The 72,089-nt window shown below is 42.1% G+C and overlaps 1 protein-coding gene across 1 annotated transcript; it reads right to left on the bottom strand.

Annotated features, from left to right (window-relative positions):
* Positions 1–43,658: 43,658 nt before the first annotated feature.
* LOC146802236 (zinc finger MYM-type protein 1-like) lies at positions 43,659–68,705 on the bottom strand. The gene is made up of 3 exons (XM_085623739.1): positions 68,648–68,705; positions 67,749–67,941; positions 43,659–45,735 (listed from the first exon to the last, which is right to left on the bottom strand). The coding sequence occupies exons 1-3, from the start codon at positions 68,703–68,705 to the stop codon at positions 43,659–43,661; spliced, it is 2,328 nt and encodes a 775-aa protein (XP_085479865.1).
* Positions 68,706–72,089: the final 3,384 nt, after the last annotated feature.

Here is a 72,089-nt window from a genome sequence, read left to right as displayed (position 1 = left end):
CACACTTTTCCTTATTTGGTGTAAATCCATTCAGTAGTTTTCAAGATATTATGGGAAACCAAGTTTATATATCTGGGCGTATGTGGTACTTTTGTAGTTCCTTAGTATCCATGTTTAAAACGCATAAGCCTTTAGAAAACACTAACAATCACTAAATTATGTCATTAATCATATCATTTTTGATGTCATCAGTGATGTCATGAGTAATGTCACTGACCATGTCATGAGTGATCTAATATGTGAGGTCATAAGCAGTGCATTGTGGGGGCATAAATTATAGTTAACTTAGGTAACTATAACTGCTGAATTTCACTGGATTTGTATGAGTGAAGTCTGAGCCTACCTATAACGTTCCTGTAACCTTTGGTTTTTTCAATGAATTTCTAAGGTTTTTTTTATTCTATTTCCTAAGTGTAACAACCCTGTAACCTTTGATTTTTTTCAGTGAATCTCTAAGGTTTTTTAACGTTAAGTAAGATGCCCATCGCAATTCACAGTGGGGTTAAGCATAGGGCCTGGCCTGGCATTGTGCTGTCCCCGCCCAAGCTTGCTCCTCCTGCCCCCCTCCTCGTTGCCATCCATTGTTAAAGTAAATCACCCTGCTTCCTCATTACAGCCATTTGTGGCTATTCTGCCACTGCCCTTCTTGCCTGCCCTAAACAGTTAGCTTGCTGCCCCATCTACCTCCTCCCTACAATCTGTTGTCAAAGTCCATGTACAAGCTCCCTCCATCCTGCCCTGCCTGGTATGATGTGCTGCCACTGCCCTCCATTAAGGTTGATGTCCCTGCCCACTCCTCCTGCCCTCCTTTGCCCAGTTATATGCCTCAATAGTGCACTCCTGCTTAGCCTCTGTGCTTAGCTTGCTGCCCCTACTCTCCTTCAACTTGCCCTATGATGTCTGTGTGCATGCACCTGCTCCCTCCTTTCTGCCCACCATATTCCATGGACCTGCCACATTCCTATCTATTCTGAGTGTTCTGTTGAGGTGCCACTGCCCCTTCCACCTGCCTAGCACAGTCAGATGGCTGCTGCCTGTCCCTGCCACCTCCAACCTGCCTGTCGAAATTCCATGCCCCATCCCATCTCTTCTGTCGTCCATGGTCCATTTTTCTGCCACTCCCTTCTGCCTTCCATGCTCTGTTTTGATGCAACTGCCCCTCCTGCCTGCCCTGCATGGTCTGTTGTGAAGCCCCTTCCCCTGCCCTCTTTTGTGTGTGTCCAGCCCTTAGCCCTCTCTTCTGTCCCCCATTGTACTTTGTGAATGCCTCTGTCCCCTCCCTCTTGCCCAACATGGCCGTTGTTCTGCCACTAACCCTCCCGCTTGCCATGCATGGGCTTCTGTGCTGTCACATCCCATTCCATGTGCCCTGTGTAGTCAGTTTGCTGCCCCTGACCACTCTCCCACGGTTCCTGCAATGTCTGTATGTATGCCATTATGGTCTCACTGTGACCCTCCATTGTGTTTTGTGCTTCCAGTATCCATTCCTCCTGCCCGCTTGTCCCCAGCCTCCATTTTCCATGTGGAGACCCCCATCCCCTCCCTCCTGCTTTGTCTGGTCCTTTGTCATGCCCCTGCCCCCTCCCTCCTGCCCTTCATGGTCAGTTATGCTGCAACAGTCTCTCCTGTCTGTCAGGTATGGTCAGCTTGCTGCCCTTGCCTCTTTCCCCTCTGCTCTCTGTTGTCAATCTGCACTGCCATCCCACTTGCCATGTGTGGTGTTTAGTGCTGATACATCCACTGATGCCTGCTCTGTAAGGTCAGTTTGGTGCCCATGCCTATCATCCTCCTGTCCTCTCTTATCCAAGTCCAAGTCCCTACCCCATTCCTCCTGCCCTCTATGATCCAATGCACCTTATTTGCCAACATTATTTTAAACGTAGTAAGAGGGAGATTTTGAAAAAGAAAACCTGGAAACTTGATTGGCCCCAATGACTCATAATGAAAAAGAGGAGCTTTTAGGCAGGAGACAAATAAAATAAAGTCCTTTTGTGCTTAAAAACATCAGGAGTCTCCTGCCTGAATCTGGTCTGTTTGCATGTATCGCTGTTCTGCCACTGCCTCTTCCTTCTGCCCTCAATGGTCTTTCATGTTGCCACAGCCTCTTTTTTATCTATACTGCATGTTGGTTTGCTTCCCCTGCCCCCCTTTCCTCTGCCCTCCATGGTCCGTTGTGCTGCCACTGCCCCTTCCACCTGCCCAGCGTGGTCAACTTATAGCCTCTGCACCCTCCTCCATGAGTGGGTTTTATTCCCAGAGAAATTATAGTTAGTGCTCTAAACAACTGAAATGGGGACATATTTTCTAAGTTCTCAAATAGCGACAAAGCACTTTTAAATAATTTGCTATCTTCACTTGATTATTTGTTACTCTTAAGGGAGAGGATGTGGCTTTAAGGCCAGAGTTGCAGACTTTACAACTGGGGAACCAGGTTGAAGATCGGCGTCAGCTCAACATCCTGTGATTCTGGACAAATCACTCAATCTCCCCAAGCCTAAAAACAAAAGGAATGTTTCCTTGAGTAATGATGCTCATGCAATGCAATTCAATATTTCTGGGTCAAGTCTGCACTATATAATACTGCATTTTGTTTTTAAAAAAGTGCACACTTCTGACATTGATCTATACTTGATCTACATTTGGGTGATATCTGTGCTATATTTGGGCTCTTTTGTCTCTAGTGGCCATTTTGGGAGACTTGTCTGTTATGTATCTCCCTAATTACCTCAATTACTGCTGTATCCTCAGCAGAAAATGCTTTCAGTTTTCTGCTTCCATTCTATCAAGATGGCGTTCAGATGTGCCACATTTGTGGCATAAATTCAGATTGTTAGCTCTCTTGTTGGTCATTAGAACACTATAGTAAAGCTACTGATCACCAGGGAGCTAACTGGCAATCTGCTGCTGATGTTTCAGTCTGCATGTCAGAAATATTTAATGAAATAGAAAAGAAAGATATTTGAGAACTCGCTTAAAATCTTTCTTTCTACAGTACTAACCATAATTTCTATGATAAACTGAACCCCCTCATTTGGTTCCTTACTAAATTAAATGCTTTAAGTTCTACCAGTTTGATTCAATCTACATGGCTTCAAGTGTGCCATCGTTTTGTCTTAAGGAACACTGTTAGTGTTCTAGTTGTTCTTTAAAACACTTTATGAGGCTGCAGTAGAACACAAGGGAATCGATTCTATGTCAGGACCGGAGGCTCCGTTTATGCTTCTCATTTCTTTACTGTTTATTCACAGCAGCCAATAAAAGAAAAGTAATAAACACTACATTACCCATGAACAACTCAATGCCACATGACCAACCATTGAGTATAGGCATATATAAGCCCTTACTGAGGTGACAGTGTCCTCTTTCTTTGCTGCTTCGCAGCCAGTTGAGTGCATTCTCACTTTTCTTTATTGCTTGATATTATCTAGCTTCAGCTAGAGTATTGATGCTTTAATACTATTTGTTAATGGTTTGATTGACGTTACTGTATTTGTGGGCGCGACATATTTGTCTGTTCGATTGATTGCGTTTGTAGAGATTTCGCCGATGTGCACAGTTTGTGGAACGTGAGTAATTGCAGCCGCATTCAACCGCCGAATAGAACGCGTTTGTGCTGGGTGCGCTCTGCCTCCCTGACCGGGCGTCTCACGCCCGTGTTGCTGACCGTTGGAGAGGGAGAGAAGGGGGCGAGGACGCGCGTCGTCTGACGCGCAGTCCTCTTTGTGCTGCCATGAGAGGTCCGCATCGTGCATGCGCGGTGGCCATTTTGTCCGCTTCCATAATGAATATCGGGCTTAAACGAGCGCGAGAGCAGCATTAAAGTGCTCTCTTCCCACTTGACTTGTGCCAAGCTCCCAGTGACGCCCAACAAGAAAAGGTTTGTGGGGCTGTAGAATACTGATTAGGCTCTGCCTAGAGTGGTACTGGCAAGCCCTCACTCCACCTCATTTCGGATAATACAGTGATTGGCTGGCTTGGGGTTGCACCACTCCCCCTTGATGCTAATATTATATACAGGCTCTTCTGTATGGGTTTAACCCCTCATGTTGGAAGCATACACTTTTCCTGTGGTATTTATAACTGCGCTAAAGGTGACACCTGTCAGAATATTTTTATGAGGAGGAATACTTTAATGAGGAACCCTCTGGGTCCATGGAACAGGACTTTGTGGAGGTATTGGATGCAGGTGTACAGCACTTAGTAGATAGAGCCCTGGTGAGAGCCATAGCGCCCCTAAAGCGCCATTTATGCAAATATACCCAGCAACAGGGCTGGCTCCCCTGTTCTGGCAGTCATCCTAAATCCAGTGAAAAAGGGATTAGAAACCCCCACGCTGCCGATTTTGCAAAGCTAGCCAAGGCTATGGCAAATGACTATGACTATGTCACCCCGACTAAAGAGGCAGCTGTCACTGAACCGCAGCAGGATGATGATGAGAGCACCTCCTCGGACTGTAAGTCCAACCATGAAGAGGCCCCTAGACCCTCCAAAAGATCAAAGAAGGAGCGGCACGTAGATACCCCTTCCCAACCTAAGCTCCTTCCATTCGAGCCAGCTGAGATAGTACATCCCAATTCTACGGCCTAGCTTCCGCCTCAAGACGTGACTGACTACGTCCAATCACACCTTCGACAAGCATTTGACAAGGACGTAAGGGCACGGCTGAGATCAGAATGCCCAAGACCAGACCTGCCAGGTAAAGTGGTGGAAACTCCAGAAGTAGATCCCTCTAAGCTTACATATCTGAATTTCTGAAAAGACCCTAAAAAGGGCATAGACAGGACATGGAGATCATGCCAGGACAAACTTTTAGACATGACAGGCCCTTGACAAGAATTCTGGAGTTGGGCTTTAGAGCCAAGGAGTCCGCTCTGACAATCGGCCCAGAGGAATTAAGTAGATGGACGCACAGGGCAGTATGCCAACTACGAAATGCGAACGGCGCAATGTCCAGTGAGTGACAATGCTCAATCCTGCTGAAGCTGGACCCCAAATCAGCGGAACTTTCTTCCTCTGAATCAGGGCCCCTAGCTCAGGGCCTCCTTTTTGGCTAACCCTTCCTCAAAGCCGCCACCTTCAGGGGCTTGGACAAAGCACAGGGCTCCCTCAAGCGTGCTTTCCGGAAAGTTTTCGGCAGAGCAGGACGATACCTAGGGCGTCGTTCAGCCGGGGGTACAACTAAGGCGCCCCACATGGTCACCACCAACAAAGAGGGGGTTGCCAGGACCCCAACACAAGTATTAACTCCTCCTTCTGCCCGACCCAGCGAGCCAAAAACAGATTCCGGAAAGGCAGATATGGAGGAAATCAGGGTGGACAACAGAATGCTGGAAATTCAGGTGAGACTGATCCTATGTTCGGAAGTAATGTTGGGGGGAAAGATCCTGTTTTTTCTACACACATGGCACACAATCTCGCAAGATGCATGGATCCTAGAGACAGTGCAGGGATACAGGCTCCAACTTTACAACTCCCCCTGTAAGAGTACTCCTCCCCCTCAAATGTATTTTCCCAACAAGAGCAGGACTTTATCGCTGAAGAAATACGTTCTCTTCCAAGGAAAGGGGCCATAGTGATCACAGGCGCGCACCCCAGAGGCTTTACCAGCAGTATCTTCCTAGTCAAGAAGAAAGAGGGTGGATCCAGGCTAGTTTTAAATCTAAAGGATTTCAATGGATGGGTAGTATATTGACACGTCAAGATGGAAGGCATCCATCTTCTGCATGACCTTCTTCAGGATGGGGATTGGATGGTCCGGCTGGACCTGAAAGATGCATATCTGTCCGTTCCTGTCCACGCACCACATCGACACTTTCTGCAGTTCCAATGGCACGGAGTTTGTTACGAATACAAATTTCTCCCATTCGGGCTTTCGTCAGCACCATGATGCTTCACGAAACTCCTTCGTCCAGTGGTGGAATCATTGAGAGCAGGGTGTTCAACTAATCATTTACTTAGACAACATCATCATCATGGCTCGTTGTCCTCAACTAGTGGTGACCCATCTCGAATGAGCGATCAAACTATTGCAGAGTCTGAGATTTATTGTGAATCCACAAAATATCGATACTATTTCCAGCGCAATCGATCGAGTTTCTAGGATTTCAGATTGATTCCTGGAGCTGCCAGCTCCTCCTCCCAACTCAGAAAATCAGGTCAATCAATAGAGAGTTGAGGTTGATTGTATTGTTGATATCAGTAGCCCTGGTGGACGGACTGCTGGCCTCTTCCACTACCGGGCACTCCAAAAGACTAATGATTCAGCATCTCTGGAAAAGCCTCGGGTATGCAGAAAAGATCCCTCTTTCCGAGGAGCCATCTTTGGATCCACTCCGGAAGTAGTGATCGAATCCGATGTCAGCCGTTGGGGTTGGGGAGCCTGTTGCAGATAGGTTTCCACTTTTGGTCGCTGGTCACAGGAGGAACTATCATTGCATATCAATTGTCTGGAGCTGCTGGTGGGCTCCTTTGCGATCCGCAGTCTTTCACCTCGGAAGACGGACTGTTGTATCCTGCTTTACATGGGCAACATGTCAGCGGTCGGCTACGTAAACAAACTGGGGGGGAAGAAGTCCCAGATTCTGGCGGAGAACGGCGAGGATTTTTGGCACTTCTGTCTTCAGCACAGAATTTCAGTGGTAGCGGAATACCTCCCGGGTTGCAACAACAAGGTGGCTGATTGGCACTCCTGATATCTTCGGGACTTCAGTGAATCGAGACTCCATTTCCAGGTTTTCCAGTCACTGAAACTCCTTTGGAGCCCCTGTCGCTTGGACCTGTTCGCATAACGTCTCAACAGGCAACTCCCAGCATTTTACAGCTGGCGTCCGGATCCGGAGGCGATCGCCAAGGATGCTTTTCTTCAGGAATGGCCAGCATCTCTGCGCTACACCTTTCCTCCATTTATGATGATTCCCAGAGTTCTGGCACAGACCCAGCACCAGCAATCGGAGTTAATACTGATCATCTCACTCTGGAGAGCGCAAGCATGGTTCCTAGTTCGTGTGGAGATGTTACATGCAGCGCCGATCCTCCTTCCACATCAGTGGAACCTGTTGCTGTACCCGCAGAAATCTCCACATCCATTGATAGAATCAGGGCAACTCCCTCTGGTAGCCTGGCGGGTTTGAGGGACAGATGGAAGGTCCCAGGCCTTTCGAGAGACACCAACGGCTTTATTAGCGAAGCCTGGTCAGCTAACACACACAAGCGATACTCATCAGCTTGGAAACTATGGTGTAGCTGGTGCTCTCAACAGGAAGTGGATCCCGCTAAAGCACATATCTCTTTGATTGTGAATTTTTTAGCATCTATCGCTTCTTCGGGATTAGCCTACACGACTGTAAACAACTTCCGGTGAGCTATCTCAGCAGGGCATGTTCCAGTGGATGGCAAACTGGTAGGTGAGCATCCCCTGGTGTATAAATTGCTCATGGGTATCTGGATGGTCAAGCCCCCTTGTTCTAAATATTCTGTATTATGGGATGTGTCTACCGTCCTGAGATTCTTGATAGCCTGGCCTTCCAATAAGTATTATTCAAGAACGCAACTGTCCGCCAAATTGACTATGTTGCTGTGTCTGGTTTCACGCAAGCGAGTCTCATATGTCCGAGTGTTAGATCTAGTGGGACGTAGATTTTCCCCGGAGGGAGTGACTTTTGATATCACAAGACGGACTAAGTGCAATATATCTTCTGTATCATACCCAGCTTTTCCAAATAATCCTAAACTGTGTGTTGTGCAATGTCTAAAAGAGTATGAGGTGAATACTGCTAAATTTTGTTCAGACATGAAAGGCCAATTACTAATTGCACCGGAGAAACCTTTTCACCCAGTGACTCCAGCCACCTTGTCGAGATGGGTGCGTTGGCTCATGGGCGAAGCAGACATTGATGACTATGGCATCTAAGTCTTTCTCTTTAGGGGTCAGCATCACAGACATTATGAATGCAGCTGACTGTCAACAGAGACCACTTTTAAGACTTTTTACTATAAACCTATTATTGATGTGGTATCTGTGGTGGTGGCTAAGCTTTGAACAAGCATATTCGGAGCCTCCGGTACTGACATAAAATTACAAATTTGCAAATATTCGTGACAAGAATTTTCAATTCTATTAAGGACACGGAGGCAAGGATTATCCCACCCAAACAATATGTATTTGCATTGTAATTGCATTGTATTATTGGCATTGCATCTTTATACTGCATAAGTTGTTCCTATGTTTTCCCTTCCCTTTCTGATTATTATGATGCGATATCAGATATGAGGAACGGTGTTACGGTTTATCCTTTACAATTTCAGGTGCTGATAGCAAGTAGAGCGTGATGGAAGAAAACGCTGTAAGGTATTCTTTCTGCAGTCGGTGGCGAGAGTATGTCACTTTATTCAGGAAGGTTACTGCATCTCGTTGGTTCAAGAACCTTGTTCAGAGGTTTAGCCCTATTTGGCTGGAAGTTCTTCTATCGTAAGGACAGATCTATGGGAATCAAGTTTATTGGTTTATGGACTTAACTGTTAGATGATCATTCAAAGTCAGGGCTTATATAGGGCTATACTCTATGGTTGGTCATGTGACATTGAGGTGTTCATGGGTAATGTAGTTTTTATTTTTATTTGTTTATTGGCTGCTGTGAATTAACAGTAAAGAAATGAGAAGCATAATCCTCGCCTCTGTGTCCTTAATAGAATTGAAATTTCTTGTCATGAATGTTTGCAAATTTTTCTTTGACAGGCTGCTCCTGTTTGAAGTACATGATTTACTGAGAATGTCAGACTTCCTTTTCATATGACTGAGAAAGATAGTGTGAATTTACAGAAAATATGCTCTGCATTTTAGCTTCTGATTGTGAATTTTTTAGCATCCATCGCTTCTTCGTGATTAGCCTACAGGTCTGTAAACAACTTCCGGTCAGCTATCTCAGCAGGGCATGTTCCAGTGGATGGCAAACTGATAGGAGAGCATCCTCTGGTATGTAAATTGCTCATGGGTATCTGGATGGTCAAGCCCCCTTGTCCTAAATATTCTCTATTATGGGATGTGTCTACCGTCCTGAGATTCTTGAAAGCCTGGCCTTCCAATAAGTATTATTCAAGAACGCAACTGTCCGCCAAATTGACTATGTTGCTGTGTCTGGTTTCACACAAGCGAGTCTGAGATGTCCAAGCATTAGATATAGTGGGACGTAGATTTTCCCAGGAGGTAGTGACTTTTCTATTACAAGAGGGACTAAGTGCAATACATCTTCTGTATCATACCCAGCTTTTCCAAATAACCCTAAACTGTGTGTTGTGCAATGTTTAAAAGAGTATGAGGTGAGTAATGCTAAATTTTGTTCAGACATGAAAGGCCAATTACTAATTGCACCGCAAAAACCTTTTCGCCCAGTGACTCCAGCCACCCTGTCGAGATGGGTGCGTTGGCTCATGGGCGAAGCAGACATTGATGACTTTGGCATCTAAATCTTTCTCTTTAGGGGTCAGCATCACAGACATTATGAATGCAGCTGACTGGTCAACAGAGACCACTTTTAAGTCTTTTTCCTATAAGCCTATTATTGATGTGGCATCTGTGGTGGTGGCTAAGCTTTGAACAAGTATATTCAGAGCCTCCGGTACTGACATAAAATTACAAATTTGGGACAAGAATTTTCAATTCTATTAGGGACACGGCGGCAAGGATTATCCCACCCAAACAATATGTATTTGCATTGTAATTGCATTGTATTATTGGCATTGTATCTTTATACTGCAATAAGTTGTTCCTATGTTTTCCCTTCCCTTTCTGATTATTATGAGGCAATATCAGATATGGGAAGGGAGTTCCAGTTTATCCTTTACAATTTCAGGTGCTGATAGCAAGTAGAGCGTGATGGAAGACAATGCTGTAAGGTCTTCTTTCTGCAGTCGGTGGCGAGAGTATGCCGCTTTATTCAGGAAGGTTACTGGATCTCGTTGGTTCAAGATCCTTGTTCAGAGGTTGAGCCCCATTGGGCTGAAAGTTGTCTCTACAAGAGGAAGTTCTTCTATCGTAAAGACAGATCTACAGGAATCAAGTTTATTGGTTTAAGGACTTAACTGTTAGATGGTCAATCAAAGAAAAAGGACACTGTCACCTCAATCAGGGCTTATATAGGGCTATACTCTATGGTTGGTCATGTGACATTGAGGCGTTCATGGGTAATGTAGTGTTTATTACTTTTCTTTTATTGGCTGCTGTGAATAAACAGTAAAGAAATGAGAAGCATAATCCTTGCCTCTGTGTTCTTAATAGAATTGAAATTTCTTGTCATGAATGTTTGCAAATATTTCTTTGACAGGCTGCTCCTGTTTGAAGTGCATGATTTACTGAGAATGTCAGACTTCCTTTTTTTATATGACTGAGAAAGATAGTGTGAATTTACAGAAAATATGCTCCGCATTTTAGCTTCTGGAGCATCTTCCATAACCTCTACGGCAAAATTATAGAAAACAGTTTTCTCTCAAACACAATTCATGAAATTCCAGCAGAAGGCTTTTTTCAAAATATAAAGTCACCTTAGAACACACCACTGTTCTTAAACTTGGTATGGTACCATCAACAAATGATATATTTTGTAACTAAAATCTGTTATCACCATTTACACGTTCTCCTTTTTGTGACCCTCAAAAACTGCCATTCACTACAATGCATTTCAATGGGGTGTCATCATGTATATTGGTCCCAAGGTGGCTGCCAACACTTCCTGTTTGAAGTGTTGGCAGCCAACCAAATTTCAGTAGCATTTCAGTAGGTTTTTGGGCTAACAGATATCAATTTTTTTTTTAACTTAAATAGCTCTGAAACTACTGGACGGATTTACACTAAATCACAAAAAGCACGCTTTCTGGACCAACAGCTAGCTTTCTGCCAAATTTGGTGTTATTACGTTCAGCGGTTCGGGCTGTAGTCGTATTAAAAAAATTAAACATCCCCATGGACTTATTGCGAAGAATACGCATTTTGGGACCCCCCTTTTTTCTCGGCCCTTGATCGACGAATCAAAGCAAAACTTTTAACACAGCAGCTGATCCAAAAAGGGGAAGTTTTTAGTAAACTTTGTGAAGATTGGTCAAGTGGCGCCAAACTTATTGGCAAAACAAAAAAACTCTGTTCCTATGGAAACTTTGGTCTTAACTGTATCTACCTACTGGCGACTGTAGGTTGTTATAGTTAGAACCAAAGTTTCCATAGGAAAAGCGTTTTTTTGTTTTGGCAATAACTTTGGCACCACAAACACATACATATATATATATATATATATATATATATATATATGCAAAAAGTGGGTCTCAAGTCCTCTGGTTTTTGGACTAGAGAAGGATTGCACTCACTCGTAGTAGTTAGATGGGAAGGTTTTTATTCTTGCCAACAAACCCAACGCGTTTCACCTCTTCACGGAGGCTTGATCACGGGATGTGGTTACATTGTATGTCTGTCTTTTATGTTTGACATACTAGCATTTCCTGTTAAATACACAGTTGCATTGTGGTAAGTGTAGTTTTATATACAGTGAGAAATTATTTGAAACAGTGCTCAAAAAATGAATTAATAATTTGGTACAATTTGTACTTAAGCGGACTCATGATAAAACAGTGTTTGTTCATGATGCTCAAAGTTTTTAAAGTTTTTTAAATGGTTTCCTGCTCCCTGGTGAGCATGGATTTTCTCATCCCTTCGGCTTTCATTATTTCTTTATAATGATGAGAGTGATGATTTGTTGCAGTTCTATACTCTCCAGTGAGTATTGTTTGCAGTTCAACGAGATTTGTAGAGTGCGGGGTGAAGGTCATGCAGTTGCACTTAATTGTGGTTCTCAACACAACTGACTGTTGCTGTTCTGGTTATCAGACGAGGATTTATTTGAGATGAGATGTCTTGTTTATAAATGAGTGTATAATTCTTCATTTTGATTAAGGCCTCTCGGGTCTAAAGTTCTGTATATTACCTTACCACTTCCTCGTGTTAGCCGGGATGCTTCTGCAGCGGTGCGCATCAGGGTCCGAGGCAGCCCTGTATTGAATTCCAAAACACCACGTACACGAATGTACTCGTACACCCCTTCCGCCAAAAATGCAATACGATCTCAAAAGTGCTTGGGAATCCTTTTATTTCATGGCACCAAGCCGAGAAAAACCCAATGCGTTTCGGCATCAACACGCCTTGCTCACGGTTGAATTCATTGTATTTTACTACATACATATATACAAGTTATCACGTGCAATGTGACCTCGTAACTAACACAAAAGATGGACATATGGTGAAAGAGTAACCTAAATCAATGGAAAAACATCGGCCATTTTATAATAGGTTCATGAATACATAAATCGTACTTTTTATGCTCAAACAGTATTCCTCTCTCAATTCATTTTTTAATATTAGGTGTAAATAAATTCATAAATCGGCAAATACCGTTATACCATTCAAGACTTTTCATCCGCGTGCTTCCTTATGTTATAAGGAAAAATAACACGCACATTAAAATAGAAGTTTATTAGACTCCCCAACATTATTAATAAAGACTGTTATAACAATCTCCCCTCTGTTGTTGAAATAATTATTCGATCAAACCTGCGATGAGACAAAGTTATACTCATCATATGTACAATCATTAGGTATCACTGCATATCATCTAAACAATTCCATTTATTGTAGAAGTATAATCCGCCAAGTGGCTAATTAATATTTGGCAATGACACGAATATACAAAAAAGAGAGAGAAGGGGGAGGGAGAGATAAGGGGAAGGAAGCAACCGGGAATGCATGTCACTCTGACACCCAAGTGGGCATATCAGCTAGTCATCATACACTGATAGAGGAAATTCCTGGAATTATTCAAATCCTCTCAAACCCAATCGCTTTTCTTTTCTGAAATATATCATATCTCATCATAATAAACAATAAGGGAAGATCTTCATAATGTTTCCATATCAATAATGTCTCACCACCTAAGAGAGAAGAGAGCAAAAGATTTTCAAATTTATATGTCAAGGCCTAATCAACCCAATTAAAATGTGTTACGCTAAACATCCAGAACAATACAAGTGTGACATATTCTAAGGTCAAAGGGCAAGTTAAAACCTTAAAATTAAAAATTAGAAAATACTTTCGGATACAAATCGCACATAATCACAGCCTCTGAAGTCACTATACAGGGAAGAGATAAGCTACAAAATTATATTAGAAAATGGTAAACAGAATCCTTATCCTTTTCTAGTGTCAATCACCCAAGAACCAGGACAATTCTTCCTCCGAGTTCAGACCTCGTGGAATTTTTGTATCCAACTCCAAGATATATTTAGATTCGAGTTGACGGAGACAACGAATCCTGTCACCACCCCTAATGTTGGCAGGAACTTGATCAATTACAAAAAAGTGCAACAGATTGCGATTACTTTTACGGGACTCCTCAAAATGGCGTGCCACTGGGGATCCCTTATCCTTGTTTTGAATTGCCTGCATGTGCTCCAGCACACATTTATTTGCTGGAAACATTTTGCTGCCTACATATTGTTTAGGGCACGGGCATCTCAGCACATATACACAGAAATCAGAGAGACAAGTCAGATGTTTTTCTATGTATTTTTCTGTGTTGGCTATAGGGTACATAAGTTTCTTCACATTGGAGCTACACTTGCACGCTTTGCAGGACATACACATAAAGAAACCTTGGATACCTGATTTGAAAGTTTTAGTTAATGAAATTTCATTTCTGCAAAGCTTATCTTTAAGAGAATTGGCTTTTCTAAATGAGATGTTAGGAGATTCTTTCAACACCACAGCCAAAGTAGACTCAGTTTTCAGAATCTGAAATTTTCTGTTCCTCACACTGAGTTTCTGGATTCGAAATATTGTGACATGATATTTGATCGCACCATATACAAGGGCAGGGCCCTTATACTGTGACCTTTTCTTGAAAGTTTTATTGCATGTTCCAGAATGAACTTCTAAAAGCATTGGTTTAATTTTGAATCATAGACGAAAGAAAATTGCATTTAAATAATGTTCTGCTTTGTCTACCTCTTATGCAAATTCCATAGGCTTCATTTTTGAGGCAACTATATGAATTCCCATAAGGCTTTATGCGGATTATTGTAAATTTTGACTGCCCATCCAGGGCGAGATTATAACTGTGGTTGGTTTTATCGTATTTTAAGTCATATGAGCATAAAACAGCCCATCCAGGGCATAATAGAATGTGGGGCCATAGTGGTACAATCTGTATTTACGGAGGTAACGGTTGAAATGTTATTAAACAATTTCCGTTTTCGAGCACGATTTAACATGTGAGAATTGTTATATTTATAATAGTTAATGCAACTGATGCCCGTTGATATGTCTGAAACATTTTGACTTAGTGATACGATACTACTATACTGCCTTAAGTACTACATCTGATATTAGCGATGGGTGGAAGCTCGTTTTCTAACGGATTTGTCCCTTGTTTATGTTGCCACAAAGAAATACGACATTGATAAATGGTGGAAAATGGCATTTTCGCGGCAAACATCGACAAAGGCTGTTGCCGAAACGCGTATGTTGTGCCTAAGGTTCTTAATAAATCTTTGAACCTGCCCCAGTGAGTGCTGTTACCCTTGGGAGAGAGTGTCCTGGAGGAGTGTGCAGCGTGATGGATTTGCCAGAGCACCCCCGCAGGATTGGCACCCGTCCATGAGTGCACTGAGCTGATGTGTGAGTGGAGCAGTAAATATATATATATATATATATATATATATATATTATCTACTGGCGGTCGCCAGTAGATAGTTATAGTTAGGACCGTGTTTCCATAGGAAATCTGAAAATTCTATTTGGAATAACTTTGGCGCCAGTTGACGAATCCTCGCGAAATTTTCAAAACTAATGGGGCGCTCCGCTCAGCTCCTACCCTGAAAGTCTTGGGGTGATTCGTCAAGCGGGGGCCGAGAAAAAAGGGGGGCCCAAAACGCGTTTTCCCCATGCATTTTCCCATAGGACATTTAGTCGAAGGTACAGCCCGAACAGCTGAACAAAATTACTTGAAATTTGGCAAAGAGGTAGTCCTCAGGTCAGGCATGTGCCTTTTGCATATATGGTGTCAATCTGTTCAGTAGTTCCTGAGAAAATTGCAGTTAAAAGCACATAAATATCTATAGCCGTGCACCGTGCGCGCACGGTGCGCGCACCCTAACGTGCGCAAGCGTAATTCTGATTGGTGGATTCATGACAGTCAACATTCGAATCGGTCGAAATCAGGAAGTGTCGGCCGCCATTTTGTGTGTTGTGTGTGTGACAGGGAAAAAGAAAGGTGGAGAACGTGAAAAGGGGGCAGGGTGGAGAGTTCCTGACCCCCTAGCCTTTGTCAGGGGGTCCCTGAAGGACCCTGAAGGGTGAAAAAAACATTTTATTTTTATTCAAAAAATCGCGGGGTGCGCGCACGGTGCGCGCACCCCCAGCCGCCATTTTGAGTTTTAGAGGTAGAAGAGAGCTAAAAACACAAGTGGAGAACGTGAAAAGGGGGCAGGGTAGAGAGTCCCTGACCCCCTAGGCCTTCTCAGGGGGACTATGAAAGACCTCTTAGGTCTCAAAAAAAAAATATATATCACGGGGTGCGCCCACGGAGCGCGTACGGTGCGCACACGGTGGCAAAAAAAAACATTAAAAAAATTGATTAAAAAATCAAGTATAAGTGTTTAGATGTTGGTTGACTCTAAAAAGAGCCGTTGTGTTCATTGAGTGTTTTTTGGTACCTACAAGTAAGTACCGATGCAGAGTCTAAAGTTCAAGAGGAAGACTCTGTTGCCTTCATCTGTGAAATGAACACCGTCTCCTCTATAAATGCCTTGCATGTTGTAACGCAAGTTGTTGTGGTATATAGAACCCATACCATAGTCTCTGAGGAAAGCAGAAACAGACTTATTGACGTGCTTTCTTGCTTTGTCAATCAGCGGACAATATTGGTTGGACCAGTTCCACTTTTGCCTTTGGCATATATTAGAATATACAAAGGAAGTTTGTGGAAAAAGTGACATCAATTGCACAAAGGTGTCCTTAACAAGCATTTCCAGACCTACCCCAGTTAAAGCGCCTAGGTAATTTCCACCACAGTGCACAATTATAAGGTCAGGCTGTGGAAGATGTAGAAAGCATTTCACCAAAGGCATTAATTGGTGCCACTTTAACCCTCTCTGACCAATCCATGTAATGTCTACATTTGGCAAAGCAAGGTCTTTGAAAATACCTCTTTTTTCTGCATACTTTTCACTCCAGAAGACATAGCTATGACCTACAATCCACACTGTGAACATCTTTCAAGGAGATCTGGATGCACTCAGAAGGTGTCTTTCAGTAGAATGGCAATATGAAAAGAAAGATAGTTGTAAAATGGAGGCTTACAAACTTTTTTTGAATAAAAAGAGCTCATTGGCTGTTTCAGATCATTCTACACAAAAAACTAGGCTGTATGTTTAAATTTAAAAAAGCATGTTTTGTATTGGTTCAGAAAAATGTGTTCCCACAGAACATTACTTTGGATTTGCTGTTAGGTTTGAAAAGTCAAGCACTCTTGCTCTTTGGATTAGAAACATTGTGTGCTGAACTTCTGCCCTCTCTGCTCACACCAGTGTTCCATGACCTGTTGCTATGGTAGGAGGCAGAAGTCATGTTGGGGGTAGGGATCATTTGGAAAGGGTTGAAATTTGCAACCAATAGAAATGTGTGTTTCCATTTGAAAAAATGTGGGAAGCACTGTGATTTGAAGTTAACAAGTATATGTGTGAAAAAAGAGAGGGAAACATTGCCATTTACTGGTTCTGCTGAGAGGTGTACAGTTCAGAGATTCTGGCTCTGATAATCTGCTGTGTGAGTGCCACATTTCTTTCTCAACTAACTACTTTTAAAGGTGAGTTATGCATTTGAGGAGGGATGTATGTGGTGCATTTTGATATAAAAAATGTAAATGAGATTCTTGTTTTAAAGTTGTGTTTTACATTTTATGTTTTGGAAGATATTTAACTGCCTTGAACTTGTCAGATATTATGGAGTATGTCTTCACCATAAGTAAAGGTGTACTGGTATCCCCCAGGAATATTGTTTTCTGCCTAGAATCACACCATGAGTCTGTGTGCACAAAGGAATTGTTGTCAGAGATTTAATTCGTGGTGGTCTGGTTCGGTAAGACTTGCATTCGTAGGAAAGGGGCAGCTTGTTTTGTTGAAGTGTGATGGCTAGCATTCAGCACAAATCATATCTCACAAATGAGAGGGAAATGTTAACACATTTGCAAACAACAGGGTAGGTTTTCCTTCCACTCCTGCAATGGGTCAGGTAGTTCCTATGTGTTACAAACTGCAATTAAAACTTATCACACATGTACTCTTACATACATCTCTGCAGTCTTCATGCAGTTGTGCAAGCGTTAATGCAGATCTCGCTTGCACCTGACAATACACAGTCTCCAGAAGCACGCTCTTATCACACAGGCAGTAGCTTCCCCTGCACTCCCATGCTAAGTATTCAGCACTGTGTGGTATTTTAGATAGTAGTGTGTAACGCTACCACATTCAACATCACCAAGCCTCATTTCCTTTGCTCTAGTCTAATCACTCACCCAGGTTCCACATACTCATGCTCTCAAGTAGCTGTTTGGACATGTGCTCTTTTCTGCCTCTCTAAACTATAAGGAAAATGTGTCAGGCTCTTACAGTAATTATCACTTGCAAAACCACAGCAGTAAATGTACTTTGAAATTGCCAATGAAAAATCGTTTTCTGCCTAGAATCACACCATGAGTGTGTGTGCACACAGGAATTGTTGTCAGAGATTTAATTCGTGTTGGTCTGGTTCTGTAAGACTTGCATTCGCAGGAAAGGGGCAGCTTGTTTTCTTGAACTGTGATGGCTAGCATTCAGCACAAATCAATATCTCACAAAAGAGAGGCAAATGCTAACACATTTGAAATCAACATGGTAGATTTTCCTTCCACTCCTGCCATGGGTGAGGTAGATCCTACATGTTCAAAACTGCAATTAACCCTTACCCCATAGGTACTCTTACATACATCTGTGCAGTCTTCATGCAGTTGTGCAAGCATCCATGCAGATCTCTCTTGCACCTGACAATACACAGTCTCCAGAAGCATGCTCTTAGTACACAGACAATTGCTTCTCTTGCACTCCCATGCTAAGTATTCAGCACTGTGTGGTATTTCAGATAGTAGTGTGTAACGCTACCACATTCAACATCACCAAGGCTCATTTCCTTTGCTCTAGTCTAATCACTCACCCAGGTTCCACATGCTCATGCTCAAAAGTAGCTGTTAGGACATGTGCTCTTTTCTGCCTCTCTAAACTATAAGGAAAATGTGTCAGGCTGCTACACTAATTATCACTTGCAAAACCACAGTGGTAAATGTGCTTTGAAATTGCCAATGAAAAATCGTTTTCTGCCTAGAATCACACCATGAGTCTGTGTGCACACAGGAATTTGTTGTCAGAGATTTAATTCGTGTTGGTCTGGTTCTGTAAGACTTGCATTGGTAGGAAAGGGGCAGCTTGTTTTCTTGAACTGTGATGGTTAGCATTCAGCAGAAATCACTATCTCACAAATGAGAGGCAAATGCTAACACATTTGAAAACAACAGGGTAGATTTTCCTTCCACTCCTGCCATGGGTGAGGTAGATCCTATATGTTCAAATCTGCAATTAACCCATACCCCACATGTACTCTTACATACATCTGTGCAGTCTTCATGCAGTTCTGCAAGCGTCCATGCAGATCTCTCTTGCACCTGACAATACACAGTCTCCAGAAGCACGCTCTTAGCACACAGGCAGTTGCTTCTCCTGCACTCCCATGCTAAGTATTCAGCACTGTGTGGTATTTCAGATTGTACTGTGTAACGCTACCATATTCAACATCACCAAGGCTCATTCCCTTTGCTCTAGTCTAATCACTCACCCAGGTTCCACATGCTCATGCTCTCAAGTAGCTGTTAGGACATGTGCTCTTTTCTGCCTCTCTAAACTATAAGAAAAATGTGTCAGGCTGTTACACTAATTATCACTTGCAAAACCACAGCGGTAAATGTGCTTTGAAATTGCCAATGAAAAATCGTTTTCTGCCTAGAATCACACCATGAGTCTGTGTGCACACAGGAATTTGTTGTCAGAGATTTAATTCGTGTTCGTCTGGTTCTGTAAGACTTGCATTCGTAGGAAAGGGGAAGCTTGTTTTCTTGAACTGTGATGGTTAGCATTCAGCAGAAATCACTATCTCACAAATGAGAGGCAAATGGTAACACATTTGAAAACAACAGGGTAGATTTTCCTTCCACTCCTGCCATGGGTGAGGTAGATCCTACATGTTCAAAACTGCAATTAACCCTTACCCCACATGTACTCTTACATACATCTGTGCAGTCTTCATGCAGTTCTGCAAGCGTCCATGCAGATCTCTCTTGCACCTGACAATACACAGTCTCCAGAAGCACGCTCTTAGCACACAGGCAGTTGCTTCTCCTGCACTCCCATGCTAAGTATTCAGCACTGTGTGGTATTTCAGATTGTACTGTGTAACGCTACCACATTCAACATCACCAAGGCTCATTCCCTTTGCTCTAGTCTAATCACTCACCCAGGTTCCACATGCTCATGCTCTCAAGTAGCTGTTAGGACGTGTGCTCTTTTCTGCCTCTCTAAACTATAAGGAAAATGTGTCAGGCTCTTACAGTAATTATCACTTGCAAAACCACAGCGATAAATGTGCTTTGAAATTGCCAATGAAAACTCGTTTTCTGCCTAGAATCACACCATGAGTCTGTGTGCACACAGGAATTTGTTGTCAGAGATTTAATTTGTGTTGGTCTGGTTCTGTAAGACTTGCATTCGCAGGAAAGGGGCAGCTTGTTTTCTTGAACTGTGATGGCTAGCATTCAGCACAAATCAATATCTCACAAATGAGAAGAAAATGCTAACACATTTGAAAACAACAGGGTAGATTTTCCTAACACTCCTGCCATGGGTGAGGTAGATCCTACGTGTTCAAAACTCCAATTAACCCTTATCCCACATGTACTCTTACATACAACTCTGCAGTCTTCATGCAGTTGTGCAAGCGTCCATGCAGATCTCTCTTGCACCTTACAATACACAGTCTCCAGAAGCACGCTCTTATCACACAGGCAGTAGCTTCTCCTGCACTCCCATGCTAAGTATTCAGCACTGTGTGGTATTTTAGATAGTAGTGTGTAATGCTACCACATTCAACATCACCAAGGCTCATTTCCTTTGCTCTAGTCTAATCACTCACCCAGGTTCCACATGCTCATGCTCTCAAGTAGCTGTTAGGACATGTGCTCTTTTCTGCCTCTCTAAACTATAAGGAAAATGTGTCAGGCTCTTACAGTAATTATCACTTGCAAAACCACAGCAGTAAATGTGCTTTGAAATTGCCAATGAAAAATCGTTTTCTGCCTAGAATCACACCATAAGTCTGTGTGCACACAGGAATTGTTGTCAGAGATTTAAATCGTGTTGGTCTGGTTCTGTAAGACTTGCATTCGCAGGAAAGGGGCAGCTTGTTTTCTTGAACTGTGATGGCTAGCATTCAGCACAAATCAATATCTCACAAAAGAGAGGCAAATGCTAACACATTTGAAAATAACAGAGTAGATTTTCCTTCCACTCCTGCAATGGGTGAGGTAGTTCCTACATGTTCAAAACTGCAATTAACCCTTAGCACAGGTGATCTTACATACATCTATGCAGTCTTCATGCAGTTGTGCAAGCGTCCATGCAGATCTCTCTTGCACCTGACAATACACAGTCTCCAGAAGCACGCTCTTAGCACACAGGCAGTTGCTTCTCCTGCACTCCCATGCTAAGTATTCAGCACTGTGTGGTATTTCAGATTGTACTGTGTAACGCTACCACATTCAACATCACCAAGGCTCATTTCTTTTGCTCTAGTCTAATCACTCACTCAGGTTCCACATGCTCATGCTCTCAAGTAGCTGTTAGGACATTTGCTCTTTTCTGCCTCTCTAAACTATAAAGAAAATGTTTCAGGCTCTTACAGTAATTATCACTTGCTCAACCACAGTAGTAAATGTGCTTTGAAATTGCCAATCAAATATTGTTTTCTGCCTAGAATCACACCATGAGTCTGTGTGCACACAGGAATTGTTGTCAGAGATTTAATTTGTGTAGCTTTTATTGTGTAAGACTTGCAGTCGTAGGAAAGGGATAGCTCATATGATATGTTTTGAAAAGCTCATAAAAAATATAGTAATATCTATAAATTACATAAAGGTATTTTTTTCTTTAGTTTCTTTCAGGTATTGCTGAACAAGACTGAAATAAATTAAAGATGCCTATAAAATCAAGAAAGAGAAAAGAACAGCAACAACATCTATATTTGAAGACAACTGGACAACAAAAATTAGACCTCATGTTGGAAAAAAGAAAAAGCCTTCTGGTAAGCAGACTAAGGATTTTTTAAAAAATATCCTCAAGCAAAGAAAAAATGTAAAAAATATATCCACTGGAAATAGTGTTTCAAGTAGAAAACAACAAGACAATCGACAGAATATACTAAATGCTAATGTACAAACAGAAGTAAGAAAGAATGACTTAAAAAGAAAAATAGATTTTAAAAACATTCGTAGAAAAATGTTTCAGGGAAGAGTGATGTTCAATTTGCTAAAGGATGTGAAAAAGTATAGGAAGAAAGCCAAATTTTATAAGAAAAAGAAACATATTGAAACAATGGTTGCAAAGGCTTTGGAGTTAAAAAGGAAACTATTCATTTTAATTTTGAACAGGATCCGTACATTAGATAAATTAGTGAATGTAATGAAGTCAAAAAGAAAAAGAAAAAGAGAAGTGAAAAATAAAAACTTTTGTAAAGTGTTCTTAGGAGAATGGAAGCATAGTTCAAGTACTGAACCATTTTTTAATGAAGAGAGTTATCTTCAAAGTAATAGTTTGCTGCATGCAGTTGACACCAGTGGTCGAGCATATGAAGTTAAGGATGGTTGTGTAATGGAAAAGGAGAAAATGGTTCCAAGAAATGAGGAAGAAGTGTTAGCTGATGAGGTTATGGGGAGACATCCTAAAGCCCCAGTGTACACTTGGAATTGTAGTAGTATTTGTACTGTACGACAGGAATCTATTGATAAATTTCGTGACTTTCTAAGAGAATATAGTAAAAAAAGTGTTAAACAGAAGATTAAGGTGCTTCAAAAACTAGATCCATGCAGAGTGAGAGAGAATACTGGTTTGCAAGGACATTCTCTGGCTTGTCTTTCTAGGAAAGTTTGTCAAAGTGTTTTTCACCATTTTAGGATGCTGGCAGTTCATCATACTGAAATGAGAAAGTTTGTGAGAAGATTGTATTTTGCTAAAAGTCCAGCACTAAAGTTACACGAGTTGAATAGTGCTCTGTTCCGTGGATCTATAACAGATGTGAAGAAGGTTTGTGAGGATATTGAGTTTTGTTACTTTGGTCCAGAGCAAGAAAGTGCAGGAAATGACACAGTTATTGAAGAAAATGTGGAAGAGAATGTAGAACCCACTGTTAGTAAAACATTTGAAGATCAAATGACAAAATTTACTATCATCTCTAATGTAAGACCAAATATTACTTCTATTTGTTGCCGGAGAAGCCATTATAAAAATCAAACAAGGAATGTTGATCTCTATAAAAAAAGTGAAAAAGAAAATAATTATGAGTGGAAGGATTTTGCTACATATTTGTTTCTGGAAAATTGTTTTGATTTGGGTGAAGATCAGCGTATTTGTAAATACTGTTATAACAAGTTAGAAGAAAATAAAATGCCAGCTAGAGCTGTACATAATAATTTAGAATTGGTTGATATTCCTGCAGAACTTAGGGATTTAAATACGTATGAGTCTATACTCATTCAATGTGTCCATCCGTTTCAGACTATAGTTCGCATGGAGCCCAAAACAGGCAAATTACCTCCTACAGATTTACAAATAGGTTTAAAAGGAAGAGTTGTCTATTTGCCATTAGATTTGAAACAAAATATTGAAACAATTGATGCAGATAGTTTGGAAACTGAACCATTAGTTATTCTGGTTAATGGTGTACCTACAAAGAATAAGAAAATTTGGCAGGAGCTGGTGTATGTACGAAAAGTACAAAGAGCAAATTTATATTTGAAAAGAAATAATAAATGGTATGAATCAATTTATATGGATGAAGATGACGAAGATTTACTAGCAGACACAGGAATCCCAACTGGGCAAATTTAAAAAGTGGATAAGTCAAAAGAAGAAGAAATTTATGAACATTTCAGCATACATCTTCTTCATTCTAAAGAAGTTATGGGAAACACTATTGATCTCTTTCAGATGAAAAAAGCAAAAGGAACTCCTGTGAGTGTATGGGAGGAGAGCTTGGAAGCTCGTTGTTTTCCCCAGCTGTTTCCTACAGGAAAAGGTGGACGATATGATGAACGTCCAGTACAGATTCCTGCTTCTGAGTATCTGACGAAATCTTGGATCTTCTGCATATAATCTTGTAGTCCAAGTATTCCTTATTTGTTACATATTTTATTTGAAAGTGACTTATCAGCACTATCTTATGCAGTAAATCACATTTTGAAAACTGGAGTACATCTACATAATGTGTCTGCAAAGGATTTTCTGAACAAAGTGCAACAGCGAGATGATCATTTGGAATCTCAATTGATTAATCTAATGGATTGTCAGCGTGGGACTAATGAATATTGGTACCGAAGCCATGGAGAATTGAAATGTATGTTACGGAATTTAGGAACTCCTACATGGTTCCTTACCCTAAACTGTGCAGAGTACGCTTGGGATGATTTACTGGATTTTCTTCGAGAGGCAAATTCAAATATTGAAAACATCCAATACAAGACAGCAGGAGAATTGTGCTCATTGGATCCGGTTAATGTTTGCAGATATTTCAATCATAGATTTGAGGCTATGATGTCCTTCATCTGCAATAAAATCCACCTCTTGGAGAAGTTGTGGATTTCTTTTGGAGAAAAGAGTACCAAGCAAGAGGTGCTCCTCATATTCATATGCTGTTGTGGATCAAGGATGCCCCAAAATTTGGAACAGATTCTGATGATGCAGTTTTATCTTTCATTGAAGGATATGCAACCTGTGCTATACCTAAAAGTACAGAAGAAAAAAATTTAAAAGAGCAAGTTTTACATTTCCAAAGTCATCGGTGTGGAAAATAATGTCGACGAAAGTACAAGAGTAAAGATAAATTCTACACAAAATGTCGATTTGGATTTCCACGACCTGTTCTTTCAAAAGGAAGAGTAAACAGTTTTATGTCAGCTGTGCGACATACTAATACAAGAAAATCACCTAAGAATACCTACAACCTAAGAAGTAAAGAAGAGTCAAAATATATAAATGACTACAACCCAGTCATTTTATCCATGTGGAATGCTAACATGGATATTCAGTATGTAGCTGACAATTCTATTGCTGTTGCTCGGTATGTCACATCTTACATCACTAAATCTGAGAAAACGGAATTGAAAGAAATATGGGAAGAGATTTCTCACGAGAAGACTGTCAGTAAAAAGCTATACAGTTTCAGTTTAAAGATGTTATCGCATCGAGAAATTGGCTCTTACGAACGCTCAGATAGGTTATCATCTGCAAGTCTGTACTCCAAATCCAGAAGAATAATTTGGGTAAGTTTAGGCCTTGCAGGAATGCGAAATCGGGTACTGAAATCTATTCGAGAGATTAAATATTTAGCAGAGTACGAACCTGAAAGTACAGACATTTTAAGAACAAACAAGTTGGACACATATTACCCAAAGAGAAGTCATCATCTTGAGAACATGTGTCTCTATGAAGTGGTGCAGAACTACATTTATAAACGGAATACCACAGAAGACATCAACAATGGAAAATATAAAGTCATTGGTGAGGAAGGATGTTTGGTAAAACAAACAAAAGGAAGTTTGATTAATCACAGAAAGCTGAGTTGCAACACTACTGACAAGAAGGAATTTTACCACTTAGCACTTTTACAGTTGTTTAAACCATGGCGCTCAGAGGATGAATTACTTGGACAATTTCAAAGCTATGAAGATTCCTTTAATGCATGCAAATATACCATAGAATGCAGTACTTTCACAACTTATGTACAAATGTTAAATGAAGAAATTGAACAAGAAGCAACAATTGCAGCTGAAGTAGCTAGAGACAGTTCTCAAGACAGTCAAAGTTCTGGGACGCTCAGTCAAGATCCCCTAGGACAACCAATCCTAGAAAATGAAGCTGCAATAGCCATGACTGAAGTGGAAACAGCTATGAATCAAGCTCAGGAAGATTTAATAAACTTACCAAATTTGGAACAGCAACTGAATGATGAACAACAACAAATTTATGAGGAAGTCACAAAACAAATTGATCATGGATTACTACATGGAAATAAAGAGTGCACATGCACATCATTTGAACCAATCAGAATGTATGTGAGTGGACAAGCTGGAACTGGAAAAAGTTTCTTGATTAAAGTAATTGGAAGCTACCTACAGAAAAAAACTGATTCAACTTTGTCTTGTGTTGTTACTGCTCCAACTGGGTTAGCAGCATATAACATAAAAGGAATTACCCTCCATCGTTTGCTAATGTTACCAGTAGAGCATGAGAACAAAATACAATACCACAAGCTAACAGGAGAAGCATGTTTTGAAGTTTCAAGAGTATTGAAACAAATGAAAGTTCTCATTATTGATGAGGTAAGCATGGTATCAAACTTAATGCTTACCTTTGTGCATTTAAGAATGTAGCAAATTCGAAAGACAAACTATGACGTGCTATTTGGAGGAAAACATGTTATAGTTTTTGGGGATCTACTGCAGCTCACTCCAGTTAAAGGACAACCAGTATTTCATACTCTTACACATGAAGACACGAAAAAGTCGTTAGGAAGTATAGGTAATGTGAATATTTGGACATACTTTGAGTACAAAGAACTCATTACCAATATGCGGCAAGCAAATGATGATAATTATGCAAGTATTCTCAAAGATATCAGAATTGGACTAGTCACTGAACATGGCAGAAAAGCTTTACAGAGTCGATTGCTATGTAATTTGTTTCCAACAGAACAAATAGTTCCAGGGAAAATATACAAAAAAATTGCTGGAAAAAATACTGTAATCTGCTTAATGCCAACACTACATGAATGCTCTATATTCAATCAAGAACTTTTGAAATTGGAAAATAAAGAGATTGTAAAACTGGAAGCTGTGGATAAAATACAGCATGAAGTAATAACTATTATATTGACAAGCAAATTGACAACTAAATTGGATTCTCTAGGGAAAAACATATCGAAAATAGCTGGTTTAGAAAAGAATCTTTATGTATGTGTGAACTGTCGAGTAATTTTAAGACGTAATTTGGATGTAGAAAAATGTTTAGTGAATGGAGCTATGGGTAAAGTTGTGGGTTTTGTTAATTACCAGAAAAAAGATGGAATTGAATTTTTAAAAATAAAATTTGATCAGATTGAAGAGGTTACAGACATTAGTCGTTGTTCAGTTCGTTTCTTGCTTGTGAAAGACTTATATGTACGTAGGAAGCAGTTTCCGTTTTCTCTAGCATATGCTGTAACTATTCACAAATCTCAAGGATTAACTGTAGATAGTGATTTTGTAAACATTGGATCTACTGTGTTTAAAGAAGGTATGGCATATGTTGATTTGTCACGCGTGAAAAAAATATCTGGTTTATTCATGATAGACTTTGATGAGTCAAAAGTTAGTGCTGATGCAAACTGTGTAAAGGAATATAATAGATTAAGAAGAAGGTATGCTCCTCATTTAGGTCAGTATCCTGTGTTTGAAAAACGTGTTGTTTGTCGGAAAAGGAGAATTGAGAATATCTGTAATGAGGATGTACAGAAGAGAAAACAAAAGGAGAGTGATGTGATTCCAAGCAAAAAGAAAAAGGTCAATGTTGAAGAGGTTGTTGGTTGTCATTTTGAAAATAGCTCTGGTGTCAACTGCTACGCTAATGTAGTGCTGAATGTTGTATTTTATCTTGAAAGTTTGCAAGAGCAGATAATACTAAATCATGAAAAAAGATTCTGTTCTCTGCTGAGTTTTCTTTATGAGAAGCTGAGTAATGATAAAACTAAAATAGAAAGTGCTTCTGATGTTACAAATCTTTTAGATGTATGTTCAGGATGTACACAGTTTACTCAAAATGTCCAGCAAGATGCACAGGAATTCTTAATGTATATGCTTATGGTACTGGAAGATGAAGGGGTAGAAATAGAAAATATGTTTGGTCTCTCTTATGAATGGGAACATAGTTGTGAAAACTGTTTGAACACATGCAGCTCTAATGTTGATTCTGAAAGGTTCATATATTTAACATTACCAGAGAGTAAATCAGTGACTTTTAGTAAATTAGTTAAAGATGCAAATCACAACATGGAATGTTCTCAATGTAAATCAGACATGTTATCAACGTTATTTTTAAAGAAATATAGACAGTATGTAATTTTAATGATGCAACGTTGTAGAGCTGATGGAACAAAATTGGACACTTTAATAAAGAAGTTTACAGCAAATCAATTATCAATATCAGGAAAAACTTTTGTTGCAGTTGCAGTAATTTTCCATGATGGACTTTCTATAACTTCTGGTCATTACACAGTTTATCTAAAATGTGAAAGAGGCTGGACACTGTGTAATGATTCTCAATTGATTTTCAAGCAACGTTTGCCTGCAGAATTACCAAATTCCTACTTAATTTTTCTAAAACCAAAATTTTAGATACAAATTGCAGTATCTGAAGAAACCATTATTTCGATTTTATAGGATTAACATTAGATATTTCACCAAAAAAGAATTTTAAAATTACCATTTGGCCTCATGGAAAGGTAAAAATTTCTATTGTGGACTTCTTTGACAGATATTATTTTGGTGTTTGAGCTTAAGCAACAAGATTTACAGACGTTATTTATTGGAAATAGTTATTGTTCTTAGATGATATTTTTAATATATATGTTACATTTCTATCAAGGTATGTTTTACTGAGGATAGATTCAGGGCTTTTTTTAAACGATCTTTCAGATTGTTAATTTTTTTGCCCGCTGTTAAGTGATGAATGCAATTGATTTCACAATTTGCAGTGAAATTCAATATATTCTGAAAACAGCAAAAAAAGGGTAAAAAATTACTTTGTTAAATATGAAAATATGTGTACTGTATTCTAAAATGTATTGTTAAATATTAATACTTTTTTTCTTTTTTTTCAGATCGAGAAAGAAAATTTAGGAAATGTAATCCTTTTTTCTAGCAATTAAAAAAAACTATTTATTTATAATTAAGTTATTTTGTTGGTCAGGTAAGTTTGAAATATCTGTATTTCTCACCCCTTCACTTTCATGCTCCCTTTTCTTCACTTCTCCTCACTCTGCTTTTCTCATTCCCCTTCTCTCTGTCTTCTTCCTTTACTGCTCTTTCGTAACTCCCTCACTCCTTCTATACTACTCCCCTAGGTTTACTGCCTCCATCACTACTTTTTCAACCATGTATCTCTCCCTGTCTCCATGTGTCTCAGTCATTCTAACTGCCTTACTCCTTCTCAGTTCCTTGCTCTCTGTCTCTGTTTCTGTCTCTCTCCCTTTGTCTGTCTTACCCTTAATTTCCTTAACATCTCTGGGGCAGATTAACAAGGCTTCTGCGCCACCACTACGTCACTTTTCATAATGTACTGGTGGCGCAGGGAGCTCCTCCATATTTACAAGGAGAGGAAAAGCCACCCTGCGTGACTTTTCCTCTCCACATAAATACAGCCACTTCACACGCAGCACTGTGCGTTGAAGGGGCGTTCCATGGGTGTTGTTGTGGGTGTTCCCACGCAACACACAAAGAACTAGACACATCTCCAGGTTTACGAGAAATCGTAACTCTAGAGATGTGCAAGTATGTAGACCATTTCCTCAGGGACTTTGTTACTCTATTGCCTAGCTATGTGAGAGATACCAAGGACTTTCTGAACAAATTACAAAAGGTAAGCTGGGAGGAGGGTTTTCTGTTTATCACTCTTGATGTGCAATCCCTCTATACCATCATTGACCACCAACATGGATTGGATGCTTGCAAACACTTTCTTAGCAACAGACCCATACGCTTCAGAGATCATACCAAGATGATATTGGACATGATCGAGTTCTGTCTCAGCAACAATATCTTTTTGTTTAATGGTGCTCTGTACAGACAAACCATCGGTACTGCGATGGGTTCTTGCTTCGCTCCCAGCTTTGCGAATCTCTTTATGGGGCGCTGGGAGGAAGAATTATTTGCTAACCCCGAATCGGCCAGACACCTTGAACAGGTGACAGCTTGGATGCGGTATATTGATGATCTTTTTGTCATATGGAAGGGTACTGTGTCCGAAGCTAACCAATTCATCTAATATCTCAATAACAATACCTACAACATTGTCCTATCCTGCAATATTAGCGACACCATGGTTGAATATCTTGATGTCAGGCTTGACATCAAAGATAATTCCATCTGTTCAGTTCTTTTCAGAAAATCGACTGCTGGTAACAGTATTCTTCATGCCCTCAGCAGTCATCCAGATACTCTCAAATGGAGCATTCCATTTGGAGAATTGCTGAGGGCTAAGAGAAACTGTAACACTGAAGAATCATATGAACTAGAGAGCATTCGCATGCTAGATCGCTTCAAGGCCAGGGGATATCCCAATTGGGTACTACGTAGGGCGAAAGATAGGGCGGATGGGATCAGTAGAGCCTCTACCATCCAGGAGAAACCCGTTGCGGATAATGAAGAGTCCCGGAATGAAACCTGGCTGATTATGACATACAGCTCTGATTCCAATAACATACGGAAGATATTAACTAAGAACTGGGAGATTCTCAAATGTGACAACATCATTGGGTAGAATATTCCCACTAGACCCAGTATCACCTACAGGAAAGGGAGGAATATCAGGGACCTTTTGTTGCAGAGTGAAATTACCATCTACCCCAAAAGACAGGAACAGGGTCTTCAAGGATTTTTTCCTTGTGGCCATTGCAAGGCTTGCAGAAACAGTACTTTTTGCAAGATGGTTGATTATAATGGTATTAACAAGGAATTCAATCAATTCTTGACCTGTAGTTCCATGTGCGTCATCTATGTGATTGAATGCCCGTGTAAGTTGTGGTATATTGGGAGTACCACCAACATGGCCAAGAAACGCATTTTAGAACATTACCGGGCAATCATACACAGAGATGACAAATACCCTGTTGCACAGCACTTCAGGGATAAACATTTTTCCAACTCTTCTCTACTCAAATTCTTCATTTAGGAACAAATTCCTGGCAACCCCAGGGGCGGGAATCGAGTTCTCAAACTCAGACAAAAGGAGTCTAAATACATTGTCAATTTCCAAACTAAGTTCCCTTGTGGGCTCAACCAGGACGAAGAATTGGCCATTCATCTTAGAGAATAACTTGGGCTGGGGTTTTGTACCCCCAGGTAACAGGCCTTTTCCTTTTCACCTATATGATGTGTTTGTATTTGATGTGTAACATATTTCTGTGTCTGTGTATACCCCATACAGACACAGCTGTTCTTTTGGCTCCCTTTCATCTTTACTACGTCCAGTTGCATGTGTGCATTGAGAGAGTAATATCCTTTTAGATCTTACTAGTTGGATATGTGTGCTGACACAAGTATATGTATATGTATTGACATGTCATACGTCTGTCTTGAATGGTTTTTTATGGATTTTATCCATTAATGAATATGTTTGGAATTTTGTTCTTATGTCGCACACTGTGTCTTTCAACTATTTTATGTTTTCTATTTTTTCCAGGAGGAAAGGAAGGGGCCCAAGTCACAGACACTCACCCTTCACGGGCAACCTACCCTTTTCCCCTTATCATCACTTTCACGGGCGATTGAAGGACACTGGTTGTGATTCGACAGGGACTGATTGACAGCAGGGTGGTAAGGACACTGGTCATCTTTACGCCTGTATGATTGCTCTGTCTCTTGATTTTCAAGATGCAGTACATTCTGGCACTTCATTATTAATTTTCTGAAACTTGACTGTGCACACCACGTTGGTTCCTATAATCTTATCATTTACGATTTCTTATATTCTCCAGCCGCAGACACTGTGACTCGGCAATGTATTGGCCTGAGTGGGTATTATGCCATTTATCTCGTAAATGTTTGTTTTCCTTGCATCTGTACGACAGATACTTTCGGGTGCACACCTATTCAACATGTCTGCTGCAACTATGCTATGTATGTATAGGAGGATACTCCATTAGTCCTATATCATTATTGTTCACGACTTAATTGGGTTGTGTTTGCTATATTTTATGCAGTTCATGATTGGAACCATCTTAGGCATATATGATTTGCACGTATGGATTTCAGTTATGTTCAGTTTCGAGGTAATTGTACCGCTCCAACATGTCCGCCAGAACCAGGACACTGAGCTGCGAATTCTGTTGTCCCTTGTCGATTTCCAAATGCAACTTTATGTAGTACCGGGTGTGTATGCACAAATCATTACGTGAACAAGACTTCGGTTGAAGTTGAAACGCGTCGTAATAAACACCTTTACTGAAGTTCTTCTGTGGAGTGCTGTGTTACTGAGAGTGCTTCTATTGGTTACGATTTGGGATATATATATATATATATATATATATATATATATATATATATATATATATATATCCAGCTCGTGGGGAATGTCCAACAGTTGAATCGCACTCGCACACAGAGAAGCTTTCCCCATCGCTTTATTGTTGGTAAAGCAGTTGCACTTCCAGCATAATTGAGCAACTGACCGCAGCCCTGACTTCACCAACCAGCATGCAACGTGATTACTCATCCAGAGTTGTCCAATCAGGACTCACGATATGGCATTATAAGGAAGGTGTTGCCGCACATGCTCTTTTGACTGCACTAACCCTTTGAAAAAGATTATTCGAAACGCGTCAGGGCTGCGGTCAGTTGCTCAATTATGCTGGAAGTGCAACTGCTTTACCAACAATAAAGCGATGGGGAAAGCTTCTCTGTGTGCGAGTGCGATTCAACTGTTGGACATTCCCCACGAGCTGGATATATATATATATATATATATATATATATATATATATATATATATATATATATATATATATATATATATATATGAAAAATCAGAATCCCAAACTCCGAATCTTCGAACACACAGGTACAGACCACGACGTGCTGTAGGTTCAATTTCAATGCATATTTATTCCGTGAGGATCGGCATTACGCATTTTGGCCGTGTTAGCACGACCTTGATCACATGACACACTAGGACCCATTTCTTCTTCAATTAGTGTCACAAAGTACCCTCCTCCCTTCTTAGCCAATAGCACCACAAAAAAATGGAACTAAACAACAAACTGCCATAGTCAGGAGAAAACAAATACTAATTCAGTAAACAGAAAATATATTCTGGTGTCTGTTGAATTTATACACATAGTATAAAATATCACCATAGTGGTCATTTAATCAATACTGAATAATCCTGATCATAGAAACATTGTGTACTGCTGCAACTTATTAGAAGAGAGGCTTAGTGAAAATAAACAATAAAATATGTGTCAAAGTGCTAAAAACTACAAATTAATGACTCATAAAACAGAGGATTGACCTCTTATTGTACGGCCACTATTCACGTCATAGTTGGGCCAAGGGTACATCAATACATGTGAAAACATAGAAGGAGACCGTAGCAGATTCAACCATATAAGACAATATAGTTCAGGTCCGGCTTGGCAGTGGATACCAACTGATGGGGGATGCTTATGTTCCAAATGTGACTACCTGACACAAACACGCAAAAAAACGGTCTCATTGTAATAAGACTCAAAGGACCTATACAATTCTTAACCGTTATCTACCTCTAATGTTTCTACATTATACCCATATTAGTACGGTTTGTGATACTATTCATAATAATGAATTTTAAAGTGCAAGTGCAAATAAAAATCAGAACAGTTAAGGCATAAATAGATATAAATAATATAAATAATAGAAACAGTGTACAAAAAAGAGGTAGTAAAGCAGCCCGGGATTAACAGCACATAAGATCATGATTACATATAAAGTGCAAGTGCACTTGTGCAAATAAGCAGAACAGCAAGCAGCCTCCAAAGATTTACTGTCAGTTACTGTATGTGCAAAATGGCAAGAACTTAGCAGCATATGAAGAGCATATTGGACATATCCATAGGCCAACATACTCACAATCGGTACTGGGTCAGAGTGCACCAAAGATTGGAAAAAAGTGTTGCACCCAAAACCGTCTAAAAAATCGAAGAACAGAACCCTGATAAAAACCTAATAAAAACCAAACGGTTAAAATCAGGTTAAAACCAAAGCACAAACTGGTTAAAAGAACGGTTAAGAGAATGCCCGCACCTAGAATCATCTATCAAATGATAGCTATAAGTAGAGTAGATTAAAACTCAGCGAACTCATAGGAAATTGTGCAAATCCTCTCCTGTATTAAGCCCGTTAGGCATCTTGGTGTCAAGCAGTAATATGTAATGGGATTCAAGTTGCCTCAGTCTTTTTTCCCTGTTCCCACATCTTGGTAATTTAGGTACCGCATCAATGACAAAGTATCTTAACTCATTTAGGTTGTTCTGATGGACTAACTTAAAATGTCACGCTACAGGGTAACTAGGATCAGAGTTTACTATAGCACGGAGATATTGTAGAATCCGTGTGAATACCTATAAGTTCGTGCTACCAACATATTTCAGCTTGCAGGAGCATTCAAGTATGTACACTGCATGATCCCTTCTGCAAGTGAAAAAGCCTTTTACTTTAGTTGGAGTCAGTTCAAAGGCGTTAGTGAACTCGAAAGTCATGGTACCAAATTTACAGGCCCTACACGAGCTACACTTGAAAAACCCTGTGCGTTTAGACAACCAAGTACTGGTATTGGAGACCTCAGGACTAGTTCTAACCAGGGCATCACTCATAGAGGGCGCCCACCTGAAGGTAACTTGAGGTAGACTCGGCACCAATTGAGACATAGTTAAGCCCGTTTGGACAATAGGCCAGTTCCTATAGATAACCCTTCTTATTTCCTTATCCTGGCTGCTAAAGGTAGTTATCAATCATACTGGACCTGGGTCATAGGATGTGGAACTAGTGCAAGGGATTGTTTTACGCGTGGTTTTGTTAGTAACTGTTACCAAATATTCATTACGACTCAAGTTGTTAGCTTTAACCAATGCTTTCTTTAGATCGTTGCTTTTGTACCCACGGGCTAAGAATCTTTGAAATGAGTCATTCTGGCAACTCTCAAGGTCAACATTAGAGCTACAGATTCACTTTATATGGAGAAATTCACTGTAGGGTATGCTCTTCAAGAGGTGGTGTGGGTGAGAACTCTGAGCATGCAATATTGAATTGCCTGCTGTACTTTTCCTGTGGAGCTTTGTTTGTATTGTGTTGTTCTCAATATATAGCTCTACATCAAGGAGTTGAACCCTTTCTGTACTAATCTGGGCAGTAAATTCTACATTTAATCTGTTGTCATTACCGCAATTCACAAAATCTTTGGCCGATTCAATTGACCCTCTCCAAATAATGCAAATATCATCAATAAATCGCCACCATCGGATAACATGGGCTACATACAGCTCACTGTGTGTCTGCCTGAGGACATGCTCCTCCCACCAGCCAACGTGTAAACACGCGTAACTGGGGGAGGAGCAGGCCCCCATAGCCACACCCCCAGCTGCTGGAAGTACTCATTGTTAAACATGAAATAGTTATTATTTAAACATAGTTCAATCATGTGTAATAACATAGTATTGTGTTGGTAAAAATTGATGTTTCTTTTCTCCAAATAGAATTTAACTGCTTTCAGTCCATCGGTATGCCTTATGCTGGTGTTCAGTGAGCAGATGTCCTTAACAATGAACAGATACTCATCTTGCCAAGTGACTGATTGTACAGTGGATAAAAAATGCCCAGTGTCTTTAATAAAAGAAGGAAGCTCCTCGACAAATTCATGTAGGAAATAATCCACGTATTTAGACATGGCCTCAAACAGGCTCCTCTGGGCTGGAATGATAGGTCTGCCAGGAATGGGCACCGATTGTTTGTGTAGCTTAGGGATGAAATAAAGGACCGCTGTAATGGGGAAATCGACTTTCAAAAAACTATATTCATTTTTGTTCAACAGGCCATCCCTTTTCCATTGCCCAAGTTCTTTGTAGACCAATTCCTTTAGTTGCCTCATATCGTTGGCCGTGGCTTTTCTATAAAAGGAGACATCGTTGAGCTGGCGGTATGCCTCTTGTAGATATTGGGTTTTGGGCTATAGCACAATGTTACCCCCTTTGTCAGCCTTAGTTACAATTATGTCAGCATTCTCATTTAACTTCTTCATTAATGTTGAATACTTTAGCTCTTTTTATGAGCGATGTTTTATCCTAGTCAGTACTTTGCGATTCAGTGCTTTGAGGTCATTGATAACACAATCGCTGAACGTATCAATGGCGTCTTTAGGCATGAGAGGGATAAAGGTAGATGGCGGATGGAATGGGCTCTGGGCAGGTAGATTACCAGTGGTGCCAAGGTTTGCCAGCTGAACTTGTGTAGACCAAACTTCGTCTTCTAAATTGTCAACAAGAGCATGCACGGTTTTAAGATTGGAAATGTCACCTACTTGTAGTTGCATACTCGGTTTGTCTGAGGCCATGATGCTAGTAGCAGTGGTCGTAGCTTTACTCAATTTAAAGTGTTTGAGAAGTTTAAGCTTCCGGATGAATTTGAAAACGTCGATTCTAGTTTGGACATATTTGAATCGGTTAAATGGGCAAAATGACAAGCCTAGAGCTAATAGTTGGGTTTCTGCTGCCGTGAGATTGAGATTAGTTAGGTTGATAACAGTATTGTCCACAGCCAATTTCTGTCTAGTACTTAATTTTTCTTCTTCGCATTGCGCCATCTGCCCCTGTTGTTTCCTGTTTTTACATTTGCGCCTTTGTTTTCTGCATTCGTTCCTCCGTCTGCGCCTCTCTTCGCCTGGGTGCTTTGCCGCAATGTTTGACGGTGATCCTTCACTAAAAAAACAAGTTCTTTGGATGGTGAGAAGCTGTTCGGTATTAGGGATGGTACATTACTAGTCCCACAATCATCTGATCCGGTGCTGCTGGCAGCTGAACTAAGATCCGTCTCACGTACTTCAGAGTTGCGCAAGTAGGTGGTAGGGGCTAGTGGATTTTTGGGCCCCATTGCTTGCCTTTTAGCTATATCAAACTTGCACGCGAACGTAAATATTCTGCCCTATTCATAGTCCCTTTTGTCCCTTGCAAATTTAAATATTTTCCGGGCTTTGATGGTTTCCTCATGTTTTTGGAGGCGCAAATCGATCTCAGCTCTGCTTTTTTTAATGAAGTCTTGTTGTTCATGAGCCGCCAGTATTTGATTAAGAGAGTCAATCTGTTTTAATATCTCATCCCTATCAATCGCAGCATATTTGATCAGTATAGTAACCATATTCATTGAGGCTTCAAGATTGTTAGTGGCCCATTCCTTTAACATTAACGGGTTGGGGTTTTCAAACAAGGGAGCAATTAAAACCCTCAACCCGCGTAGTACTCGTCCCACCTCTTTGTATTTTTCAAGCGACCGCTTCTCCCACCATTTGGTGAGCTCGGTGCGGAGAAGTGTCTCTAAATTCTTGAGTTGCGTTTTCACATCGCTCGTGGATTTAGGATTTTTATCATTGCTGCCCCCTGGTATCTCGTCAGCTTCAGGTAGGTTGTCGAATAATGAATCCGCTACGGCCTCCCGGTCCCGTAGCGCGTCTGCCAATGATGACATGTTCACCGGAATCAATTTATGATGCACTTGGGTTACCGCCTCCAGTAATGAGGCATGTTCCCAGATATTTCCAGCACAATCCCCGTTACCTTGCATATACCACAACGCTGTGATGGCCCCAGCTTTTCCTCAAAGGATCCGGTTGGTGCGTTGGTGTCCTCCGACTCCCTCAAACCCTCATTCCTCGATGGAACCGCCGGGGCTTGCAATACAGTACACGGTTGTGGGGACCTGGCTCGCGATAAACTCCTTCCGGGTCACAATGGTATCGCATCTGCAATGTCGGCCGTAAACAAGCCAGCCACAAAGCAGAGGGAGGGTCTGTCGAGGCAAAGACAGCCGTTCTTTGCCAGGAATAAATGAAAAACCACAATCCCAAACTCCGAATCTTCGAACACACAGGTACAGACCACGACGTGCTGCAGGTTCAATTTCAGTGCATATTTATTCCGTAAGGATCAGCATGATGCGTTTTGGCCGTGTTACCACGACCTTGATCACATGACACGCTAGGACCAATTTCTTCTTCAAATAGTGTCACAAAGTACCCTCCTCCCATCTTAGCCAATAGCAGCACAAAATGGAACTAAACAACAAACTGCCATAGTCAGGAGAAAACATTTTTTTCCAAGTAAAAGAAAAACTAATTCAGTAAACAGAAAATATATTCTGATGTCTGTATGTATATGTATGTATCTATATATATATATATATATATATTCAGTTAAAAAACCATAGGTTTCACACATGTTATAGTTAGCTGGACATTTTACTGATAAAAAACCAATGAAATTCCCCCGTTATAGTTAGTGCAGGCAACTATAACTCATGTGACCGCAATCCTCTGCTGATGACATATGTGTCTTTATGAAAAAAAAATATTTGTAATATATGTATAGCTAAAATTTAATGGAAGAAGACATGGGCAAATAAGTGTCTAAATACAGTATTAGCATCAGCAGAGGATTGCGGTCACGTGAGTTATAGTTGCCTGCACTAACTATAACGGGGGAATTTCATTGTTTTTTTATCAGTAAAATGTCCAGCTAACTATAACATGTGTGAAACCTATGGTTTTTTTCACTGAATTTGCAAGGTTTTTTAAATGCTAATTCCTAACTATAACGTGTGTGAAACCTATGGTTTTTTCAGTGAATTTGTACGGTTTTTTAAATGCTAAGTTACTTAACGCCATTCGTGGCGTGCGCGCCCACTTAACTCAGTTCGTTCCGTGCGCCCACTTTACGCAGTTAGTGCCGTGCTACGCGCACCGCGTGCCCACGTTACGCTAGATGGGCCATGTAAGCACGATGCGCTTCGCGCACCGTGCGCACATGGAGGACATATGATGCGCTTCGTTGTGAAAGGTAATATTTTAATTTTTGGGAGAAACTATATGCCATGCACAACTGGTGCCCTTCGGGCACCATTTGCACATGGGGTGGGGAAAGTATGGATATTTTTTTTTTTTCATAATTTTTACCGTACGCGTACGGTAAGCGTAATCGGCGAAATTATCGAAAAAATTAAAATTCCGTTTTTGGCCTTGGGGGATCTTTGGGGACTCCCTCAACATGGCTAGGTGCTTAGGAGCTGTCTAAACAGCCCCTTTACATGTTTTTGTTCTTTGTTTTTTAACCCCCTCTCAGAGTGCGAGAGAGAAAATGGCGGCCGCAACTTCCTGGTTTCCACCAATTCGAATGTTTACTAAGATCTAACAGCCAATCAGATTCGCGCTCGCGCACGGCACCGTACGCGTACGGTAAGCGCACCGTAAGCGCACCGTAAGCTGCCACAGATATATATATTGATTTAAATGCTATTTTCTCAGGAACTACTGAACAGATTTACACCAGACCTACAAAAGGCACTTCCTTGACCTGAGGACTACCTCTCTGCCAAATTTCAAGTATCTCTGTTCAGCCGTTCGGGCTGTAGCTGTGTCTAAAGGTCCTATGGAAAAATGCATGGGAAAAACGCGATTTGGGACCCCCCTTTTTTCTCAGCCCCCACTTGACGAATCCCCCCGAGACTTTCAGGGTAGGAGCGGAGCGTAGCGCCCCATTAGTTTTGAAAATTTCGCGAGGATTCGTCGACCGGCGCCAAAGTTATTCCAAATAGAATGTTGCGGTTTTCCTATGGAAACAGGGTCCTAACTATAACTACCTACTGGCGACCGCCAGTAGGTAATATATATATATATATATGTATATATATATATATGTGTATATATATATATATATATAAAACAATGAGGTATACATGGATAGAGTGAAGTAGAACTTTGTAGAGTGCCACAAAGTATAGTTTTATAGAGTGGAGCTCTAGAGAGTAGAGCATAGTGTCATACAGTGGAGCCACGTAGAGTGCAGCTGTATAAAATAAGCCTGGGCGGAGTTCGCATAGTTTTACTCCGCTGAACTCCACAAAGTGCCAGAAAATCTCAGCCATGCTTCCACCAGCGGCAGAGTCTGTTAAATCACGCTGCTTGCACTGATTTTTAGTGCTGGGAACTTATCCTGCGCTTTAAAATCAGTGTGACTGGCACTACACATCACGTCAGAGTAGTGACCTGCTGCGACTGCACGTGATGAGAAATCTCGCCGGGAGGAGGTCTGGAGCATGATTTTACCTATGGCGAGCTGCTCGAGAAAAAAAACTCCACTCCGCGTCACTTAGCCCACTCCCCCAGTATAAACTGTAGTGGCGTGAGGGTGCAGAACCGTACAGTGGAATAGCACATATTGGAATAACATACAGTGAAATACCATACAGTCTAATAGAGTATAGTGGAGTGTAAAAGAGTGTATTGACATAAAGTGGAATAGCATGGACTGGAGTGTCATCGAGTGGAGTGCCAAACACTGGAATAGAGCACACTGGAATAAAGTACAGTGGAGTAGCAAACAGTGGATTAGCATACAGTGGAGTAGGGTACAGTGGAGTGGCAAACAGTGGAGTTGCGTAGACTGGAGTGGCGTACAGTGCAGTGTGATAAAGTGAAATACCATATAGTGGAGTCACATACAAAGGAGTGGCTTCCAATAGAATACAGCAGAATGGAGTGTCGTAGAGTGGTTTGTCATACATTTGAGTGGCATACAGTGAAGTGGCAAACAGTCAAATAGCAATGAGCGCAGTGGTGTACAATGGAGTGATGTACAGTGGAATGGCATATAGTCAAGTAGCGTACACTGGAGTGGCATACAGTAGAGTGGCATAGCCTGGATTGGTGTCCAATGTAGTGCGTACAGTAGAGCTGCGAATACTGCAGTGGTGTACAGTGGAGTGGGATAGAGTGGAATAGCATATAGTGAAGTGTTGCGGAGTGGTGTGCCGTTCAAGGGATTAGCGTAGAATGGAATGGCATAGAGTGGAGTGGCATACAGTGGAGTAGTGTGCATTGGAGTGAAATACAGTGAAATAGGGTAAAGTGGAGTGTAATAGAGTGAAGTTGCATATAATGTAGAGGCGTAGAGTGGAATAGCGTATAGTGGAGTCGCATACAATGGAGCTGCATACAGTGGAGTATTGCACACTGTGGTGACGTACAGTGGGGTAGCATGAATGATATAGCATTATTATAAATATATACTATGTGGGTTCAATTAATATTTTTTGGGGGGCTTTTTAAAAACATGCTTGTCTTCATTCACCACAGGCTACACCTCTAAGATCTTGTTCTGTTTGTGTCCTTAACTTAGGGAGACCATCACATGAGGGCTTCTTTGCTCGTTCTTCTATATATCTCAGCCATTCCACCAGGTATCGAAGTGCAGGAGCAGTGTGAGTAGGTGTAATCATACGACATTAACCCTACCTGCCACCACCCATGCAGTTCATGCCATTTGTACTGTCCTTGCACTCTAACCACCTCGCCAGCGGTAGCCAAAACTTACACCTCTTACCCCCACATCCCTTGCATCCATTTTAAAATTGTACATAATCAACCCAAGCCAATCAATATTCAACGGTGGGAAACTACCTGCATACCTCTCTTCAAGCCAGAAGGATCATATAAAAAAGAATTTTGACTTTATCTTTACCCATCTTGGCCTGAGTTTCCAGGGCCCTAAATACAACAAGAGGTAGGCTTACCTGGATATTTATGTTAAGTATGTCACTCAGAGCCTTACTCGCGTCTTCCCAGATGTTCTGGATCCCTGGACATTCTGCAAACACATGGCTATTAGCGGCCTTTTCTAGCCCACATTTTGTACAGTTCACTTCTCCCCTTTTTCACCATCTTCGATATTTTGTGGGGGATCCAAAATGCTCTATTAAGGGAAAAGAGATGGTTCCTCCGGCCGGCTTGACACTACTGTACAGAACATTCATAGATACTTGCCATAGGTCTTTTAGTTGTCTCTCCGGTGAGTGCTTCCCCCACTGCCCCTCTGGCAACGTCAAGTCTCCGTCCGGCAGATCCATCATCTTGAGACTTGCTTACCCTTTAGATTCCCCTGGTTTAAAGTCTCTTCCAACTCATTTGAACCTCCAACCTCCGTAGTCAACCCCTGAGACCAGCTTTTTAGATGCAGACATTAAAATGTAGAAACATTATCATCAACCCTTAATCAGAATTGTTTTGTAATGCAGCCCATAACCCCATTTACGGGCCACATTGGGAATTACAAGTGTGGACGGAATACCGCAGCACAGCTTCTGGGTTTTTCATCTGAACATTTCACCTGCTCAAAGGATGCAAACTGTCTGGGTGACAAATAGGCCACAAAAAGTAAAACAAAACTACTGAAATTTGTGTGGGAACACAGATTCCAGAATGCTATTCCCTACTAGTCATTGGAATGCCTGTTACAGCCCTGTATTCCTACTTCACAATAATCCGCCACTGTATGCTCTCTGCATAGGAATTATTACCTGGCGCCCAGAGCTCATTGCAGATCGCTGAACTGCGAGCAAGCTGATTTCTTGCCGCTGCATTTAGAGCACCAGTTGTTTAGATCCTTAGAGGAGTATGTTGATTCAGGGGCGGCTGGTGGATTTTGAAACTGGTGGGGCGAAAAGTTTGTACCCTTGTACAATGCGCGAGCGAGCGAGCGAGCGAAGCGAGCGAGCCCGAACTGGAAAAGGAGGGTGCAAAAAATGTATTCAAATGGTGGGTTTTACACCACATATTGACTGTAAATTTTTGCAAATATAGCATTTTAAAGCACAAGTGTGAAGAAAACATTATCAAAAATGTGCCCAATCCTCTAACTGTTCTGCTTGCAAAACGACCCCCAAGCCAAGCACACACAGCCAATGGGAAGAGGCCCTCTAAGTGTTTTCTACCTGTAACACATCTCTTCCTCTTTACTGTATTGGTTAATGAAGTCATCAAGGCTCACACCATTGGTAAGACCGTACATTGCAAATACTTTGAAAATTAGATGGCGAAAGAGATCCATCCCAGGATTGCAGTTCATCCTTGATTTTTTTAAGATTAGCCAGACAAACAGAAATTATATTTCAGCAAACTGTGTTTATTTTGCAAAATATAGCATTTATATACTATAAATGTACACTGACAGAAAGTCCACATAACAGAAATGGAGGTGCAAAACATACAAATCTGACGACAAGAATTTGGGTGGAAAGCAAAGATATACTGAAAAAGACAGATATGGTTTATAAAGTGTTTCAAAATTTACAATAGAGAAAAAGGAGTTAACACAATAAGTTTAATTTTTAAATTGAAACATAAATAATAAAACATATAAATGTAGAGCATTACAAGAAAAAAAATTGAAATCAGTGAAGAAAGTAATTTGCATTTAGGGCCTCATTTATGAGGTTTTGCTGTAGGGCAGAACAGTAGGCCTTCCTGCTGCCCTGCCCTACAGCAAAAAAAAAGGGCACAAATGTACCGTATTTATCAGCAGATACGGCGCATTCCTGTCCTTTCCCCATGCACCGGCAGACAATAAGCTGCTGTGCGCCAATGCAGGCACTGCTGCACCATGGGGCACTGGTGCCTGCATTGCGGGCAATTACAAGAGGCGTTTTCCTCTTTCCCTGTGTGCTGCAGAAGGCAATATGCATAGAAAAAAGTAAAATGAGGCGAAAATAAAAAGATTTCTCCGCGTTGTACCTCTGTAAGTTTTTGGTGCTGCTTCAGATTACCTATTCTCATAAATCTGGGGCAGTGTCAAAAAACCATGGATGTTGCTGAGTTAAAGGGGAACATATTTACGAGGCAGCATTAAGCCAAAAAAAGTGGCTTAGTGCTGCCTCGTAAATAAAAATCTTGCACCAGGGAACATCACAAAACATCACAAAAAGAGACATTGCGGCAGCGCAAGGGGTGTCATAAATAAGGCCCGTAATGTACAAAAGAAAAGTGAAGTATAAAATGTAAACTTTAATTTGGCATTAACAAATAAATAAAACCACACCAAGTGGTTAACATGGTTAAGAAAATATTGTTAAATAAACACAAATATGTTAAAGTGGCAAAGCTTGGTTTCCACTCTTTATATTGGAACAATAATATTTAACGAGTAACAGTAATTTATAAAATGTAAACTTTTAAGCAGCATCTGCAAATAAAGACGTCACACACAGAAAAATAACTATGCAAATCCAAAAGACGGAAAAATGAAAAGTGCTCAAATCTTTTTGAGGAATACAAAAACCTTATAACAGCAACTGATTGCGATTTGTAAAGCACTAGGAAAATGCTGAAAATGTGTCATTGTGATGTAGCTGTATGAGTCAAACCCCTCCAAAAAGGTTATTGGGTGTCAACCATGTTTACTTTTTGTACAGAAATTTTGCACAGCGATCTTTAAGAGTGACAAACTTCTCTATAGTACGCTTATTAAATTCTGGAATGTCTCTGATAAGTTCCTGTTCCATAGACAACATGGCCAATGCATTCAGACGAGTATCTATCATAGTGTTCCTTAAGAATGTTTTTATTCTCTTTAGAGTTGAAAAACACCTCTCGGCCTCTGCTGTGGTCATGGGTGGGGTGATCAGAATCTTCAACAGATTCATAGTCTCTGAAAATGGTTCTTGTAAATTGTTTTCAACAAATAAACCGAATAAGGGAATGGCACCACTAGCTCCTCGAAATTCATGCCTCCCATATATGATTGATAGTTCAGAGTTCAATTTTTCTTTGTTTAGCATTGGATATGCCTTTATAGTTTCATTGAGTATTTGATTTGGAAATGATTTGTCATATTTTTCAAAGTGGTCACTTTGGAGTAAAGTAGCACTGACAAGATGTTTGGTAAATTCAAAGCGTTCTTTGGCGTGGACAATGATAGTATCACAAACTTCTTTGGCAACTTGGACCAAGACCTTTATATCAGTTTTGTGGTTTGAAAACACAGATTCCACCGGCAATCTAGCATCAAGATTGTCAACAGATGCCCTTACATGTGTGATGTGGGTGACAAAATCTGTTGTTTTTGTTTGCACATATAAGGCATCTATGGCCTTCTTTTGTAGCTGGTTATACAAAATGTCCACATGGGGCATTATGTCATGAAATAAAAAAAGGAAGAAAAGAAACTCTCTGTCTTCCAATGTTCTGATGAATCCATGGGCCTCGCGTACAGCAACTGATTCAAAATGACCGCTACTTTCAATGGCCCTAAAGCATTTTTTCAAGTCTTCCTCTTCTCTGTACTCATAGATCATATTGACAGTGCGTATGTGGAAATTCCAGCGAGTTGTAGCCCCTCTTGGGAGTCTTCTAGAAACAATGTCTTGGAGAACTTCAGATCTTTTTGGAGATCGTGAGAAAAAAGCAGGAAAGCCACCGAGAATCGCAAAAAAAATGTTTACTTTTGAGATCCTTGATACTGCTTGCTCCATAATCAAATTAAGTTGATGAGCATAGCAATGCACATAATGTGCATTGGGGTAAACATTTCTAACTTTTTTCTGGACTCCCCCAGAGCCGCCACTCATCACACTAGCTCCATCATAGCTTTGAGCAATGACTTTTTTTTTGTCACTGGTCTCTGGGAAAATATTATTAAGTTCCTGAAGCACAGTTGTGGCAATTGTATGAGCAGATGAATCTTTTAGTTGATTAAAACAATAGAATCTCTCAACAACTTTATTGCTGGCATTAATGTAGCGGAAAACCAGTACGGACTGAGTCTGTGTGGATACATCAGTAGTATCATCCGCCAGAATAGCCACAAATTCAGAGCTTCGGAGCTGCTGTATTATGACGTCTCTTGTTACTTCCAACATATAGTCCAGGAGTTCGTTCTGGATGGTTTTGGAAGTGCCTTTAAAAACTGTTGCTGATTTTAAGTGAGTGTCCATTGCACGGTCTAAGCTGGCAACAAAATCAACTAGGCCTCTAAAGATTCCTTTATTTGGAGAGCCTTCCTGCTCATCGTGACCACGTAATGCCAGTTCAAAAGCACCACAAAAAAGCACACAGTCAATACATTTAGATAAAATGTACCTGTTTTTATCAACTTCTAGGTTAAGATTCCTTATTCCAATGCGATAGCCCTCATTCAGCTGTGAAGCAATATTCATTCTTCCAAACATGGCAAGCTTTATTGAGCTATGTAGATGAGATTTACATGATTCGTGCTTCTTTATTTTTTCAGAGAGATGCTTCAAATCCGTAACTCCTGTTTTTGTCCATGGTACTTCACCACCAAACAGTAAGCAGGGAAAGCAGAACAGCGAATTTTTAGTAGTGCTAGCAGTAAGCCACATTTTCTTTGTATACCATGTAGTAGTGAATTTTCTAGTGTAATCTTTTCCACGATCTTTTGTAGACTGTTCAAGCTTGATTTCAGGCTTATCTGGTCCTAAAGTTTTGATCTGCATTTTCTCTTCTTCTTTCAGCCTAAAAAATGGTGTGAGGAGTAGCTGGTCAACTGTATTCATTTTGTATAACAGAAAATGATCTAGTGATCCAAGTGGTGTGATGGAGTAGGGCAGTGCTTTGAGTCTTTTAGTGATGCTGGCTGGCCTTTCTGCCAGTTACTAGGTCAATCGATGGCCCCTGTGAATAAGTAAAAAGTAGCTGTAAACTTGGACACTAGATGGGATGCATCATAATCACATGTCAAGCGCACCCACATATAATCGTGCAAACACGTGTGTTAGAAATGTAAACCATGTTAATGCATTTACATGCCATATTTTAGCAGCTATCTAGACGATGAACAAAATAACATATGAAATAGACATGACGTCTGGAATTACTCTTCTGAACAAACCTGTGTTACATTCATAATGTTTAGTGGTTTAAACTAATGCTTCATTTTAGTTTGATAATTAGCATTAGCAGAATTATAATGTAGTTGTGCTAAACTCAATTTATGTAACATGAATGCTTGAAATACATTCTTATTTTGCCTCTAGTTGTAGGCCTGAAATACCAGTCCTTGGTAGTTCTCTTTCTGAATGAACGTTAAATTTCATGTGCACTGTGATTTTGTACTATCTCATGTTTTCATTGCAGGTGGAGAAGCTTTCTCGTAGGAATAGTAATGTTTTTGTTATAGCAGCTAGTCAAGGAAAGGAGAGGTTAGAATGCTGTAAGGTGATATGGGACAATACTCGGGAGTCAGTTTCGCACATAAAAAAGCACGGGAAACAAGGGCAAAATAAATGTTGCCGAAGAGCAACCTGGAGAACACCGTGGAAAAGTCCATCCTAGGCTGTATGACCATCATTGGAGTACGTGAATGAAGGGAATTATGGGAAAGAGTTTTTTTTTCCTCTGTACCTTTATACCATTGTACTGAGGTTTATGTCCTAATGTTTTTGGCATTGTAATAAATCTAATCAACCTGTTCCAGTTGTCTGTGAGTTATTAAGTATTGAGGTGTGTTACCTTGAATTGGTTTGTTGACTCAATTGATTTTCTCCCTATCACACGTTCATGCTGCTTAAAAGATTTATCAGTTGGCATTTCTAGAAAGATCCAGTACAAATGGGCCCTGCCCTTTCACTACCATGAGGCTTACAGTATCTCTGCTAGATACAAATGATAGCCAGCAAGTAGTTAATATGAAGTAGGGAACAATGCAGCTAGAAATCCTGACTTGAAACAGCAGCGCCATAGACGGACCCAATCTCCAAGATCCAGCCCTCTCACATGGTGAAGACATTTTCTGAGTTGGCAGGTCTGAGTGACGTTCCACTTCATTGGTATGCATACTCTGTAAAGGTTAGTGTTTCGGCATTGGAAGCGATTAACTGCAAGTGCGTGTGATGACAGCAATAAATCTCACTCCTGAGTCAGGCCAGGCCCTGATAATGTTCTGTACTGGGAACCGAAGCACACGAGTACCATCCAACCCTCATATGTCCACTACACAGTTCCCAGGCATGCGGCGGGTATGACCTTTGGCCTTGCTTTTAATCTGTCACAAATGACTTCATCCTCTAACTCCCTCCCTTCTGTTGATTTACCCCCCCACTGCTTTACCCTCCAATTTTGGTTGTTCCAAAAAACACATTAGGTCAATTGTCAAAGCAAATTATCCTATAAATAATCACAATAAGTTGCTAAACCTCTGTAAAGCAAGCTTGCTCACGGCTCCTTTCAATTCAAAAATAAAAGTAGCACCTCCTGAATTTTGAACTGTGTTTCTCCAGTAGTGTGGGTTAAGCAGTTGGTTAGTGGTCAGTGTGAACCCAAAAAGGAATTCTGCAGGCTGTGTTGACATAATCTACTCATCTTATGGTTGGCAGTGGCAGTCATGGCAAATGTCTGTATTGCCTAATGGTGTGTTCCATCCCTGGGTGCCACAGTGAACCTTCAGTCTGGACTAGGCCTTTAACTCAAGCGGCTTTGCATGCTGGGACTCTTGCACCCAGGCAGGCAATTACAGTCAACATACATGTGTTAATAGTGTTACATACATTCAGGTGATTTATTTGGCGGCAGGTGTCAGGTATAATATCAGTAAAGTGTCTCATAAAGTGCTGGGGAAGACTAAGAATTCAAATCACTGGAAAAAATCCTCAAAAAAATGTGTCCCAAAAAGTTAAGTCAATGGAAAAGACCTCCAGGACAGGGGTCTAAATTATACACTGCCTCCTTCCATGCTATAATTTGAAATCACTCAACTTCAGTGGTTCAAAACTTTAAATGGCAAGTGGCAATTAAAGCCTTTTAGGACATTACTCACATTTCCTTGCAACTAAAAAAAGGAATCAAGCCATATGCGTGACGTTAGATATTACACATTTTACCTCCTTTTTCTCTTCCATATGATGCTATTAATTACATAATGTGCATATCTGCTAAGCTAAAAAAATACAACACCAGAATTGAAGTTATTAGCTTAAAACAATTATGCATTAAAGAAATAGACAATTTTAGAAAGAATTCTGCAGGTGTCTGTGTTTCCCCCTGGCATTCTCAGCCTTTGAGCCAGGCCCTGCCTGCCGGCGCACTTCTCATCAGCCCTGCTATACTTTTAAAGTCGAAGTAATGCACTTTTCACCAGGCTGCTATATTGTAATGAGACAGTACCAGCCCAGCACTTTTCATCAGATGACTATACTTTAATGAGGCGGTGCCAGGAATCTCATGTGTTACTTTTAACAGGACAATATAATCCTTTTTTTTAAATCAGGGCTCTTATAAATTGAATACCATAACTTCCCATCAGCACAGCTGTTCTTTTATTAGGACAGTATCATCACTTCTCACCAGCCCAGCCTGCTATATTTTAAGGGCACAGTATCAGCACTTCTCATCAGGGCTGACATACTTTGAATGGGACCAACTACCGCCAGAGAATCAAAGTCAGTAGTTACCCTGCCGGCCGGGCAAGCAGGCGGCAGTAAAGTAAATTTTTAGTATTGGATTCGCATGCATGCCCAAACTTCCTAAGACTGTTTAAGTGTTGTTTTACATTTTTTAACACTGTCTGCTGCAATTCGCAGCAGACAGTGATAAAAAGTTAAAAACAACACTTAAACAGTCTTCGGAAGTTCGGGCATGCATGTTTTAGTCTAGGAGCCAGGAATGCGTGTTGTTTCCTTTCTGCTTGTGCCTGGGCCCCTGTCTGCAGTTGAGACCGTTCCGAGTCCGATCTGCGCCGTGGCGTGTGTATGTACCAACTTGGTACATACACCGTCACACGCCACGGCGCAGGACGGGCTCGGACCAACATACACTAACTCACAACACTAACATGAGCCAAGGCCTCTAAGCCAGTAGCCAGTGCACCCTCCTCTACTATCCCCTTAACTACCGCCACAGAGTCAGTCACCCTGACCCTGCCGTCCGGGCCCGCAGGCAACAGTAAAGTAAATTATCGGATTTGCAGCAGAGTAGACAGACAGTGATAAAAATGAAAAACAACAGTTAAACAGTGTCGCTTAGCAGCACCATTGCCTTGGACTGGTGTCCGCAAGGGGGGCTGATGCGACTCCCCCAATCCAGTGTCCGGCTTCCGTCCTGCCTTAATCAAGTGTGGATGCCTCTCGGCTCACATGCGTAGGTGAGTGTGGCTCAATTATCAGAGCGCTCGCATTCGGCCTGGGAGACACGGGCTCGACCAAAAAACCAAATATTTAGGTAGAGATTAGCGCGCCTTGTTATCCTAAAGCACTCACGCGAGAGGCACACTAATAAATATATTTTTAGGGCCCCGTGTCAGAAGAATGGTAAATCAGATCGGCAGGCACACGGGGTATCCGGCGGGGAGTTTGGGCGTCCACTAGCTTTAAGGAGGATCGATCCACATATGGTCTGTCTATTAAGGTCCAGCCCAAGGTCGTTGCATCGGTGTATTTGGGGGGAGTTAACAGTTCGAGGCAGGATAGCTGGCTGCCTTCTGCATCCGAGGGTGCTGGTGTTCAAAGTAGGTGGACTCAAATAGAGGCGCTATGGCCGCTCTGAGGCCGCCACCGCTGGGGGCATGGTGAGTTTGCTGGGGGCCCTGGTGGTAACAGGCGGCACGGGGGAGGGTGCGCGCGATTTCGCACCTCTGTGCCACGCCGCCTGGTCTTGTGTCAGCCAGCCTTGTTCCAGCTGGACACGCCGTGTCCCAGTCCCGGCCACCGTGCCGTATGTGCATAACAGTTACACTAAAAGCTGCCACTCAAAGTGTGAGGAACCGGGTTGTCGCCGTACATGAAGGGGGAAGGGAATAAACGAGAGCTGGTATCACACTTCCACCAGGGGACCTGCAGCCGTCAGTACAGTCAGTAATGGGTCTCTTAACTCCAGGATAGCTCCATGGGTTGAGCGTTCATCACTGAAGCATGGAGATATGCAAATTAGGCTCTCTTCCAGGCAGCAATGTTATTATTACCCCGTGTAGTGGCCCACACCATGAGCCTCATGGTGTGGGCCACTACACGGGGTAATATAATAACATTGCTGCCTGCAGCCCTTTGAAAAGGCAGGAGTGCACCGTGAGCTAGATAAAAGTATAATAGTGCCTCTTCTACGTCAGGCGCGCAACGCCCATTGGACTCAAAGGGCTTCAGCCCCCCCCCGTCGTTTTTGGCTGCCCAGGAATGAGACAGCTTCCCGGCGCAAACACAGCCGCACCCGAGTATTTCACAGGTCTTTAAAAGACCTTTTGCTTGTTAGTGAGGCTTTGATGGTTTTCACCCCTGCTTAGAGCCCCTGCAGCTCCACTCCGACTTTTGCTTGAAGCATCAGACCCCCCGAAATATTTTCTTAGCCCCCCCCGAAATTTGACTGTAGTTGCGCCTCTGGTTAACAGTGTAGTTCAGGTTTTTTAATACCTACTTGGGGAAAGTTAGTAGTCCAGTTCACTGGAGTCAGACTCACCAAATTATTGGCGGGCCGGGTCATGCCAAATGCCCTGTCCAGCCTGTGGAATGCCCAGAGCTCTGTGCAGTGTGCTTTACTGAAAGACCCGTGAATGAATGAGCACCTCAGACCCTTTTGACATACACAAAACACTTATTTATATAGTAAATATTCTGCAAATCGCCTAATGTTGATGACCAAAGATGTCTTTCCTTGCGACCAGAAATAGGGAACGAGACCTTAAAAAAAAATCTGTGTGTAGGTTGATTGATGGGGGATATTAGCAAGCCAAAGAATACATACCTCACACTAGAGTTGTTGTCACAGTAAGTCAAATCACAACACTCCTACACACTCTGATGGATTTTCCAGCCAAACCTAACTAAGGTACACACTTTGCTGCATATTAGATATGCAAATAAATATATGTATACATTTTGATTTGATCATATGTAAGCCACACATTCACGTCTATTTTACCCTTTGAAGCACGGAATATTTTAGGCAGTCGTGAGCCTATATTTAAAAATGAATGCACAATAGCAGACATGCCAACCCTCCCGATTCAGGCGGGAGACTACCGATTTCGAGGCTAGTCTCCCGCCTCCCGATTCCTGCAAGCAAAAACCCGATTCCTCGGGGGCACAGCACTTGCATCACCCTCTCTCTTCCTGCCATTGCGCTCCATGCTTCTGAAATGTAAGAAAAAAGTGCATTTGCGTTTCAAATGTCCAGTCCTGCAGCAGCACACTTCCAAAGCCCATACATGACAGTAACCCGATTCAAGGCCCCAATCTCCCAATTTTCTTTTTTTTAAATCTCCCACTTTGCTCTTCGGAAATGTTGGCATGTATGCCACACACACCAGATGCCCTCCATTGCCTGGGATCAATCCCAGCTTCCGCACTTGACCAAACTGTGTAATCTTGGGTCATTGTTTTATTTCACTTTGCTGATTGGCGTTGTTCTCAGGGGAAGGGGGGCATGAATGTTTCCAAATTCATGCTTGAAAACTGTTACTTAAAAAACATAAAATGCAACGCACTTTTATAATCTGATGTACCATGGCGAAACGCTTCTTCTGCGGTTAATAATGCTTTGTAAAGTAAACTGCGGCCTGGTGCTGCTGCTCAACCAGGGGCCACATGGGAAGGTCCCCGGCCTACTTTGAGTATCACTGGTTGAGAGTAATTAAGAAACTAGAAAATTCAGAAAAACAGTGGAGATATCGTGAGTGAGTAAGGAAACCCAAACACGTCATTTTCCCTACATTAACATAACTCTTCTGACAGCGCAATGAAATGTTCCAGTTGGGCAGCTCGCGCTTCTTTCTCTGTGTGGCATCTCAAGGCCTCCCGCGGCCTAGTTTCGGATTCTAGCAGCAAAGGAAATACAGCGTTCACCGAAGACAGTGGCCCACTGTCTTCGGTGAACGCTGTATTTCTGGCGTCTAAGAGACATCAATCAAAGCCTATTTACTGTATTAGGTAAAACGCATACCACAAACCAGAGTGACTAAAGTCACAACAGAGAGTGTCACAAGCGCAAGAAGCTTTTTTACAACTGTAAATGCACTTTTAGAATTCACAAAAGTTGGTTTTACAAAAGGATTTTTACAATCAGGGAATGTTTGTGTGTGTAATTGACCTCCTGTGAGAGGTCTGTGGACAGACACCCAGGAGACAGTGCGATGTCTGCTGGCAGATATGCAACAGTGTCCAGTGTGAGGTCTGTGGACAGACATCCAGGAGTGCGATGTCTGCTGGCAGATATGCAACAGTGTCCTGTGTGAGGTTTCTGGAGTCTTGACAGACACCCATGTTCTTTGACTGATACTTTACTGGAGAACCTTCCTATAGGTAGTGCGCCACAGACAGGTAGAGGGGCACCTCTCGGGGTTCATTGTCAGACTCCTAGGTCACCTGACACGTGAGTTGGGCCATCTCTGAGAGTGACACCCACCTGGAAACTCTCTGACTGCTCCCAGTTACATTGCCTCACGCAGTTACACGAGCGCAACTTTATCATGACGAATGCAACGGGGCTGTCTCACAGGTTCACTGTCTCACTGCCCTGTCGTCCCGCACTGCTTCATGTGTCCCTAAATGTAACTGTCTCACTGTTTCTTTGTCTCATGCGTTCACTGTCTCACTCCCCTGTCGTCCCACCCTGCTTCATGTGTTGTAACAGCTCACACTTTCATTGTCTTGCTGTTTCACTGAGTCACAGTTTCAGTTTCACTTCGCCCAATGTAATTGTCTCACAGTATTTCCTCACACGGTTTCACTATCTCACCAATTCATTGTCTAAGTTTTATTCGATGTTACACAACCGCTCACTGTTGCACAGTTGCATCGCCTCGCAGGTGTGTTGTGTAAGGCAGTTGCACTGTGGCAGTGACCTTCTCTGTCAGTGCTCGGTTCTCTGCTGTCTGTGCTGCAACCGCACTACTCAGTAGCCCGCTCGCCGTCTGAGTGTGAGCAAGAGGGGGGAGGGGGCTGCACCGGAGAGGAGGGAATAACAGTGCTGGGGTTATTATAGCGTCTCGCACTGGGAGAAGAAGCAAGCAGGGAGGCTGGGCTCCTGAGAAGGATGAGATCATGGACAGCTCCCCCCAGACCTTGTTATGCACCACACTGACTGTTGCAGGAAGAGCAGGTGAAAGGCTGAGCTCCACTTCCGCAGCAGGAGGTGACAGGCTGAGCCCCCTCCTGCAGCAGCGGGTGAAAGGCTGAGCTCCCCTCCCGCAGCAAGGGGTGACAGGCTGAGCCCCTCCTGCAGCAGAGGGTGATAGGCTGAGCCCCCTCCTGCAGCAGCAGGTGACAGCCAGGCTGAGGTTCCCTCCTGCATCAGGAGGCGACAGGATGAGCCCCCCTCCTGCAGCAGCGGGTGAAAGGCTGAGCTTCCATTCTACAGCAGGGGGTGACTGGCACCTCTCTTGCAGCAGCAGGTGAAAGGAGTGAATGTCCCTCTGCGGGGGTAGGTAGACACACTCCTGCCGTGCAGGGTGGGCACGGAAGTGATCTCACCCCCTGCAGGAGCAGGCAGCAGTTGTTGAATATCATTGGAATGAAAGTGCAGTCAGCCCACGACCTGAATGTATTTATTTACACTAGACATTTATACATTCTCTCATGTTCTTACTAGATAGTTCCTAACACTGAATGTGCTAGCAGAAATGTAACAGGCGCGATCGATATTCGAACTTGTAACATGTACAGTGCACATAATTTACAGCTGCAGGAACTCAACCCGCCGAGCAGCCTGTCTCATCGGTGTATGGGTGGCGCTTTAAGGAGGTACAGAAGCGCATACTTGCTACATAAACTGGATTGTTTCCAAAGCGGCACATGTACCACAAAGCATCTTTTGTTACTGCCAGGAAAACAAGGACACGCTCCCCTCAGCTGCCTCCCTCCCTCACACAGATACCAATGCACATGCAGGGTCTGTGTTTTCATTTAAGGTGGAACCGTGGTTTTTAAAGAGGCCAGGGTACGTCAAGCTTTGATTTGTGTTTTTATTATCATGCTGTGTGAGCCGTCTGGTATCCACTAGCGGGTTAACCAGTTACTTGGGTAGCTAGTGGGCCACACACAACCAGGGCACAAGTTGGTCCACATCGAGTGTGCACTGTGCAGCTTATCCAGTTATGTTTTTATTTTTGCGCGGCCGTATTTCTAGGCATGCAATCACACGTATAAAAGTCAAATAAAAAGTGCATTAATGCAAAGAAAAACGACAATTCATGACGCGACAAACACCTGACACGGGTGACGGGACACCTTGCGGTAGGTTAAACATCTCACACTGTCCCCAGTCATAGATTTGGTGCGCACCCTAATATCAGCAACCTATTGAGACTTCTGCTTAACAGAAAAACAAACATTAATTATAACCATAGCGGTGCACCCACGTAACATTAATAAGAACATGTCAAATGAAATAATCTGTAGTTCATGTATATGTCAAGCAGTAAAAAGTAACAACCATAGCCCACGGGTTTTGTTAAAAAAACATAACTTCAACAGTGCCGCAATACAATTTAGGACATGCATACTGCCACGCACTCTCGACTCTCGGAGCGAGGCCCGGGAGAGTGATTCGTTCATTGTACGGCCGGCCATACTCGCTTCGCTTGAATGCTTCTCACTTTAACTTCTTTCACTGACAGACTTACCCCGGCCCGTGTTTTACCGACGACGACGTGATGATAGTGATGACATGCTCGTGCTCGACCTGGCTGGCTCGATTGATCGACGTCCTCAAGCTGGGCCTGGGGCTCCTCGTCGACTCGTTACCAAGACTCCCAAGGACTGCAGCAGTGCAGAGCATGGCAAAGAGCATGCATGCCATGCACAAGCCCAAACTGGAAAAATCTGGAATTGTTGGTCTTTCGATTTCGAATCGACTCCTCCCCCAGACCCCAGCAAACCAATCACTTGAACAACAACAACTGTTGCTGGGTCTGGTGGAGGAGACAAAGGCCACTGCCACACCCCCACAAACTCTAAGCCTGCCGGAATGCTCCACCCTCGGCCATTGGAATTAATGGAGGGCCTCCAGCTCCGCCCTGGGCCAAGGGAATAACGCCCAAAATCGAAATGCTATTCTGCTAGTTAGCAATAGGCTGCACCCACCAGTGTGTCGTCACTGCCCTGCTTTCTGGCTCTAGGTCGAAGAAATCTTCGCCCAGCCAAAAGCATGTGCAGACACTGCAGACCAAAGGCCATACCCCCACACCCCCCTAAAGAAAACCCCAATTTTGTACATGTTTGTTCACTGAGCACTAGCAGCCAGCACAATTTATTCCTAGCTGCTCAGTGTTTTTCATCAGGCATTTTTTTGGTCCCCCAGGGTGGGAGGGCGACGCCCATCTCGACCCTATGCACCAGCCTCCCCTGTGTCGATTACTCTAGCATGTTACCTGGGTCCTGGATGGAGCTGCTTAGGAAACCACTGAAGACGGATCTAAGACAAGTAGCACTGAATGAAGTGGTTTCCTCAGCGCAGCTGTTTCACCACTAAGAATGAAAAGTCAAGAATGCAAAGACAAGAATGAAAAGTCAAGTGCTTTGCTGTTTACGCTGTTAGGGCCGTAATAATTCATTCTGTTTGCTGTCAACACATCAAGGGAAAGCAATATTCAGAAGGTGTGATGAAAGAAGATTTTGTAAAACGACTTGGAGTAGTTTACTGAACATGCCAATTAACGTTCAAAAATACCAAGTCAAATATCTAAAAACACATTTAATTAACTTTGTTGACATATTTGTATTTTTTTAAATTCTAAAAAACGGCAATTAAGGTCCAGAAGTATCATTATTTGACAGACCACAACACAGCAAGACAGCTTGCTGCGCTGCATCAAATAAACAGGGCAGGATTGCACCATGGGGCAGATTTACAAGAAATTGACGCATCTCTAGAGATGTGTCAGTCTGCCTGCACCTCCTTGCGAGAACCTTGCACCACCATGGATGCTCTATATTTACAATACGGTGCACCTTGGCGTAAGGATTGATAGATGTGTCAGAAATTCTGACCCATCTGTCAGCCCAAAAGTCATGCATTGCTGGAGTTGTGTCGCAAGCACGACGCAACTCCAGCAATGCTTGGAGAAGGCCTATACTTAATACTCTGCGTCACTCCTTACGCCTGCTCCAAGCAGGCGTAAGGTTTTGACACAGTGGTGTCATAGAAGTGGCGCAGTGAAATCTTGTGGATTTCACTGTGTCACTTTTACGAGGATTTCCTGCGTGGGAATGCCCACCCTGCATACAATATACCTGACGCCGGTATAATTTGACGCAGGGCTTTACAATGTGACCCATCTCCCTAAATGTGTCACATTGTAATTTGGCTGTATTGATTGCGCTGCTGTTGCGTCACAAAAGTGACTCAACAACGGCACAAAAGTGTTGCAAGGGGCTTGTAAATCTGCCCCCACATTTATAAGGATATGGCGCATTCCTGCTCTCACCCTGGCCTGGTGCACTGTGTACTGCCTTGCACCAATGCAGGCACCCTTGAGCCATGGAGCAAGGGTGCCTGCATTGCAGGCAGAAATGTTTTTGTGCAGGAAGGGAGAATCCTTTTAGGGGTGGTTCCTCTTTCTAAGTGTGCTGCAGAATGCTACACACTTGCGCTTCCTTGTGTTACTGTGGATTTACAAAGTCACTGTAAACTTGGTATATATATAAATATATATATATACACACACGCACACACACACACAGAGATTTGCAAGCAAAATCAGGTGAACCATTTTAAGCAAACATGTTCATATATCTGTATACATATATATCTGTAGATACCTATATGTGTAAATATACCTATATGACCTTTGCACATGGCTCCACCAGTTTTAACTATGGTCCAATGTGTGCCCACTCCCTATTAAATTCACAAACTAGAGACTCCACTGCAGCTCTGCTTGCAGTTCATTGAATGCTGATTCTCTATGATCTGCGAGGTGTAGGCGGCTAACAGGACTTGTCATTTGACATTTATTGCCTTGCCCTTTCTTCACCTCCTCTGCTCCAGTGAATCAATCCAGCAGATTGTTTAAAAGGCTGTGCTTGTGAACGTGCAGACAAAGGAAAATACTGCCGAGCACCAAGGCGGCTCTTTCTCCCCTGCCCTTGGAATTTTAGAAGAGAGAATGTTGTCTAATGTAATTCTGAAGAAATGAGCCATCAGCATTATACAGCTGAAATATATATAGAATTATGGTAACAATGAATTACATGGACCTTTTCCAGCGAAGAGTTCTGCATGACATGAAACAGACAATGAGAGAGAAGCTCGAATTGTGTATGTGGTCAATCAGAACCCAGAGGTAAAAAACATCCGTATAATTCACTTTTTACCCATCTATAATTGTATAATATGTATGTCCCCCATAATCATTATCCCGTGCTTTCAACTGCTACCCAGAGGCTGAGAGGTAATGGGAGAGCTGTGAATAACATGGACTCTGTTCTCTAACCAAAATGTGGAAAATAAAAACCTCACCTGCCATCCTTAACCAACTCCCACCCACCCCACCACCATCCCTGCCTTTCTTTCCTCTCTTGCAGTAGTGCTTTCTGTTTGCAGTCAAAGCAGACACGCAGCTCTTCTCTGACAAGCTCTCAGAGAACCCTGCCAGCCTTGCCTGGAAGGCCTTTATGATGTAGCAACAGTCAGTAATGAGTTTGTTATGAACTGTTGCTAAGTCATAGCAGTGAGTTATCAAATTCAGAAGAAGGAGTAAGCAATAGAGGCTGTCTATGAGAGCCATGCATAACAATAACATACATTTAAGATCATGACTATTATAACCCTACCTCTCATAGTTTTTGCTTTGTGTGTAATGTAGCTAGCATTGGGAAGAAGTTAATATATCTTAGACCTGGTCTAACAGGAGTCTAGAAGACCGGACTGACCCCAACTCGGCCTCCCTTCATGCCAGCCTTGGAAGCCTGGGACTAATCCAACTCACCACCGAGCTCACCCATACTGCCGGACACATCCAGTATCCCGTCTCCACATCCTTCCACAACATCGCATCAACACACCAAGACCCGTCACCTGAACAGACCACTCCATAGTCAGTTTCATGATCAACATTTATCAACACAGAAGAACCCTATAGCGGCACCAGCATGTTGAGACTAGAACAACCTAATAGAGGCTGTTTGGATGACCACCGTTCATGAGAACAAACTGGAACCCACAGGTCTGCTGGCACGCGACACTGAAAAATTCAATAAGTGGATCACCGACTGTGCCGAAACTCAGGTCTCCAAGAAACGAAGCCACACAGCAACAACTAAACTACAAGACAGTTGGTAACCAGAAGACTTCAGAATGACCAAACAACACTATAATCAACTGGAATGGAAATAGAGAACCAGCAAATTGCCCCTTACAAAGCTATCCCGAGAAGGTACAACCAGGTAATCCAAGAAACTAAGAGGAAGGCCCTAGTCTAATGAATAAACTCGAGCTCCAACATCAGCAAGGAAATCTTCCTAATCATCAAGGACTTCACGACATCCACAGCTGTCTCCAGCAGCATCAGATCATCACAAGATCTTTGTGACGAACTGTCAAACTTCTTTTGTAGCAAGATCACAACCATTATACAGCATCTTTGCCCCTCAACCAGACCCCTTGACCCTCTCCAGTCTCCCAGTGACAAACGAAGACAACACAATCTCCACATGGGACACCATTAGCACAGAGGAAACCACAATAATCGTGAAGAACATACACTCTGGGGCCCCAGTGGACCACTGACCCCATTACACCTTTGACAAAGGCCTATCAGCAAGGCCCTCCCCCTCATCCTCAACACCTCCATCAGTATAGCCACCTATCCTTCACCAGGGAAACATGCAGCTTTTAACGCCCTCCTAAAGAAACCCTCAGCTGACTCAACCAAACTTGCCCACTGCAGATCGATATCCCTTCTTCCCTACCCATGCACGGTCTTGGAAAAAGCCATCCACAAGCGCCTCTCCAACCACCTCGCCAAACACCAGCTTCTCTACGCCTCACAATCAGGATTTAGACCCAACCACAGCATGGAAAGCACCTTCATAGCAGCAACTGATGAGATCCGGATGATCCTTGACAAGGGGAAACCGCAGCCCTCATCCTTCTAGACCTATAACCAGCCTTCAGCACTGTCTCCCATTCCATTCTAATCCGACGACTGCATGAAGCAAGCATCCAGGTACATGCCTTTAAATGGACTTGTTCTTTCCTCACCGAAAGAACCCAAACCACCAACATGACCCCCTACTCCTCTGAAGCACGAAAACTAATCTGTGGAGTCCCACAGAGCTCCTCACTCAGCCTGATGCTCTTCAGCAGCTACATTACTCCTCTGGCCAACACATAAGGGCTCACAACATAAACATTCTCACATATGCTGACGACACACAACTCATATTGTCTCTCTCGGACAAAACACCCAACACCAGAAACAAGTTCACCACATGCATAATTGACCTCACGATTCCCAGTTGACAGAGGAGTAAGGCAGGGTTGTATGCTCGCACCAACCCTGTTTTGCCTCTTTGTCAACGCATTGATTGCCCAACTCACTGAGGTCAGGGATAACGATGCCCCCAAACTGGCAGGTACCAAGGTCCCAGCAATGATGTTTGCTGATGACACCCTCCTAATGTTGAAATCCCCTATGGGCATCCAGAGGGTCTTGAACAGCTTTGCCATCTTTTGTAACAACAGTTGGTTGGAGGTCAATACTCAGAAGACAAAGTTTATGGTCTTAAATCCTCCTAAGACATTGTGTCCCAACCCTAGTCTGGATGGCATAATGTTGGACAGGGTGACAGTATTTGAATACCTAGGGGTCACCCTGACAGAAAACATGAAGTGGGGCCCACAAATTGCTAAAGCCAAGCTTAAGCTAGCCCAGACCACTAGAGGAATTATCAAACTAATGAGAAACTCTTCGTCCAAACCTGCTGGGCCTATATTGGAGATCTACAAGGTGCATGCCAGGGGTGTGACAATGTATGGGGCTGAATTATGGGGGCACTGTTATTGTGGAGACGTGAGTAAAGTAGAAAACTTATGAGACAGATTTTGGGTCTCCGTACAGTACCCCCCTCATCCCCTTACGGCTGGACTCAGGAATTAGACCCATTGGGGAGGAGATAGGTCTTAGACCCCTAACCTTTTGGGCCAGAATATGGATGCCACCGGAAATGGCAGTCTACAGAGCTGAATTAAAGGAGATATTGAGCTTTCCAGGAGCAGCAAAAATCCCTTGGTTTATCCATATAAAAAAGAATGTAGCAGGCTGGGAAAACCAAGCCTGTGGAGCAATCCAGAGAAAGCGTGCAAGGGAGCCCATCCATAGGACACCTGACGGTTCAATTTTTATCCTTAAAGGACGAGTATTTATTCAAGCCCTTTTTAGATGACATCTATCCATTCCTGGCAAGAAAATGATATGTCCAGTTCAGACTGCGCACCCTGCAGCTCCGTGTTTTCTTCCTGCAAATGATCAAACGCAGGCCGGCAAGAGTGTCCAGCCTGTCAGAGCCGCATGACAACTTTTTTTGCTCTGCCTACAAACTAGCCAGGAAGCACTGGCTTGTCCCACTGTGTAGGAATCTAGGGTTTGTACACTGTATAGAGGCATTCAGAGTTTGAAAGCACAACACCTGTAAGCCTATTGTTTTTGCTGTATCGTGATTCTTGACCTCGATGTGGCGTAGGCGCTGGACTTTTTTACATACGCCTGTCCAGCAACAAATAGCACATTGTCACTGATTTTCTAGGGCTTTTTTAACTCCTTTTTAAAACCTTTTATTACTCTTAACTTTAAAATTAATCAAGTTTTTATGGTTTAAAATGTGTAAATTTCTTGTTCTTATGTTGGCTACAACGTAATTATAATGAACCACCATTGTATGACTATCTTATGAAATTCTTAATGTTATTTATGCTAACTGTATCCTTATTGCCACTATTGATGGCTCTTACCAGGTGCTTGCCTTTCTAAGTTATTGTCTCTTGTTTTGCACTAACCCCGCACATGTATTTTAAGAAGCCTACTGGACTTAGTTATGTGTCAGTGCAGATCCTTCTTTCATATCTGAATTACCAAGGTGATGTAACTATATTTTTGAAAAGAGGACTGGTTATCATTTTTGCAATTTTAAACTGTCATGAATTGTAATGCACTGTTTATTGTTAGTATTCTTTTAAGGTCGCATAGACCGAAATAAAGATTTTCTGAACTGAACTGAATAATTGAAGTGGCTATCTGGATGAAATCCAACTGCCTCAAACTGAACTCTGAGAAGATAGAAGTTGTTGTCTTTGGGAAAGATGACTCGTCATGGGACTCAACCAGGGGGCCCAGAGACCTTGGACCCATGCCTTGCTCACAAGCAAGAAACCTCAGAATCAGCATAGATACCAAACTGGACATGACCACCCAAGTTAATGCAGTGGTCTTGTCCTGCTTTAGCACCCTAAGGATGCTGAAGTGGCTACCAGACAACACAAGGAAAAATATTATGAAAATTATAGCTCAAGCCCTCATCAGCAGCAGACTAGACTATTGGAACACCCTGCATGTAGAGATAATAAATCAGCTCACAAGAATACTGTAGACCATCCAAAACGCAGCAGCCAGACTAGTCCTCTACCTCTGTGCTGAGCCCACATCACACCACACTTTAAGGAACTCCACTGATTCCCAATACACAAACGCACACACTTCAAACTCCTCACCCACACCTACAAAGCACTCCATAACACAGGCCCGCCCCAACAAATTAGCCTTGTTTATTTCCACCAACCTTCCTGACACTTCTGCTCTGCCGGTGTCTTACTAGTACATACCCCATGAATACACGAAGGCAGAGCAGGGGACCGTGCATTCTCATTCCTGACTCCTAAATGACCTCCCACAACACACCAGAGCCTCCTACTCTCTTCTTGATTTTCGCAAGATGTTGAAGACCTTGCCTTTTGAGTAAGCCCTCCAGGGCTGGCCTCACACACCAGCTACAGAGTGCCTAGCTACCATCACGGGTGATTAGCATGTTATAAAGACACTGCTAACATACCAACATACCATGTGGTCAAATGGGAAGACATTGCATGTTTAAGAACCCTGGGGTGATAAGAACAAATACACAGCTGTTTCTTTATGTGTTGTGTTAATGTTTTATGCAGCAACAAATATTAAACCACATACAAAAAGAGTAGGCAATGCTAAATTGCATAATTTGTGTTTCAAAAAGTATTGTTTACATATCTTCCTATGCTGGGCTGGCCCGAATTAGCCGCAAGGGACCAAGGGAACCTCCCTGGTGAGTTGAAACGTAGGGTCTGCTTTCAAAGCTGGATGGGATGTGGACTCATCATTCAATCATCCCTAAAAGCAGTCCTAAGGAACCAGCACTCTAGGCACCTACATGCTTTGATTTTTCAGTGATATAATGGTCCCAGATAGTGCTAGATTAAGAAGTACTGCCATTTTGCACAAGTTTCTCTCTTGAACTACTCTTTAAAACCTATGGATTTAAACTAATATACATTGAAGTTTGTGAAGTAATGTACATTTTTTACCCCCTTAAAAAAAAAATAATAATTTGGTGGTTGAGATGAAGGAGTGTACTAATCCGCTAGGGAATTGTCAGCTAACTGCTGTGTTGGATAGGTGCCATAAGAGTCTTACATTACAACATTTGTAGATTTACTTGTCTCCACCCTCTCAGATTAGGAGGTGCAGTCTTACATAAATGTAATTTATGGCCATAAATGTACTACTAGCAACTTTACAACTATATTTTGAATCCAGTGATTGGGGGGACCTCTGCAGACTAGTCTGAAATGTCTGCATGCTGGAGGGAGACCTCCTCATGGAAGAAATAGGAGAATTACATACACTTTAACTAAAAGACACAATTTTCCTTCCAACAAGGTAAATATTGCTGACAGAAAAATCAACTTCACTGAGGAGGAGACTAGTTATATTTGTGGTAAAATATTACAAACAATTACAGGGGCTGTCCGTATACACCCTTAGTGGAAAAGAGAAAGCAGCATTATCTCAGGAGGTGACATACTCTGGAATTTATTGGGGGAGTAGGCCCGCACCTTGGGATATATTTAAAAAAGTGCAAGATGAGAGGAGGCGAGTGAAGGAGAAGTTCTCAGGATTCAGCTGGCACAAGGACTTCCTGGAGGGCGCCTGGATCCCTTTCTATATCACCCCCTCAAAAAGGCTGTCTTCTCCATAATGCACTCCCACCTGGTACTTGGGCTGCATCTTCAGACAGTAATACTGATGTGGACTCTAACCCCATTTTCTCTCTCATTAAAACAAACCTACAGTCTGTCATGCATACCTGTCCTCCCCATGTCTGCATTGATAGGTATACAACACATACATACTCCCTAAAAAACGCTCTCTAATATATGCCCCATAAATACATTGATATTTTGATTACATTTCTTTTATTTTCATACAGTCACCCTTTCGAGTCACTTGGTTGCTTCAGTTGGGGAGGAGTAACTAAGTGCTTCAGGGCAACACTCATGGTGCGTCTCTCAATACAACCTAACTACACATACAGGTATGTCTTTATGCTACCAATGTCACTACCACACTACAATGAATTTCCTACACTTGGTTTATTAAACGCTTAAAGGTATATTTTACAATGCGTTTTTAATTGCTGATAATTGTAGTCAAACCTGACAATTATTTCATTAGTCCATTATAAACTTATACACTTTCTTTTTTCACTTTTAATGCACTGTTTTGTCCCAGCCACCATATGCCACAACATGGTAAGCCTGCTCTTTTTGGTTTGGGTCAAACCTCTTTATTTGTAACTGAGAGGATAGCTCTATGTGTATTGTGATACATCTCTATTTGCACCCTGGTCCAACTGTAATGCACTTGTTAATTGCAATTATATTTTGGTTGTGCAAAATTACTTGGCCTTGTAAGGGGAAAACTATAAGACATCTCTTAGGACTTGTCTTAACGTGTAGGAGAGGGATCTTTGTGGGTCTCAGACGTTCTATTTAAACCATCAAAAAGTAATCGACAAGTATAACTTATGCCTGAATATATGTCTTGCTCTCCTGTCAGCATCTGTCATGCAACAGGACCTAGTGTCCACCTTGTAATAATCAATACCAATTACACCAGGGGACATCCTGGCAGCCGCAATTTAGCTCTCTGCCATCCACCTGTCAGGTAAGTCTAGGAACCTCATATCTTAACTTCTACATCTTATTATTAGTCCATTCACTAAGTTTTTATATTGTTTATTTTATATCAGATATTAAAAGTGTTTTTATTGATGTTTGTTGTTTTCCTTTTATGTATTTATCTGTAATGTGTCAGCATTTGTGGTCAAGATCACTTTTATTGTTTGTCAACAATCATTGAACATAATTATCCACTTTGCTGGATCAGAACATCCATTGGGAACACCAACAAAGAGAATACTGGTTCATCAGCTGACATCACATGAGTTATTCGCAAAAGCTGGTGAGTCGACACTGTCGAGATATAATATTTCCAAGCATGGATCAACCCTTAATTTCTTATGTTTGTTTATGTTCATATGGTACTAACTTTATGATAGTTTTCAGAACAGTGTCAATAAAACTACCGAGTAGAGCTTTAGACACAAAACTATATTTGATGTACTAAGCTGCATGCATCGCCCTCTTTCAGGTACTGGAGACATTATGTCATACTCCGGTCTGGTTGTGCTGCAGGGTCCTCATCACTGTTTTCCAATTAGGCAGGTGTCATGTAATATGCTACGCATTTTATTTTGCACGTTTTGCTGAGTATTTAATTTAAAAGGCATGCTATCCACTTTAGTTTGTGTGCACTGTAAACAAGTCTGTTTAATGAAGTACAAGTGGTGTCATGGCCTTCCTTGTAACAGTCCTCCAGTGTCTGGTCTTCCTCTTGCTTGTTGCATTTGTCCTCCTAGTTTCTATGTTTAAGGTCAACCTGGATCATGTAGAGCTTGTCCTACTATTTTAGAGTCACCCTGAGTCTGAGTCTTGATTTCCTGGTCCTTTCTTGATGCTCTAAGGTCCATTGTCCTGCTCGCCCTGGTCATTTCCATTTTTGGTCTTCACAGTCCTGATCCATTCGCTGGTGGACCCTTGTCACTCCTTGATCTAACCTCCGTTGTCCTGATCCTCCTGTTTCTGGTCCCTCTTTCCATTGGTCTCCTGGAATGGTCCTCCTTGGTCTGTTCACCTGGATATGCTAATCCTTGCCCTGGTCGCCCATGTCCCTCTGGTCCCAGACAATGTGCTTAGGCCATTGTATTGCTCCTCGTTATTATGGTCCTGAGCCTCTTGTTGCTCCTACCCCTGTTCCTTCTGCTCTTTTGGACCCTTATCCACTGGTCCTAATCTCCCTACTCCACATCTTGCTGTCCCTCTTGATCCTTCTCACTATGGTCCTCGGTAGCCCTAGTCATGTTTTACTTTTTATTATTCCTGGTCCTCTCTGAAACCGATAACTTTAGTAGTGATGGATTAGGTCTCCTGGGCCTGGCTCTTCTTCTCCTGGTCCTCCTAGCCCTTATGGTTGTCCTCCTCCTTGCCCTTATCCTTCTACAGAATCTTCCCCCTACTGTACTACTCCCCACAAAGTAGGACTATACAATTTCCAAACAAGAACAATTGACAATCAAAATGGTTTTTCGTTCATTAAGGCACTATTCCCTCAGGACACCACACTCTATCCCAATATTATCAGATCATACAGTTCTTCCACTCTGCAAAAGCCTTGACCTCAAATAAAATGAGATTACTTTTATTGTATTCTTTAGTGAATTCAACTTTATAATAATGTATCGCCCTGCCTTCAAGCAAGCAAAAGCAAATGCCCTTTCACCACTAGAAAAACCACAGGCAGACGCAGATCCAGAGATTAAAGAAGAGAGTGTAATCCCAGGTGAAAAAGTGATTGAAAGCTGCAGTTTTGAAGAATTTTGGCAAACATTAGAACAGGACACATGGCAGCCCTCACTCTCCACATTTATGATGGGTTACGAATTTCAAGTTCAAAGTGTGAATGCCTGCTTGGTTTTGTCAATCCATCCGAATAGAGGCCTGTATCTCCCACCACCACCACCCGTAGGTTCAGAACCTTGCTCTCTGCGACAAGAGCAACCCAAACACTGCCCCCTAGAATCTGAGGGCTTGCAACCTTTCTTGGAATCCTGTCCCTTTGAGAAGAATTTCTAGAACAGTGAAACCTGGAACCTGGTTGTTCAGCCAGCACTGCAGGGCGTACTTCATCTTGACTATGACCATTATTCTTTCACCACTGCTCAATGCTTGAGCTACTTTTGCCCATTGCATGGATCTCAGATTAGTGATTTAGCCAGTGCCTCTCATTTTTTTGGTATCCCCTTTCTTCAAGGAAAACCTTACAATTTGAAATTAAGTAAGGAGTTCTTAGCAGAAGCCAAAGTAAAAATGACCCCCAAGTGGACTCTTGTTTCTTTCTGTAATTCTTGTTTGATTTTTTCTCACAGCCAAAAAACTGTCTAAATTTACCTTATTTACGAAAGAGCAAACATTTGCTTAATTCTAATTGTACTTTACAATGGGTTGAAGGGTATAAGAAATTGGGTTATTAGTTGAGGAGCGAGGAAGACCCACTCAGGTAGCAGCCACAATTTATGTGAGGATGAAACACAATTAGTCACTAAATCAACCTGTGCTTAACCCGATGGTAGCTTGACACAAAGATGTCAGGCTTAACTTAAAGACAATGTGTAAAGTATTTATGCACTACAGGCTGGAGTGTCAGGCCAAATACATGTTTTAAAAGGCTACTTAAGTGTCATGCAGCGTGAGACGCGCTGCATGAGGTATCGCTCCCTCCCGCTCCTGAGCACGTAGGGGTGAGCCCCACCCACTGCTTTCTGTCAGCAAGCAAAGGCAGTGCCCGAGGCGTATTTAAGGGAGGGATCCGCGTCGGTAACGCGCTTCACGTTCCAACACGGATCCTGCCCAGGGACATCTTAAGGATTTTGGGGGCCCTGGGCCAGATGTATTTTTATGGCCCCTGTTCGGAACCGTTTTGATTTTATGATTCAATTTCAGCTCTTTAGAGCCCTCTATTGCCAGGTCTCTAACAGTGCACAAGCCCACTTCTACAAGGGATACTGGCATTTTCAATATTGTAACACAGCAGCAGCTCAATAATATTCCTGAAAATAATCTGTGACACCCTCCCATTTCTCATATGTGTGGTCCTATTTTGATCTAAAAAAAGCTATATTTTATAGACTTTGCATTAAAAGTAAACCCAACATTTCTCTGTAAAATTTCTGTATTAGACTCTCACACATCACTGACGTTAAAAAATAAATTAAAGGAAAATAGTATTTAAAATAATCTGTTTAAGAATTATTGAAGTCCATCGGGGCAAGACTCTGCAGAACAGGGCTGACTGTATCAGGGGGCCCCCTGAAAGGCTGGGGCCCTGGGCCAGACCCCTTTTTGCCCATGCCTTAAAACATCTCTGATACCGCCAGGCCTCCCGTTTTTGCTGCAGTTCTTACCTGTACTCCTTTGACAGCAGTTGGCTCTCTGCTCTGCTCCTGGTTGCAGGGCTTCTCCTTCCCTTCTCCTTCCCGGGTCCTTTGGTGCTCTTCCGGAGCACTTCGTCTCGTAGCCTCTTGCCAGACTGGAACTTTGTTTCTTGTTTCTTGCTAGTCCCAGTTTGTTCACCCTTGACTTCCTGGCAGTTTGTTTCTGCAATACAAGAAACAGCAAGTGTTGTAAAGAATCACAGTTCTTCGCTTTCAGGGTATTTTGTTTATTTGCTATAGACATAAGGCACACTTATCTGATGGTCTAATATTAGAGGTGTTCTTTTGGTTTTCTTAGTTTCTGTTTATTCTCTTCTTTCTGCAAAGAGGAAAAAGAAGGATAATATTCATAATAACTGAAATCCTACTTCTGTTTTGTGTTAAGTGACCCTGCACTTTTTGCTCTATTTTATCCGTGCTCTCTCCTTTCCAGGGAAATTAGTTTTTGGGTTTTTCCCTAATTCAGGAGTAACAGATATTGTATGTTAAAGGTTCCTAAGTACTCCTAGGGTTCTTCCAACTTAGGTTTGTATATCAGTGTTAATTTTCTTGTTTACTGTCAAAACTTCTGCAGTCCTTCTTCATACTAAATATTGTCTTTTTATTTAGACACCTAGAGTATTCTACAGCCCATGGGAGTTGCTTTCCCCTCGAGTACTTGGCATATTCTTTTACAGGTATCCCAGTAGAAATAAGGAGGGGGTTAACATACAGCCACAGTTACTTGTATTCTGGATTAGTACTTACCTTGTGTTTTCTCCTTCAGGAGTCCTTGAGATAATCCAGCTGACGATCCAGTGGACGTCCAACTCTTCTCCCTATCCTTGTTTTGTTTCCCTCCTTCCCCACCTTCCCTCTTTTGCTCTGACCTAGTTGGGTGAAGGAGGTGGGCGAGGGACGTTGGGACTTAGCCTCGCTTCCATTCATATCGTCCCTGCAGTAAATCCAGGTGAGCCTCACAGAACACGAAGCCCACGTTTTACATTACTGCCCGGGCGTTATGGAGGAACATCCAATAACATTAGCTGATGTGGCGAGTATGATAGGGAATTTACAAATAGAAACCCAGGCTCTAACTCTTAGAGTTGATTCCCTACAACAGGCCTCTCAAACTCAAAACTCTTCTGATCTGTCAACAGGCTCTTGTACAGCCCCTCCTGCGTCATATCCTTCAGCGTCTAGCACTATGCCTCCAGTGTATCATATCACAGCTCCCTCTTCTATACCTTTAGCCCCCCAGAGAGATTTTTGGGTGACCCAGCTACATTTGCAACCTTTATTAACCAGTGTCAACTGCACTTTATGTGCAAAGCTTCCTGCTTCCCCACTGAGCAATCCAAGATGGAATTTGTCTTATTGTATTTAGGTGGTACAGCCGCCACATGGTCAATTCCCTCAGTAGATAGAAATGATCCTCTCCTCTGTTTTATGATTATGTGGCCTTTAAAGAGGAGTTCAGGTGTTTATTCGACAGACATTCATTTATGCAGTCTGTAGACACTGAGTTATTAAACCTCAAACAAGGATCTAAGAATCTTATGTCTTATACCTCCTGCTTTAACAGATTGGTGGCTGAAGTGGGTTGGCCAGAAGCCAAACGAGGCACCCTTTTTTACAAATGCCTGGGAGGGGAATTAAAGGATATGTTAGCACAAGTGGTGGACCCACCAGAAGCCTGTGACTCATTGATCGATTCAGTAGTGAAACTGGATCACCGTTTGAATGAGAGAAAAAGGGAGAAAAGCCGTAATGAAACCAAGTACCCTACAGTTAGAGAAAGGAAACCAGAGACAGATAAGTCAGTAAAGGAGCCAGAACCTTTGCAAATAGGCAGTATTAAGGGACCTTTAAGTCAGGAAGAACATCAGAGACGATGGGTTAATAATCTGTGCTTATATTGTGGCAAATCAGGCCACTTTCTAAAAGAACGTCGTGTTAAACCTACACGACGTACGGAGTGGGGGAAACTGACTCAACTGAGCACGGTGGAGACAAATCGCTCAGGTGATACAGGCTTAATGGTCTCCCACCTGGTAGGGTTAAATCCCTCTTCCTATCCTCTACGACATTTTTTTTATCTCGGCCCAGCTTAGTTGGGGTGATCAAAGCCTAGCTGTGCGGATCATGCTTGACTCAGGTGCCACTGAAAATTTAATTGATTCCGCCTGGGTTGAGAATATGCATATACACGTGGAACCAAAACAGACAGTGGATATAGTTAAGACCATTGACAGAAGTCATATGAAGTCTGTGCCTGTTACTCATACCACCAAACAGCAAGGTATGCTCCTTCTAGATAAACACCATGAATCTATTCATTTCGATTTCATCTCCTCACTACAGTTCCAGGATATTATCGGTCTTCCTTGGTTGATGAAACACAACCTTGACATTAATTGGTACGACCATACAGTGGCTTTCCCTTCTGAGGTCTGCAAGGAACTCTGTCTAAATGCTTCCACAATAATGCAACATGTGGCTGGTAGTACTGATTTCGATTTACCTGCACTACCTGACTGTTACGAAGAGTTCAGAGAAGTGTTTGATGAAGAGAAAGCTTCTGCCTTGCCACCCCATCGACCCTACGACTGTCGCATAGACTGGATACCTGGGGCCAAAATCCTGTGTAGTCTCATCTATGCATTGAATGAAAAAGAAAACACGTATTTGAGGGAGTATCTAGACGATATGTTACAAAAGGGATTCATTTGCCCATCTAGATCTGCAGCATCTTCCCCTCTTTTTTTGTATATCAAATCGGGAAGGGGATCTTAGGTGCTGCATAAATCACAGAGCACTTAATTGCGTGACAATTAAGAACAGATACCCATTGCCTCTGATTCAAGAGCTATTCGATCAAGTGAAACAAGCCTCTATTTTTACCAAGTTGGATTTAACAAGTGCATCTCACTTAGTCCGTGTTCGTGAAGGGGATGAATGGAAGACTGCCTTCCGCACAAAATTTGGGTTGTATGAGTACTTGGTGATGCCCTTTGGGCTGTGTAATGCCCAACCAGCTTTTCAGTTTTTCATTGATGACGTTCTCAGAGAAACCCTAGATGTAAATACCATTGTTTATATTGATGATATTCTGATCTATTCTTCATCTATTGAAGAACATATAAGACATGAAACAAGTGTTCTAACACGGATCATAACCACCTTTACGTGAAGTTAGACAAATGCAAATTTCATGCTTCTGAAGTTGCCTTCTTAAGTTTTGTGTTGTCAGCAAAGGGAGTGATTATGGACCCCCAAAAGGTTGCTGCTATCACCAAGTGGCCCTCTCCCCGTTCTGTGAAGGAAGTGCAGAGCTTTCTGGGCTTCGCCAATTTTTACAGGCGTTTTATACAAGGATTTGCATCTTTAACAACACCTATCAACAAGCTCCTCAAAAAAGAGATGATGTTTAACTGGACACCGGAAGCTGAAAGCGCTTTTTCCTGTTTAAAAGGGGCTTTTGTCACAGCTCCTATCTTGAAACATCCTGACCCTTCCCAATCTTTTCTATTGGAAACAGATGCATCTCAAGTTGCTATAGGAGAAGTGTTGTCACAAAGAGATAGACTGACAGGTCAGTTACATCCTATAGCTTACTATTCTCATAAGCTAACCCTTGCTGAAGTGAATTACTCCGTAGGAGATAGGGAGTTGTTGGCAATAAAAAGGGCCTTCGAAGAATGCCGTCAGTGCCTACTAGGAGCTTTACACACTGTCGCAGTCATCACTGATCACAGAAATCTGCAGTTCTTAAAGGCAGGTAGGGCCTTGTCCATGAGACAGCTGAGATGGACACATTTCTTCAGTTATTCAGTTTCAGTCAGGCATTAAACATAGTAAGGCTGATGCCCTATCCCGTTTCGGATATGAGAATGTTGATGAGCTAGGCACACAAGATCCACCTCTCATTCCGAGTCCTGATCGTGTTTTCGGGGGTAACTTTTCAGAAGAATCCTTTTTGAAAGAAGTGGCTCATACACCCGAATCTGAAGAATTCAAAGAAATAGAAACCAAACACAATGGGGTCCGGTTTAACAACTTAGGGGTATATTCTCAAGAACGTGTGATAACCATGGCAAAAGTTACTTAACGCAACCCTCAACATCGCAGTCTATCGCAGGAAAATTACGCTTTGTTAACCAAGCATTCTCAACACGGCGGTATCATGCGATAGTCAACAGATAACGCGTCAAATGTCCGCGTTAAAATCACGCCACAAAAATGCGAAACGCAAAAAATCATGCGATGAGGCCAATCGCAGTACAAAAAGTAGCGAACAACAGCCACAGGCGTGCAAATCCCACACGTCTG

The sequence above is a fragment of the Triturus cristatus genome, chromosome 8, assembly GCF_964204655.1.
Source record: "Triturus cristatus chromosome 8, aTriCri1.1, whole genome shotgun sequence".
Classification (NCBI taxonomy): domain Eukaryota; kingdom Metazoa; phylum Chordata; class Amphibia; order Caudata; family Salamandridae; genus Triturus; species Triturus cristatus.
Note: the sequence above shows the minus strand (reverse complement) of the source record. Positions and strands in the feature narration are given on the sequence as shown.

What these genes read in the sequence shown, in the direction of transcription:
- LOC146802236 (XM_085623739.1), bottom strand. Translation starts at nt 68,705, where the DNA reads ATGAATGGAAGCGAGGCTAAGTCCCAACGTCCCTCGCCCACCTCCTTC. An exon ending in CACCTCCTTCACCCAACTAG is followed by an intron (nt 67,942 to 68,647) that starts GTCAGAGCAAAA and finishes CTTGTATTGCAG; the next exon opens with AAACAAACTGCCAGGAAGTC. An exon ending in CTGCTGTCAAAGGAGTACAG is followed by an intron (nt 45,736 to 67,748) that starts GTAAGAACTGCA and finishes ACCATTTTTTAG; the next exon opens with GCTGAAAGAAGAAGAGAAAA.